The sequence below is a fragment of the Myotis daubentonii genome, chromosome 6 (genome assembly GCF_963259705.1).
Source record: "Myotis daubentonii chromosome 6, mMyoDau2.1, whole genome shotgun sequence".
Classification (NCBI taxonomy): domain Eukaryota; kingdom Metazoa; phylum Chordata; class Mammalia; order Chiroptera; family Vespertilionidae; genus Myotis; species Myotis daubentonii.
The window spans coordinates 82580084-82652172 of NC_081845.1; the positions used below are offsets into that span (position 1 = coordinate 82580084).

The window sequence follows — 72089 nt, forward strand, 5'->3', positions numbered from 1 at the left end:
GGCAAAACCCAGTGAAAAAGGCACATGAGGAGAATGGAGTTCACTTGATTAAATTGTGAGATCAACTCTATTCTGCCCAGGCTGGTTGATGGACAAAGGAGCAATGGTCGATGCCCTTAAACAACGAGGGGCTGTCAAGAAGGCTGTGTTCTCTTTAGAACTTTCCACTGGACCAGACGCAGACCTGACTGTGAAGGGTTATCATGTAGACCAAGGGGCTCAGCTGGTGTTGGGCACAAGAGGATAACATTGTGTTGAAGGCTGCTTGGCACTAAAGGTCTTCAACCTGAAATTATGGGCTTCTATCTTATTAGCAGTTCACACGAAAAAAAGGTGTTTCTATTAGAATTTTGTGCTCCAAGGACCATTTTCTCCTTCCTGAGAAGATGGATGCTTCCTCTGTTCTGATAAGAACAATGTACCCAATCAGCTTTCCCTTTTCTTTGACGGCTAGGAAGCTCCATTCCTAGAGTTGAGTGTCAAACTTACACAACACTACAGATAACTCATAGGTTTTTATTTGCATTCTTTTTCTTAATTGACTCGCTACTTTTATAGTTTTTCCCTTTTTATTATTTACTTATTTTATATAGAACTTTTGTGGTTTGTGTTCCTTTATTTCTATTCTAATATAATTTTATTTTTATGCATTAGCATGTAAGATACCTCAAGTAACTTGTAAATATGGAATGGCTTCAAGTGTAAGCCACCTCCACCATTTGCACACATGGAGTGTTTATTTTCAAAGCTGATGACTCCTTAGAAAGGAAGAAACTTTTATTAAAGAAGTTAATAAGGTTTAGCTCAAGGTTTTCTAAGGACAAAGAACATACTGAGAACATTCACCTGGGGGCAGACGTGCACACTGCTCTTCTCTTTTGCCAGCCTCCACCCCATATTAGCCCACCAGGAAGTCCGGGGTTCCTTTGTCTGGGGAAGTAGCAAGTTCATTCTTCAGCCTTGAATGAGAAAGTTGGAAAAAAAAGTCTGCCTCTACCCTCACCCCATTGGAATTACCCACCTCTCCTCTTTGGAATCATGGACTAAGGGCTGCATTCCTTTTGCTTTATGGGGTATGACCCTGGTATCCAGAGGATGGACATGAAAGTTCAACAGAGTGGCATTTTGTAGAAAACTGATTGAGGACAGAAGTGTTCCTCATTCCCCTAGAGCCATGATTCTCAACCTTCCTAATGCCATGACCCTTTAATACAGTTCCTCATGTTGTGGTGACCCCCCGATTTCATTGTTACAAATTGAACATAATTAAAGCATAGTGATTAATCACAAAAACAATATGTAATTATATATGTGTTTTCCGATGGTCTTAGGCAACCCCTGTGAAAGGGTCGTTCGACCCCCAAAGGGGTCACGACCCACAGGTTGAGAACCGCTGCCCTAGAGCATGTTCCTTCTGTGGTTTCAGAAATCCATCTGTACCTGCCGGGGGGAATCATCAAATCTTGGGCTCTGAGCTGCTTCCTCTTACCTGGCTGGTATGGACTCAAAGCGGGAGGGAGAGTCAGCAGAAAAGTATTTCTCTATTCCTTCTTGAAGGGGGTGTGTCCTGGGCTCCTTGGTGCACTAGGAGTTGTTCATGAATCAGTGACCTGTATGCATGCCAGAGGGCTGCTGTGATTCAGATATTAAGATCGTCTTTCCAACCAGCTTAAGAAGTGATTGAGCCACAAGTACACCAGAGGAAGGGCTCCCTCGGGCTGTGATGTGAGGAGAGAATCACCAGGTAAGCCCAATAGCGGTGATTTGATTCCTTAGAACATGTATTACTATCACAGGTACTACCTGTTAGTTTGAGATTATTTTTTCCTTCTGGGGAAGACTCTCAATATCTCATTTCCTGAAGGGAGGTGAAATAAAGGAACATAGTGTGGAAAGAGCAATGAGCAGTGATAACAGAGTTCCGTGTCTCGGTGACTACATAAATTGAGGTATTGGCTTGAGACTCAAACTCCAGGTTTTCAGGATCAAGGCACAGCCTTCTCAATTATAACACGGCACCCCTATTCTTTGGATGTGCTGGGAGGTAGAGCAACTGGAATAAAGAGAGCTCCACTAAAGATCATTGTTAAAAATATTAATCGTAAGGATTTCACTAGTTAGAAATATATTGATCTTAGCAATCTGTTTAAAAATACACTTGAGAGATTTAAGTTTATTTTCAGTTTAGGGTGGATTTATTTAAGCTTTGACTGAATCAGTATACATCTGGTATACATCAATTTAACTCCCTTCTTGGACTCTGAAAAATCCCAAAATTGATCCTTATAACCACTTACCCTGCTATTACCCCCAAATAAATACAAAGCAGCACACTGTATTTTTCAACTGACAGGCCTTGAAAATTCATAATTTTTCTTTTCTTTTTTTCCATGAAAAATCTATTTATGTCCTATGTAATCTACCCATGCCAGAAACTAAATGATGGGAAGTTACTTAAGGAGGTATAGAAAGAAGGTCAAGGTGGAAGAGGTATGGAGAATGATGACTTTGGCTTTTCCATCGTGATATCCATTAAACTAAACCTAATAACAACACACATAGGCTGGAGATCACAGACATAAGAGAACAAAAAAACAGATAAAAATATATCCGATGATTTGTCAGAATATTAGCATAGCCTTTTGTTATGCTCCTTTTTGCTGCTACTAATTATTTATAACCATAACTAAAATTAAAAACAGCTTCACAATAATAGCCTCAGAATACTTTATTCAACTATTAACAAATAATATAACTTTGGGCAAATTATTTCACTTTTCTTGCTTCGGTCGATTAATTTGCGACAAGCATGGAGATTTAAAATGGGCGTGTATTCATGTTGAGTCTTGGAAGCTTGACTTGCAAACACTCCCATTTTGTGTACAACCACAAGTTGATATAAGTTGTTACTGACGTGCTTCATAGGTTATATATGTCTTACTTCTTTTAAAAAATGGCAATTTTTTAAAAAATCAGGGGCAGGGTCTACATTACAGGGTGTCTCTTGCTGTGCTGAGTGAGGGTAAGGGAAACACCATGCTTTCACATCCATAAACCCTCTGATGTAATTCATTTCACAATTAAATAAATGCAAATATCCTCCTAGGAAAAAATAAGTGGACACATTCACGAAAAGTCGTGTATCAGTGACTGATTTTGGCACTTTGGTGTGAGCCTTTCAGTGTAAATGGGAAGAAATGAGAGGGTGCTGGGTATCCAAGGCCATTAGCAGTGGGTGGGTGGGTGTCACAGGGGTACATGGCCCCGGAAGTGGAGGGTGGCCTCCCATGGAAAACTGTCACTGCATTCCCAGGTTTGCCGAAGGCCACTTCTTGTAAAGCCATGTTCCACGCAATCTAAACACATGTGTTTGCAACTTTCAACACATCTTGCCTTGTTCCCTTTTAGTTCTTTGGCAGGAAATACCCATAGCTACCAAGAAGGGGAAACCCTATTCCCAAACATGTCATGGTGCTCTCTTAAATTGAGCTTGAGTAGCAATGTGCTCATGGGATGTCAAGGTCTTCACAGTTCTGGACTGGATAGCTACACAGTTGTAATAGCTGTGAAAATAATCGAGAGAACTGGAGGGATAGTGCAAAAGGTCTATAGCAAGGATGTCAAACTCAAAGGCTAACATGGGTCAGATAAATGAGGCCCGCGGCCCCCGGGCCACTAGTTCGACATGCTTGGACTCTATAACGTGGAACATGCACAGCTGGTTCTAACCTTGCTGAGTGCACAAAACCAGTGTGGAGCTGAGGCCCTCTTACCAAACCTGCTCCCAGCAAGCCACGGGTAATCTCATAAAGGCTCCTATCCAGTGGTAGATGGAAACCTGGGCGCTGACATGCTAAGAAGGAAAATCCTTAAGAATTAATACGTGTGAAAGTGTCCTGGAATTTCATAAAATTATAGTAACTTGCCTGTGCACAGTCAGATAAATAAATAAAGTACAAAGAGGTGAGCAGTGGCAATGAAATATGTAGCCCTCAAACTGCAAAATTGAGGTAAATCTTGCTGATGAGGGTTATTAGGTCCCCGTGGGCCTCTGGGTCCTCAGTACAAATGTCAGTTTTTAATCTCCAAAGGCCCACACGACTTAGATTTCTGGTTTTGGTTTAAATAAAGCCTTTTAAAATAAACAATTTAAATTAAATCTTTAAGATAGTCCATTTTTCTTATAAAATTTAAAAAAATCTGAGTTTCTTTATCATTTAAGGATAAGTAGGCATTAACTACAAATTTGTGGTGTTAGGACAGCTTGTCACAGTGGAACAGACTTACTCCTTCAAAATTTTGGATAAAGATGCTTTGTATTAAGCAGATTTTATTTTCTATGAAAACCTTTTGCACTAGTGTTTATACTTTAGCCAAATTTTGCTTGAAGACTTCCCTATGCTCAATCTCTTAGAGAATCAGACTAATTCTTTCTCTTTTTTAAATGTTGAATTTTCTTTATTTTTATTTTTTATTGTTGATAGTATTACAGATATCCCTCACTCTCCCCCTTGCCCCCCTACTCCTTCCTAATAAGAAATTTGGTGATAAACCTTTTTGACATGTTTTTGACCAAGATACCAATTAAGCTAGTAACTGGCAAGAGAAATGGTACAGAAAGCAATAGAATTTAAAAAAATTATTTGTCATAATTTTATTATATGACAAAGTGACCTTTAAAATTGATAAAAATTATCAAGATGATCTTGATAAAGAATATTTAGTCAAGAAACATAATTGGGAAAACTGGTTATTCATTTGGAGGAAAATGAAAGTAAACCCTTAGTTCATACTAAAACCTGAAATAACTCTAGAAGGAATGAAAATTTAAATGCATTAAAAATTTAAAGAAGAAAATATAGGATGATATTTTTACAATCTTTTTATAGAAAAAATTTAAATCCATATAGACAGATTTGATTTCATAAATATTTTAAACTTTTGTGCAGAACAAACATAAAAACTTAAAAAAACCAAAGACCAATGATGACTAAGTATTTATAACCCATGACAGAGAGTTAATATTCACGCTATATAAAAAGCTCCTAAGAAGCAGTTCTTAAGAAAAAATGAACATTCTAATAGAAAAACTTAGAATGACTTAAATAGACAAATGGCCAGTAAACATTTGAAAAATTATCTTACTAAAAGCAAAGACAGGAAATTTAAAACAATTAGAAAAATTTTGCCTATCAGTTTGGCAAATATTAAAAAGATGTTGGGGACAGTGTGATGAAGTAGGCATTTCTATACCTTACCTGGGAGCATATACAGGTACAAATTAGGTGGGCAATTTGGACAGGTCTATAAAAATCCAAAATGTAGCCCTGCTGGTATGCCCAGTGGTTAGACCATAGACTCTGAGCACCGAGGGTTTGAAAGTTCGATCCTCTCTCTCTCTTTCTCTCTTTCCCCTCCCCCGTCCCTTCCACTCTCTCTAAAAATCAATAGGGGGAAAAATCTCCAGGTGAGGATTACCAAAAAAATATTTTTAAAAAACAACTCAAAATGTATAAACCTTTTGAAGCTGCACTTTCATTCTAACCTAGAAAGATACCAGTTTGCCTGGAATTAAGGATGTACAAGAAGAAGCTGCATAGAAGGAACATTTGAGGGCAGATTCAAGGAGTCCAAAAGATGAATTTGCCTTGATAGCATGTTTGCTCTTCATCTGTACATAGTATGAGCCTGGAAGGTTTTGTTTTTTTTTAAAATATATTTTATTGATTTTTTTAACAGAGAGAAAGGGAGAGGGATAGAGAGTCAGGAACATCCATGAGAGAGAAACATCGATCAGCCACCTCCTGCACACCCCGCACTGGGGATGTACCCGCAACCAAGGTACATGCCCTTGACCGGAATCGAACCTGGGACTCTTCAGTCCACAGGCCGACGCTCTAGCCACTGAGCCAAACCAGTCAGGGCAAGCCTGGAAGGTTTTTGTGTATAGATTGACATGATGTTTGCAGGATAGGCGGGAATGCCGGACAACTCATTCTACTCATAGAATCATTCAGGAATGAAAAACTGGCTCTACACAGTAGGAAAGTATAATGAAAATACTGTTAATATGCATAGAAAAACTTAAAGAATGTTTTTTGGTGTTTTTTTGGTTTTTTTTTTGTAGACTTCAGATAATTAAAGTTTAATCAGTATAAGCACTGCATGAAAAGTCAGGTATTTGGCCTTGGCCGGGTGCTCAGTTGGTTGGAGCATCATCTCATACACCGAAAAGTCATGGGTTTGATTCCCGGTCAGTTTACATATCTAGGTTTTGGGTTTGATCCCTGGTTGGAATGCATACCAGAGGCAACCAATTGATGTTTCTCTCTCACATCCATGTTTCTCTCACTCCCTTCCTCTCTCTCTAAAACGAATAAACATATCCTCGGGAGCGGATTAAAAAAAGTCAGATATTTGGTTTACTCTTATTTAAAACAGACCACCCAAGAAGAGTTCGTAACATATTTACCTGAGTGCTCACACATGGAGACCCCACAAAGCCTGTTCTGTTGGTTCTTTCCAGTAGGCCTGATGAATTGTGTTTTTATATTAAAAGAGCTGAGTATCCTTAAACACACAATAACACTCAAATTTATTAGGAGATCAGCTTTGAAACATTTCTCCTCCTCCTCCTCCTTCTTTTAGCAGAGAGCTTATTTTTAAAGAACTAATGAAAATTCCATTAACAATTATGACTTTATTAAAATCACTAGGGGCCCGGTGCATGAAATTCGTGCACTGGGTGTGGGGCGGGGGGGGGGGGGAGTGTCCCTCAGCCAAGCCTGCCCCCTCTCACATACTGGGAGCCCTCAGGCATTGACCCCCATCACCCTCCAATCACAGGATCGGCCCCTTGCCCAGGCCTGATGCCTCTGGCCTAGGCGTTCGGCCCGGGCAGCGGGGACCCACAGCTGCAGCGACCCCGCGATTGTGGGCTTCGCTTTAGGCCCAGGCAAGGGGCCCCTAGCTCCTGGGACTGCCAGCTTCGACTGTGCCCAGCTCCCATCGCTGGCTCCACCCCTACTTCCTGCTATCACTGGCCAGGGTGGCAAAGGCGCCTGATTCTCTGATCATGGCTGGGGGGCCGGGCAAAGGCGGCCCCAGGGCCGCCTTTGCCCTGCCCCCCAGCTCTTAGCTCCCCTCTAGGTTTCCGATCACTGTCAGTGGCAGGGGGCTTCTTCCTGCTTTCCCTTTCGCCTCCCTGCATTGTGCCTAAATATGCTAATTAACCGCCATCTTGTTGGCAGTTAAGTGCCAATCTTAGTTGGCAGTTAACTGCCAATCTTAGTTGGCAGTTAAGTGCCAATCTTAGTTGGCAGTTAATTTGCATATAGCCCTGATTAGCCAATGAAAAGGGTATCGTCGTACGCCAATTACCATTTTTCTCTTTTATTAGTGTAGATTCCCTGAACACAAAATGAACTGACCCGTAGTCTAAGAGAAATATTAGATATTTTGGAGAAAGAAATTTAGGGAAATAGAATTTAAGTTGATCCTTCTCATTTTCTGCAAGTGTGAAAAGGAAATAACTCCCATGTAATTGGCAAGATTGCCAAACAATAGAACCAAGGCATATGAAAGCATTTTATAAATTAGAAAGAATTATTCTTATTTGTTCTTATTATAAAACTATTACCACCCTTGAGTTGCTGTTCAGATACTTTTTCAAGTAAACAATCCAAAAGGAAGCCCACATTCTCTGGGCTTCACCCATCCTATGTAAGCCAAGTGGAGTGGGGAAGGTGAGAAAGGAGCCTCACCTGGGAGTTCTCGGGAGGCTAGGGCCCCAGTGCTGAGCTGGAGGCTTGGCTGGAAGAAAGCCCTTGGCACCTTCTCTGGAGGCCATTTATTATCTTTGAGGGCTTGGTGGTAACTTGTGCCCTACTGAACTGTGAGTGACAGGAAAAATCTTCAGTTACAAGGGATTGGAATAGAGCCAGCCCTTGAAGCTGGCCGGCTGTTTAGAAAGGAATTGAGCTGGACTCGTCACGACTTGTCGTCTGTGAGACATGGACTAGCTACTCGGACACCAGAAGAAGTACGAGGTAATAAGCTAAGAACAAAGTAGCATCCTAGATCTCTTCTAAGCTACAAAACACAGACTAAATAGATTTTAAAAAACATACCACCCAAATCCTTGTTCGGAGGGAACAGACAGCTGGCTTAGGCTGCCGGCTAACCCAGAAATGCTCTCCAGCTGAAGTTCCAGTAAGTGGCAAAGGACACACAGACCTCTAAAATATGTACCTCAATTTTTGGGTCAAAAGAGGTCAGTTGAGGCGGGGGGGTAGGGTCACAAATTGGACTCTGAGGGAGAGCCATTCAATGAAACAGAGTTAAATAGGGACCCTGGAACAAAAAGGACTCCAGCAACCAGCGCTTGTTTTCAAAAGTGGGTCTGGATTGCTGCTTTGGGGTTTCTCTTAGTGGGTGGAGCTACAATGAAGGAACACCCGCAGGAGGATGTGCCTGGCACGGCGCCTGGGACATTGGAAACTCTCACTGTATAGTGGCTGACCAAATTAAAGTTGAGTCAAGTGTCACAGGGAAGGGACTGAACTAAGTAATTTCTTTGGTCTCTTCCAGCCTTATAATTCTAGAATTCTTAAAAATTTACCTCTATTCTCAACCCAATGACTTAATTCTTGGTAGATTCTCAGCCTATCCCGAAAGAGGTTCAAGAATTATAGAACCACAGACTCATAGATACAGAGAATGAACTGACAGTTGTCAGAGGCTGGGTGAAAAAGGTGAAGGCATTAAGCAAAAACAGAACAAAACAAAACAACTCATGGACACAGACAACTGGTGATTACCAGAGGGGAAGCGGGGTGGGGGAGGTGGGAGAGGGTAAAGGAGTGATGGAAGGAGACTTGACTTTGGGCGGTGAACACATAATACAATATACAGATGATGCATTTTTGAATCGTACACCTAAAATCTATATAATTTTATTAACCAATGTTACCCCAATGTATTCAATTAAAAATTTTAAAAAATACCCCAGAAAAGAAAAGAATTATACTAACCAGTTTGAGAAGAAAACAGGAGTAAAGCCCAGTAAAAAGTTTTTAATCTTTCCAGGCTTGAATTTGATGACTGATGGACACTAATTAAAAGAACAATGAAATAAATAATGTGTAAAGAGCAGCTGAGAAACGGGCATGTAAGAATAGAATCTGAATGTGAATGGATCTGAGGCCCCCTTATATTATAGGGGAGGAGGCTGACTTTCACAAGTTCTAACAGATGAGGGGCAGGCTTGGGGTTAGGGTTGAATTCATTTTGGTCTCTTTCTACTGTTTATGCTATATAAGCATGCTAACACACGCTAAAATATAAAATATGTATTTAAAGTTTACTGTGCACAAGTGTTTGTGCAGACACTCAATAAGGTTGTAAATAGCTTTACATTATAGTCCTTCCAGAAGAAGTTTGTCTAGCTCATAAAATTGACCAAACTTCCAAATTTATTTTTTCAGATATAAAATTGGTTATCTTTTCTGTTCCCCATCTATATTTCCACCTGTCTTCTCTACTGTATCTGCCTACTTAAGAAGACATAAAGTCACTCTTAAAGGCAAATGGCCCAAGGATTTCTATGCAAAGACAGATGTCAATGCAAAGACAGATGTCAATGCAAAGGTTACCAAGCACATAAAATAAGAGGTAAAATAAAACCAAGGTTTTACAGGTCCTTTGCTTCGAAAACAATCAGCTTTATTTGAGTCATGATTTCGTTCAGATCCCAGCTGGAGACCAGCTCTTTCCATTAGCCTGTGACTGTGAGGAGAGAGACAACTCTACTGGAAATTCTATTTATAGGAAAAGAAACATAATCCCATCAATATTGATGCCAGGGAAGCAACCCAAGAGTTCAACTGGGCCTAAGATTAGATTGTTGCTAAAAGTGCTGGAAAGTATAGGTGTGGGCAGTTCCAACCAAGCAGCACTGTTGATAAGGAGACCACCGTTGACGAAAATAAATGATGTTTGGAGACCATAAATATATAACTGGAAGAATGGGGAGACAATGGTCAGCCGTCTCCAGGGGCTTAATAGTGAATTCTGATTGTTTTCTGTAAATTGAAAGACAGGGATTATCAGCAGTGAATTTACTTGAATGAATTCAAGGAAGTGGGCGGTGTGTGTGTGTGTGTGTGTGTGGGGGGGGGGGGGGTCCTACCATGACCAAGCCTTCCCAGGAAGCCAGTGTCAACACAGGCTCCACTGGCCCTGGGGGAGGAGCTGCCTCAGAGCGAGGTGTGACATAAACATGCTTACTCTGATGACAACAGCTGCTCACCTGTGTCAAGGACACACAGATTCTGAGAGTTATCTATATATATATAAGCCTAAGTGACCATTACAATCGGTCAACTGAATGACTGGTTGCTATGACAATGCACTGACCACCAGAGGGCAGATGTTCAATGCAGGAGCTGCTCACTGGTGATCAGTGTGCTCCCACAGACAACCTCCTCTAGTCCCCCCCCCCCCCCCCTCCCCGGCCGGTGGGCCACAATCAGCCTGATTGGTCCTGATCACAGGCCAGGCTGAGGGACCCCACCCATGCATGAATTCGTGCACCAGGCCTCTAGTTTTTAATAATTAAGACTCTGCCAGCTTGAAAGGGAAGTGCTGAAAATGCCATGGGGTTCGCATCATCCCAGAAGCAGCTTTTATTTGATAAGTTCACTTGACTCTGAATTGAAGCCAAATTCTGACCCAATCCAACAAGAAACTATAAAAATACTAGTGGTAAGATTGAAATGCTAGTAATGCTAATATTGATAGCTAATAGTTGGGGCTTAGCACCTGTTAGGTGCTGTTCTGAATACTTTATATGAATTTCAGAAAAAACAACAAATAATTCTGGACCATAAATAGTGTAACATTAAAAACTTACTTGTTATTTATGTGAAAATCAATCTTCCAACCTATCCCAGAGGGAGTTGTATGCACCAAGGAAGTGAAGAAAAAGTTTGATTAGTTTAAGCTTGGGTCCCAACTCCCCAAAGAGAATTCAAATCACAGGGTTAACTTAGGTGTAGGACCCTTTTTTTCCTATCTAAGAACCAGTTTAGAATCAACTCTCAAAGCTACCGGAGGTCAGCACTACTTGGGTAGCTTTAATAATGCATAGGGCTGGGACTGGGCTGTCTAGGATTTAGTATGTTTAGGGTGGGATGGAGGCACCTGTATTTTCTAATGGGCTCCTAAATGCCTTCTTTTCTTCTCTTCATGTTCCTTCCCTCCCTCCTCTTCCTCCCCATCCTCTACACGCCCCCCCCCCCCCCATTCCTCCTCATGGCCTATGCTTTCGGCTTTCTAAAAGTGATGAAAATTTGTTTCTAGAGCAGTACTTTAAAAATAGTTTTGACCAGGCTCCATAGAAATAAATATATATTTACATGCACACACATAATAAAACATGTGCATATCAATAAATAGCTTAGTTCTTCATGGTAGGCCTACAGAGCAGTGCCTGGGAGTCGCTGGTCTGGAACCCTGATTGTAAATTAAAGTTTACCATTTCTACCCAGGCTGAAGAGACAGCCCAGAATACACCCTCCAGCATGGGGGGGACAAAGGCGGAGAGTATGAGAGTTTCCTCGCAGTGCCCAGCACTGTCACCAGGCCTTCTGGAGTTGGGTTTGCAGCCTCAGGCCTAGACTGCATGTGGGAGAAAGAAGATTGTTCAGAGAGTAAGAGATGGAGAGAAAGAGTCAGCAGAGGGCCAGGCCTCCCACTTGGAAGCAGGCCCTGGCACAGAAAGGGGACAGATCACACCTACACGCACCAAGACAGTTACCTTCTTTGAAAGCTCCAGTACTAAGACCATGGCCCCAACAGTACCCAGGAATTCACAGTGAACATTTTCCCTGGGAGAGGAGGAAACCTGGGAAAGGGGCTGGAAAGAGCATCGCTCCCTCTCCAATGTCACTCCAAAAAGGTATTTGGAAATCAATTTAGTAAAAAAAAAAAAGAAAAGAAAAAAAGAAATAAAAAAAATATAGAAAATATACAAGGGCATGTTTCAGAGGAAGAATTAAGCTATATTTCATAAAACTGTTCAGTTATTTTATGTAAATACTAGAGGCCTGATGCATGAAATTCTTGCAAGAGTAGGCCTTCCTTCTCCCAGCTGCCGGCACCGGCTTCCCTCTGGCACCTGGGACCCGGGCTTCCCTCACAGCCCTTGCTTCGTCCAGAAGGTCATCCAGAAGGACGTCCAGAAGGATGTCTGGTCTAATTAGCATATTATGCTTATTATTATAGTTTATTATAGATACACACACATTTTATTATATGTATATATACATACATACACACACACACACACGTTTTATTAGGTGTGTGTGTATAGATATATATTTCTTTCTATGGGGCCTGGTAAAAAATATTGGAAAAACACTGCTCTAGAGACCAATAGCCACCACTTTTGGAGAGCAGAGAGCACAACGAGAGGCCACAGGGCACAGAGCAGGTAGGTTTGGGGATGCAGATCTAGAAGAATGAGGTCTGGAGCACAGGCTGCTGCCCAGAGGAAGTTAAAGCTATAGATCTAGGAGGAGTCTTGGCAAGGAGGAGTGGGGGCATGAGAGGCCTGCTCACCTTAGGGGGGAGGCACATACGAAAGTGGCATGTGCTCCACCACTTCTTTTCCTGCTTCCCTCGAAAGCCCCAGGAGAGGTCTGTGCTGACATGGGGCCATGTCTCTGGAAGTCAGTACTCTGCCCCTCATGTTTTTCTCTTGTCTTGTAGGTGTGGGGTAGCGCTGTCAGGGATAGCAGGGTTTGTATGATGTTTAAAGTGCACCAAGGGCCTGGCCGGCATGGCTCAGTGATTGAGCGTTGACCTATGAACCAGGAGGTCATGGCTCGATTACCGGTCAGGGTACATGCCCGGGTTGTGGGCTTGACCCCTGGTGTGGGGCCTGCGGGAGGCAGCCGATCAATGATTCTCTCTCATCTTTGATGTTTCTACCTCTCTCTCCTTCTCCCTTTCTCTTTGAGATTAATAAAAATATATTAAAAAAAAATAAAGTGCATCCAGGAAGCAAGATGAGGGCTGGAAGGGAGGGTCCAACTCTATATTTAGTGCTGCCAATAAAAGGCACTTATTCTAAGATGGGTTATTGAGTTTGGTAATCACAGTTTTTTGTCTTTTCCTGTGGAGATGTGAAAGAATCACTGAGAGGCCACATGGATTCTTCATGTCCAGTAAAACTTAAAAAAAATCATGCTAAAAAACTCACATAATGTAATATACACCAACTTAACCATTTTTAAGTGTATAAGTTCAGTGGCATTCAGTACATTCACATTTTGTGCAGCAGGTTTCTAGAACTGTTTCATCTGTCAAAACTGAAACTCATACCCATTGAATCACAACTCCCTGTTACCCCTTCTCCAAGGCCCTGGCTACCAACATTCTACTTTTTGTTTCTATGAGTTTGACTTCTTTTTAGACACTTTGTACAAGTGGAATTATAACAGTATTTGTCTTTTTTGTGACTGGATTGTTTTACTTAACAGAATGTCCTCAATGTTTATCCATGTTGCAGCATGTAATAGCACTTTCTAATTTTTAAAAACTGAACAATAATTCATGCCTAATAAAAAATTTGGCAATGATGGAAGAGTTTTGGGTCTATGCTACCTGACATGGAAGCCACTAGTCACATGTGGCTACTGAACACTTGAAATGTGGCTAGTGTGACTAAGAAATTGAATTTTTAATTTCACTTTATTATAATTAAAATTTAGAGTGCCATGCATGCCTAGTGGTTAGCATACTGGACACAACAGTTCCAACTTACTGTGACTTTTTTCATTCACAAGAAATAAGTTGGGTATAAGTGATTAATTTTGTGACCATGACTATATGCCAAGTTCTGTCTAAATTATTGTGTGATAACCATAAACTTGAGGACAGTTTGTTGCACATTACATTAATTATAAAGAAGGAAATTGGCTGGATTGGTTCATGCTTATTTTTTATGCTTAAACACTTAGATTCTATCCTTGTATTAATGGTTCTAAGAGTCCTTGATATTTTAATGATTTTATTTATTTATTTATTTATTTATTTATTTATTTATTTATTTATTTATTTACTGAGATGAAAAGGAAACCTCAGGGAAATATAAAAGGCTGGATGTTAAATATACCTAATTGTAAAGTTAAGTAAGTTATGATTTTAAAATAGTGTCACCTATATGAATGTCTACCTGCTGTGCTGCACCCCTAAAACTAATACAGAAAAGTGTTGAATACAAACTATAATAAAAAAATGAAAATTATTATAAATAATATTTATAGAAATCTCAGATTTGTAAAGATGTAGCACATATAAATTGTAATTTTTATGGGTTTTAGAATTATGAATTTGAGTTTTATTCTTATTTTTGTTTATCCCTATTTTCTTTTTTTTTATATTATTACTTTGCAATAAACAACAAAATTATTTTTTTGATGTAAAAGGAAAAAATACAAGTTGACCCAGAAAAACAAAACAAAACCGTGTTTAGTCAAATTTGATCACCTAGAGGAAAGCTCTCAAGGAATTGTCTAGTGAGTTTGTAAAGACAGAAATTTGCTACTATTCAATGGAAATCACAGTATCTCAGGTTGGGTCCGTGAAAGTGGAAAAATTATTAAACACTTAGGGCTTTTGATCAGTTAGGCCCTACTATTGTGTGCATTAAATTTTTTAGTCGGAATTACTTGTTTTTGTGCCTCAGCCTTGCCTGGTACACCTTGTCTAGTCACAGACTGTGACCCAGCTGTTTACGTCCAGACCAGGGACCCGCTGAAGATGAGAGTCCTGGTCTTGTGGCTCATCTCCCTCTTCACAATCACTGAGGGCAGTGATGGCTTCTTTGGGGTGAGTTGGCTTATGTCCTGTTTTTCCTCCCTCCTACCTCCCCTCTTTCCTCTGGCACTTCTAGAATCCATCCCTCTCTAGGTAACTGAACCCACATAATGTAATAGACTTGGAATCAGAAGTTCTGGGTTCTTGTTTCAACATTAGCAACATTAGCTGGGTGGCCTTGGAGCTTAGATGACTTAACTGCAAAATGAGGATCTTGGACTAAACCACTGGAAATGTTTTCCAGCTCAATTCATCCACTCCTATGGCCTCTTTGATAGAGAACAAGCATAGAGATTGGCATTAGCAATCCTTGGACTATCTCATTCCTGTCTATACATACTTTCTTGATGCTTTTATCTAGGGCAGTGGTTCTCAACCTTGGCTGCACATTAGAATCACCTGGGAATCTTTTTAAAATCCTGATTTCTGGGCCTCATCCTCCAGAAATTCTATTTCTTTGTTATGGGGTGGGGCCACAACATTAGTAACAAAGAAACAGAATTTCTGGAGGATGAGGCCCAGAAATCAGGATTTTAAAAAGATTCCCAGGTGATTCTATTGTGCAGCCAAGGTTGAGAACCACTGATCTAGGGTCACAGTTTTAATATTCTCTATACTCTGATGACTCCCAAATTTATATTTCCATCTCAGGCCTCTCCCTTGAACTCCACATTCATATACATACTACCTACTTGATATCTCCAGTTGGGTGCCCAATAGGCCCCTCAACTTAATATGCTCATATTAAACTCTTGACTTTTTTTCTCACCAAACTTACTCCTCATTTTCTATCTCAGCAAGTGGTATCACCATCTCTCCAGCTGCTTAGGCACAAAATTTCTTTTTATGCTTGATTCTTCTCATAATCCATATCTAAACCATTGGCTCTTTTTTGTTTGTTTTGGTTCTGCCCTTAAAATATATCCAGAATTTAAACAGTTCTCACCACCTCCCTGGCTACTATGTTGATCCACACTTTCTTTATCTCTCACTGGTATTATTTCAGTAACTCCTGGAATGCTCTCATTGCTTCTGTGCTTGACTATTCCCAATATGGCTGCAGGACAGAGCCTTCTGGAAAATAAAGTAGAGCATGTCTTTCCTCTGTTCAGAACTCTCCAGTGGGTTCCAATCTCACTGAAGTAAAACCTAAGCCCTTGCCGTTGCCTATAAAGATCCACACAACCTGCCTCCCCAGAGGTGCTCTCTGACCTCACTTTCTGCCCTCTTCCCTTCACCCACTCCCTTTAGCTACTCTGGCCTCCTAGCTCTGTCTTCACATGCTGGGCATGGTCTTATCGCAGGGCCTTTGCATGTGCTGTTCCCTCTGCCTGGAAAATTCTTTCTCCAGGGATCCTCACTTCCCTATCCCCTTCAAAGTTGTGCTGAAAACTTGCCTCAGTGAAATCTTTTCTTGCCACCTCCCCACTGTCCCTGACTTGGATTTTGGGTGCAGGATTTCAGTTTATTGGGGAAATCCAACAAGGCCTTATGAAGTGCAATGTTACAAAGCCTTGCCATAATTCTTCTTGTTTTCTTTTTAACAGAGAAATGATGGCATCAAAACAAAAAGAGAAATCACAGTGAATAAGAAAAAGCACCCAGGTGAGACACTGCTGCCAAGAGGATGGGGTTCCAACCCCAACAGTGTTTCTGACTGGTTGTATAATCATTGGCACACTATTAAACACCCCAAATCTATAAAATGAAAATGACAGTAATCCCTTCTAGCAAAGCATTTGTGAGGATTAAACAATATAATAGAAGCAAAGTATCCTGCACCATATCCTGCACCTGGCAAGTTGCTGCTCCATATTCTTCCTTTCCTTCCTTGTCTTGATCCCAACAGTGCAATTAATGGGCAGAGCCTTCGGTCTGTGGTCTTAAATTTAACTTGTGAGTCTGATGTTTTAAGGAATGTGTTTCTTCATGAAAACAGTGATGCATGCAGATGGTTGTTAAGTTCCTGGGTCAGTTCACAAGCCTTTCTTTGGTAAATTTGCCAAACAATGACATGCTACAGAGCCATAGAGCTTGCCACCATGTGAAGATGAGATTCTTTAGAAAAATGAAATAGAAATTTAAGTTGGACTGCTATGGATACATTTTCCCTGATAGTAATAATACAGCTAGTATTTATTGACCTATTACTATGTGCCAGGCATCATTTAAAATGCATTAGATGAAGTCAGTCCTCACACTGACCTTCTGAGTTAGGTGCAATGGTCATCTTTATTTGGTGAAATTAAGGTATAGTGATAAGGAGCAGGGGGCATGATTCAGGCCCATTCAATTAGCTCCAGATTGACATTTAACATTCCCTTAGTTTCAGGTGTACAGCACAGTAGTTGTATGACTTACATAGTGATCCCCTATGTCAGTCAATTTGGCTCCAGGACCACCTCAATGAGCCCCTGACAATGTGACCAAGGTCAACCGCTCTCTCATTCCATACTTCTTACCTGCTTGGGCTGTGGGGATAGAATCCTATTAGCTCCCCCTATGTGGGGTGACTCCCAAGGCCTGGGCTGAGGTTCTGGTCTGCAAGGAGATGGGGCAGTAAGTGATGGAGCTGAGGCTCTATGGTGTGAGAGGTGGGAGTTACAGCAGACAAGGGTCTTTTATAAATGTCCTGGGACATGCCTCAGCATCAGCTAGCTTCCTGCTGCCTTCTTGATTGCCTTATGAGAAGCTTGAATTGAGTTGGCTGCTTTTCTTCACTATAAATCTCCTTTGTGCCTCTCCCCTAAGAAACAGGGCAGTCTCATAAAAGCTCCTCATGTCATCTGTCCCTGCAAAAGCACAGTGGTGTCCTGAGAAATCTATTAGATTTCTAAGAAATTTTATTGCCAATGGCAATAAAATGAGACCAGGATAAGAGGATGCTCACCTTTTGCCTCTTTTTCTCTAAGGTCCTTCACATCCTTAATCTTGGGTCCATAGAGGATCTTGAAATCCCATGGGACCTCGTGCTAATTTCATGTGACTGTACCTAAATCAGTCCTGGTGGGAGAAGACTCATAGGACTCTTCTCCCAGCCAAAAACACTTAGCCTCTCCCTATGGAAATAAAAGGTGCTGCTCAGAAATGATAAGGTGGACCTAGAGCAGTGGTTCTCAACCTTCTGGCCCTTTAAATATAGTCCCTCATGTTGTGACCCAACCACAAAATTATTTTCGTTGCTACTTCATAACTGTAATGTTCCTACTGTTATGAATCGTAATGTAAATATCTGATATGCAGGATGTATTTAGGCGACCCCTGTGAAAGGGTCGTTCGACCCCCAAAGGGGTCGCGACCCACAGGTTGAGAACCGCTGACCTAGAGGGTATTATAATGAGTGAAATAAGTGAGACAGAGAAAGACAAATACCATGTGATTTCACTTTTTGTAGAACCTGAAAAACAAAATGAACGAACAAACAAAATAGAAACAGACTCAAAGATACAGAGAATAAACTGACGGTTGCCTGATGGGAAGGGGGTTGAATGGCTGGGTGAAAAAGGTGGAGGGATTCAGAAGTACAAATTGTAGTTATAAATAGTCTGGGGATGTAAAGTACAGAACAGAAAATATAGTCAACGTAATAACTACATATGGTGTCACCTGAGTGCAAGACTTACTGGGGAGGTCATTATGTAAGTCATACAAAAATCTAATTACTATGCTGCACAACTGCAACTAATATAATATTAAATGCCAACTGTAATTGAAAACTTTTTTTAAATTAAAAAAACACCTAATAAATGATAAGGTATAGATGAGGATATGTAAGGGCTCAAGTAAGGTTCGTTTTGTTTTTGAATTTGCTATACATACATTTTTACAGAAGGAAGGGTTCTTTGGAGGGGAAAGTGTGAGACTGATATTTTATACAGATGATACTTCAAGGAGCCCAGAGCTGGGGGAGGTGAAGAGAAGAGTGGCTAGGATTTTCTCACCTCTTCTCCCTTCAGTCTTGATGCCTTGATGCCTTGACTCTGGATGTGTCCTGAGGAAGTGCATCAAGTCAGGAGGGCAGTGCAGGTGCGGGTCAGAGAGCGTGGGAGCAGCTGGCTTGGCAGAAGTGAGAGGGTGGACATTGTCAGGCACCTGTGTGCTTGTCCTGGATGCTCATTTTTAGTCAGTGTCTGGGTGGGCAGAAGTCAATGGCAAGCAGTGTGGCATCATCCAGGACCTGCAGGCTGAATCTGCTGATAATCCCTTGGTCACTGCTTCTGCAGTATTTCCCTCCCAGACTGAGAAAGGAGGCGTCTGACGGTCTTCCTGTCTTTATATCCAGTGCAGGAATATGAGCTGTTGCTTCAGGTGCCCTATAGAGATTCCAAGGAGAAACGAGACTTGAAGAAATTGCTGAAGCTTTTGAAGCATCCATCATTATGGTTCTATGGGCCAATGAAGATCATCAGAGCGAAGGCAACCACATGTAAGCCAGCTCTCTGGGGACAGAGATTGGAAGTGGGGAAGGTGGGCGTATCAGTGGGGATAGGTTAGGTTATGCTATGGAAACGATCATCCCAGCAGCATCTGTGGTTTACAAGAATAAGTGCCATTGCTTCTCCATACTATGTGTCCATTGCAGGTTGCAAAGGGGCTGAGACTGCGATGGCCACTTGGGGACCTAGGCTGATGAATCAGACACTATCTCAAATACACCCATTCTGAGAAAAGAAAAAAAGAAAAAAAAAGAAAAAAGGAGCATTAGAGGGTTTAACATTGGCCGTTGAATTTTCTAACTCAGGAATGACACACATTTAATTCTGTTCACGACTTATTGGTCAAAGCTGGTGCCATGCCTCCACCCAACCTCAGGGGCCAGGTTATGCAATCATGGAAGACAGCAAGCAATATCTGGCAAACAGCACGAATGACCACAACTGTGGGTCTCAGCGAAGTTAAATGCTTTGTCGAAAGCAAGAGTTCTCAAAGCGTGCTGCCCCGGCCAGCAGTAGCAGCAGCAACAGGGCTCCATCTTTCTGCCCTTTGATGAGAAATACTTGCTTCAGATTCTAAGTCAGAGCCGAGCATCAGAATTCAGCAGTCAGTAGTTGATTCATTAACCAGGCCCTGTGAAACCAAGCTCTGTTTTTGTGTGTGCAGACTGTGGCCACCAGAATGGGGTCCTCCGGTGTGCCTGTGAAGATGGCTATACCTGGTTTCCTCCTGCATGCCTTGATCCCCAGAAATGCTACCTTCACACGGCTGGATCACTCCAGACTTGTGACTGTCATCTCAAGAACCTCACCAGGAGTGTCAATTTCTGTGAGAGAACAAGTAAGCACGTAAGGATACCAGGAGGGAGCTCTGGGCCGGGGTCTCTCCCACCCCAGCATATGACAGGGAGGGAACTCTATCTAGCTCTTTGCCCATGTGTTTCTCTGTCTCCCCGAGCAGAGCTAGTGTTTGCAGGGAGATTGAAGGACACTGATGACATCCCCGCTAGGTTTGGCTGGACACAGGGAGAGCTGCATTGGTGCAGAAAATTCAGGAATGCAAGTTGATGTTTGGGCACCGCTTCAACCTTGCTCCTGCTCAGCTCAGCAAACATATGCTTCTTTGGAGATTTAACAAGATTCACTTAAATCCCAAGTCGGGGAACTGCTTGAGTAAATACAATTTTTCTCCCTGCCTTCTTTTCAGCTCTTTTGCCAACATCAATTTTCAGAACAGAGAAGTCTAGAGGTATGAGAGCAAGGAGGAATGCATAGTGATTATACTGAAAGTAATGCTCGAAATTGCCAATGAATATGTGTACTGAATGCAATGCCAAAACAAAACAAAATTTAAAAGTCTAGCTTTGGAAACCATGGGAAGCTGAGGGAGCTCCTGTTGGCTTAGGTGTATGTTCAGTGGATGACGAGGTGAGCTAAATGATGTGGGCTCCGGGGCTTGAAAGACTTTCAGAAGTTTTCCCAAAGTCTAGTTCAGTTCTCCCGAAGCTCTGGCTTTTGGTAGAGCTAAGCAAAGAGTGAGAGAGGACATGAAATAGCCCAGTTTCCTGGGTATCCCTGCTCGCTTTCCCAGGACTGCAGCAATTCAGGTTAAGGCGACATGCATTTATTAAGCACCATTTTTATGCCCAAATTGGGGGCAAATTCTGGCAGGTCACTGAAGCATTTATCTTGCGATCGATGAACTCGCAGGCTACATGGGGAGGTCAGGATGTCATGTGTTACGGCCAATGGTAAACTGAGTAAGGGGGGGGGGGCGGTGAAAGGATTAAGGAAAGACAGATAATGAATGAAAGCTGGGTCTCGGTGGGACGCTGCTCCCTGATGAGGAGACAACGCCAGCGCCCACAAGCCGTGTCTTTATTTTATAGCAGATGCCACGAGGCAAAGCAGGGGCGTGATCACGTTGTTTACAGCATTCTTGTGAGTTTCAACCTCACTCAACTACATGCACCTGAACTTTACCACAAGGCACGTGGGGTTACGTGTTCGGACCATAGGTCCAAGCTTACAACCACAGCCGTTGGCTATAGTTGTGCTGGGGGGGCCCTGCCCTCCAGCTGGGACTTGCACGTGGCAATGAGAGGACCCTGTCCTTTCATTAGTCTGAGGCTTGAACCTGGCCCAAACACCGTAACCACGCCCCACATCGATGCAAGAAAGACAATGTCATTTCTTCAGCAATGTTGAGGAAAGCCTACGTTTTGGTCCATATCTGATCCATCATCAGACAGGAATCACATTCATAAAGAGCTTCCCAGAGTAGAGAAAGGGCACACATACATGAGACATGTTCACAAATATATGTGCAGGTGCAAGAGGTGTAGGGAGCTATGGATAAAGTCCTGTAGGAGGGAAAGACTCTGTATCTGGGGAGCAGGGAAGGCCTTGGAGAGGAGATTCTTTGACTAGGCCCTGAATGAAGGATAAACAGACAGAGATGGGAAACAAACTGTCCCAGGGCAAAAAAGCAAGGTAAGAAAAAGATAGGTAAGCAAAAGGTATGTTGGAGTTAGCAAGTAGTGATTTTTTAAAAAAAAATTTTTTTTTAATAGGGCAATTTTTAAGTTAGATGGGGATATATTTCAGTGTGAAGTGACTGCCTATTTATTTATCATTATTATTTTCTTAAAATATATTTTTATTGATTTTAGAGAGGAAGGGAGAGGGAGAGAGAGAGAGATAGAAACATCAATGATGAGAGAGAATCATTGATCAGCTGCCTCCTGTATACCTCCCGCCCCCCACTGGGGATAGAGCCCACAACCCAGGAATGTGCCCTGACTGGGAATCAAACCATGATTTCCTAGTTCATAGTTTGACACTCAACCACTGAGCCACGCTAGCCGGGCTATTATTATTATTTTAATCATCACCCAAGGACATGGTAGGAGAGGGGGGGGAAGAGGAGGAGGAGGAGGAGGAGGAGGAGGAGGAGGAGGAGGAGGAGAGAGAGAGAGAGAGAGAGAGAGAGAGAGAGAGAGAGAGAGAGAGAGAATGTGAGAGGGAAACATTGGTTAGTTGCCTCCCGTGCACTCTCTGACTGGAGATCAAAACCGCAACTCAGATATGTGCCCTGACCAAGAATTGAACCGGCAACCTTTTGGTGCACGGGAGGACATTCAACCAACTGACCTACTACGGCTGGGCTGACTGCCTTTTTAAATCACATATGAGTGGTCTCATGTTTTCTTACTTATAAGGTTGCCTGGATGATCAGTACTTTCCCCATAATGTTCCAAATCCACGACTGAAAATTCTGGTTGTATGCTTTCTATATCACTTTAGGTGAACATTCATTATAAAAATACATTGAAAGATTAATGTTGAAAAAATGGGCTCCAAGTTGTACTTCTGTAATTCTATGCTATAATAAAATCAAGTGAATAATTCTTATATCTCTATATTTTTCTGTTTCTCATAGAAGTTTGGGGCACTTTCAAAATTAATGAAAGATTTACAAAAGACCTTCTGAATTCATCTTCTGCTATCTACTCCAAATATACCACTGAAATCGAAATTCAAGTAAGTACCTTCTACTTATGGCCTAAGAAATTGTTGGCTAAACATAAGTTCAGATGTTTTCAATTCAACATGTTTATTTAATACCTATTCTTAATCATTCATTTTCAATAAATTATTACATAGTAGTTAATCACTCTGCCCACAGCTGACATACTTTGAACATTTTCTTTCTAGGAGAGCTTAGCAATTGAATACTTTTTACGTCTTTTGTGTTCAGTTTTGTTCTTTTACTTGGGTAATATTATGCCAAAGCTTCTTGGTTATTTTCTGTTTTTTCATCTGTCAAAAGAAATTTTTCATGATCTAAGCTCAATTGTCAGCATCTGGGATTTATTCCATAAAGAAGCCTTTCTTGTTAGAAGCTAGACAGAGTTACTGAGCAAAAATTCTGGACTTTATAACGAAGTAGCATAAAACTAGATCAGTGTGCCTCTGCTAGGATGAGGTACGGTGTGGGTTTCACTGAAGACATGCACAAATCCTTGGTTCAGTTTAAGCATCTATAAAAATGGCTCATTTGAGGGAAGGATAAAATAAATTTTGGCTGAATTTATAATATTATCTGGCATCCAATTCATCCTTGAGTCTAAGCAGTTGATTCTTCATTATTTATTAGCAATCTCAAAAATAAATTATGTGCATACATTCTCAATTTTCATTTTAAACGTATTTTTGTAACATGCAACTACCTCCTGCTGTATGTTTTTCCTTTGCTCAGTGTTTGTTAGTTTATTTAATGTCTGCATCCATGTTTTGCTCAAATGTTTTCCTTGAGTGAGGACAAAAATCAACATATCTACCTTTGTTTGTTTGTGTGTTTTTTTGTAAGCTTAAAGAAGCATACAAAAGAATTCAAGGTTTTGAGTCAGTTCGTGTCACTCAATTTCGGTAAGTACCACAACGCCCAAATCAAGGCCATCCCTAGATTTGTGCATCAGTCCCGAAGAATGCCCAGTGCTGTTTGCCAACTGTCTTTGACAGGATATAGGTCAGACCTGCTCTTTATAGTGTGATTCTTACCCAAACTGGATAAAAGTCTGAAGGGAAAAGTCTATATTCTTATGTAAGTGAGCTTAGGAACGTAAATATTAAATGGCATTTTCAAAGCTATGGAGCAGAGAATAGAATTGGAAACCCCAATTTAGAATTTAGGAGGAAGCAGGAGTTCTTGTTGTGTGTGTGTATGGGAAGAAAATGGGGTAGAGATGAGGGTTGTAGAGGGATGGATTTTCTTCTATAACCACAGCGGGGTATGGTGTATCATTGGGAACCAGTAGGGAGGCCTTGGGTAAAATCGTATGTTTTTGTGTAGATAACATGTATTCGCCATAGCTCAAAACCCCATAGTCATTGTCTACAGCAAATAAAGAGATATTTAGTAAATCATTCTTTTGTTTATATTTTAATTCCAAAGTTATTTGGTTAGTTAGCCATGTGTGCATTGATTACCTGCTATTTGTAGTCTACTTACTAGAGGAAGTGGCTTAGAGGTCAGAAAACTTGACTTCTTATATGACTTTTCACAGTTAACTTGAACAACAGCTAGCGGAAATTTTCATTTGCTATAAATATATTGCCCTGGGTACTATCCTTTAGTTACTCATAACTTTACAATGTCTTTATAATCCAATGCTAGGGAAAAACACTACTTTTTTTCTTAAATCTATGTTTATGTAATTAATCATTTCCCTGTTGGACTTTGCTGTCAAACTCATTAAATGAAGCTGAAACATGATCATAACAATTTTTATATTCAATATTCATATTTTTCTTTTCTGTTGTCCTGGTTTTCCATTTATATTTCTAACACATATTCCATCATATATATTTTATAAGCTGTCTCCAATAATTTGTAGACAAAATCACAGTTTAGATAGGCATAAGTCTATAAAATACAATGATGTATGTTTTTCTCTTTACTATATGAGTTAGTTTCTCAATGTCTCCATTTAATTATTTGCTGAACAGGATAGTTAATATTTGTGGAAACTGATTTAACCTAATTAAATCAAATGAAATAGTAGGCAGAAAAATACTTTGTAAAGAATTAAAAGGGCCATACCGATGCAAGGATATTATGCCCAATCACTACATAAAAAGGTATTTGGATTTATTTATACATTGTGAGTGGTAATTCAATGTATTTGAGCTTTGGCATGTCAGAGATTTTAATACATCAATTAATAAATTAACAACTACCTGACTCAAATTCTCCTTGGGACTCAGCTCCCTTATTTACAAAATGAGGATAATATAGTGTTTACCTCATGAAATTATTACAGAATTAACTTAATTAGTACATGTAATCTCACTTGTTTTCATAATTTTATTATTATTATTATTTTTAAAAATATATTTTATTGATTTTTTTACAGAGAGGAAGGGAGAGGGATAGAGAGTTAGAAACATCGATGAGAGAGAAACATCGATCAGCTGCTTTCTGCACACCTCCTGCTGGGGATGTGCCTGCAACCAAGGTACATGCCCTTAACTGGAATCGAACCTGGGACCTTTCAGTCCGCAGGCCGACGCTCTATCCACTGAGCCAAACCGGTTAGGGCTGTTTTCATAATTTTAAACACAATATGTAAGCTGATGGTTTCTAAAGGTCTTACTTGAGCTTTGGCCTCTCTCCTAAACATCTGACCTAAACATCCAATTGCCTATTACCATCTCCACTGATTTTCTAGTAGGCATGTCCAACAGACTTATGTTGAAAACAGGGGTCCTCCCACTCTGCTCCTCATAACCTTAAACCTACTTCTCCCATCTCAATTACAGCGATGCCATTTTCCCAGTTGGACAGACCCAAACCCTGGAGTCATCCTTTAACTTTTTATTGAGGTATAACTTACATCCAGTGATATGCTCTGACCTTAAATATACAGCTTAATAAACTCTGACAAATGGTGGCGTGGAGGAGGTTATGGGGGTGGGTGGGGGATAAATGGTAATAGAATAAAATAAAATGATTTGTCACTGTAAAAAAGAAAAGAAAAGAAACTGACAAATGCTTGTACAAGCCACCACCTATCAACACAAAACATTTCCATCACCCTCAAAGTTCCCTTGTGCCTCCTTCCAGCTAATCTCCATGCCCACCTCACCCCCCAACAGAAACAACCACTGATCTTATTTCAGCATAGGCTAGTTTTGCCTATTCTAGAACTACACATAAATGGAATCACTCAGTGTGTAATATGTGTGTGTCTGGCTTCTTTTGCTCAGCATAATGTCTTTGAGATTCATCCTTGTTTTTTTGAGTATCAGTGCTGCCTTTCTTTTTATTGCCCAGCAATCCTCCATTGTATGCATATACTATGCATATATGCATTGTATGCATATAATTGGTCCATTCCTTGCAATTGTGATTGACTTGTTTCTTTCTCCCGTACTTGAAATCTGCTCCATTAGCAATTCCTGTGGCTCAGTCTTCGAATACAACATGAATCTGACCATTTCTCCCACATGCTGTTACTCAACTAGTTCTTGCTATCATCTCCTCTTTCCTAATCAGCCTTTCTGCTTCCCTCCCTTCTGTCTATTTTCTACAGCAGCCAGAGTGATTATCTTAAACAACATATCGGATCATATCACTGACTTTTAATAAAGAATAAAAACTTCTAATAAAAAATAACATTCAAACTCGAAGGACCTCGGCGATCTGGTTCCTGGCTACTTCTCCAACATCATCTCCTACTCACCTCTCTCTCACACATTGAACATTAGCTATGTTAGTGTTTCTTCCTTCCTTTCTTTTTTTTATTTTGTCTTCTAACTTAAATTGACTTTATTCAGCTCTTAACTTACTCTCACCTGGGGTTCTTAAAACCCATATTGAAACCTTTTAGGCATTGAGAAGCACTCCCAATTGTTGAATTGAAACCTAGTCTTTAAATTCGTCACACTCATAGACAGGTTCCTGCCTCAGGCCCTTTGCATGTGCTGGCATGTCACACCAGCAGTCTTCTCATTATTCAGGCCTTAGCTGCAAAGACCCTCCACACCGAGAAAGCTTTCCTGACAGTCTTATTGAAATGGGCCCCATATCTATCTGCTATTCTTATCACTGTGCCTATCTCACATAACACTTAACAAAAAACAACATATATTACATAAATTAAATAAATGCTTATATAGAGAGGTTATTTGTCTTGCCTTCTTTGCCAGAATGTAAGCTCCATGAAAACCGGGACCAAATCTGTTTGATTTATTCCCATGGACCCAATGCTATGCCCTGAATGACTGAATAAATTAACCTCACTTTTCTTTCCACATAATCATTAAAGAGGTGGCAGCATCATTGCTGGGTATGAAGTTGTTGGCTCCAGCAGTCCATCTGAGCTGCTGTCAGCCATTGAACAGGTGGCTGAGAAGGCCAAGGAAGGCCTTCAGAAGCTGTTTCCACTGGAAGATGACTCCTTCAGAGTATTTGGAAAAGGTAACACTAAATTCCCACCCTCTGCCTAGGTGAGTCCTTTAATTAGTTGCTCATTCGTGTCTTTAGGAGGCAGATTGGAGAGGTTTCTGATACAGAATTATTTTAAGACTGACTTGCAGTAGAAACAGGCAACTGTTTATGATGAAACTCAACTTCAGCCTGACTAGTTCAGATCCTTGCTAATCGGAGATCTGATCTCCACTGTAGTAAATGTTGTGGAAGACTGATTTCACTGCAGGCTCTGATGGAATGATTCAGCAATAGTTTACTGGTAGTCATGTTGAAATATCTCTGGGGTTGGCAATATTCCTGAGTAATAATTCAAGGAGCCAAGGAAAGAATACATATATCTAGGTCTTTAACACTCACACAGACATACACACACACAGACACAGAGACACACACACACTACTTTCCTTCAGATATTTTTTCCCCAGTTACTTCTTTACACCCAATCTTAGACCTCTGCTATAAAAATGTGTTTCACTTTCAACAACACTCTTTCAATAAATATCTACTAAGTGTTTAAAGTGCCTAGGCATTTAGGACACAGCAACGGGGAAAACAAACCAAAAACACAGCTCTTTTTGGTTGTCCATTCAAGTTCTCCTTTTCCTTGGTCCCAATCATGGGAAGACTGTATTATTAAGGGTCAGCTGCAAGAATAACTAGTGTCTGGTCACAATGTGAGAAGCTTTTGCAGGGTACAAAGTAGGATATGTCACCCCCAAATGGCAACTGCCCTGCTTTGTTCCATAGCATTTTGAAGATTTTTCTGGTTTTCTAGCACTCCCTTAAAGAGTAAAAATATTTCCTGGGAGTGGTCATACCCTGTCTTATTTTCACCTAACACGTATTAGTTGATAGCCCACTAAAAGTAAGATCGTTGGCAAAGATCAGACACCTGGAGGGAGAAGGGCCAGAATCAGGGAGGGTAGGGCATGGCGAAGGAGAAAAAGGTGCTGATAGGTTGAAACTGGGCACCAAAGACAAGCTTCTCCTGAATATTTGTGGGTATTGTCTCTAAGAATATGGTTTCTAATGCACAGCTCTATGTTGCATAGAGAGTGCCAGGATATTCAGAGACATTTTCCCTCTCTGTTTCCATTCTCTTCCAGTTCAGTGTAATAGCATTGCCTTTGGATTTGGGTTTAAGAATGATGAGTATACTCTTCCTTGTAGCAGTGGCTACACCGGGAACATCACAGCCAAGTGCCAGCCCTCTGGGTGGCAGGTCATCAGGGAGACATGTGTGCTTTCTCAGCTGGAAGAACTGAAGAAGGTAAAACATTTCCACTTTGCAGACTTGCCCTGGTTTTGAGTTTCACACTGGGCACCTACCACTGAGCATGGCCAGGTGGAGGGTAAAATATATCAAATTGTCTCATTTGTCAATATGCAGAACATGAGGGTGACATCAGACCCTGGTAAACCCAAGGCATTTGGGCATGAGTAGCAGAGTCTAGGTGGCAGCTGAGAAGGTCAGAAAGTGTCAGAATTGATGGTTTTCATGTGGAGGGGTGCTGCAATAGAGTGAATAAATGCTGAAGGAGTCTGCAATAGATGGCAGAACAGCAACTAAACTGGAATCAGAAATCCAGAAAGCCTGGGAATCAAAGACCCAAGTGAAGGTGTGAGTCCAAAGTTATAGACTTAGTACAAGTGAGAATGTCAGAAACCAGGGCAGGGGTTGGGATCAGCCAAAGGTGAACCATATAGAGCAATAGAACTGCAATAGATTCTAAGGGTCATCTGGTTTATCAAACTCCTTTTATAGATTAAGAAATGAAAGACTAAGGGACTAACAGTTGGTCCCTCTGGTAGCAATAGTGTTGAATTAGAAACATGGTCCTTTGACTTCCAGTCCAGGACTGTGACCTTCACATGATGCTGTCTTTGGAAAGTACAAGTACTTAAGACAAGGCAGATATATAGAAGCAAATGGTGAGGAATTAGAAGTCAAGTCACAGGAAAGAGGGACTCCAAGACTAGTTCACAGACACTGTTCTGCAGATAGATCTCCATATTGAGCAGAACTTCTGTCCTGGCCCGAGATTCTGCTACTATAGTAGGGAAACTCAGAAAGGTATATCTTAAAGGACTGTGGAATGTTCACGTCTCCCTCCTTGGACCTCAGTTTCCTCATCTGTAAACTGGGAAGGGAGATTGGACCAGATGGCCTCTGGGGTCTATCCTTGCTCTTGCCTTCTTTGCCTCAGATATGGACATGGGCCATGGTGAGGATGAGGGCAGGCAGATCCCAGGTACTTTGGGCAGAGAACAGCACTGTCAGCCAAAAAGAGCTAAAAGGAAACCATATAGGATCTGAATTCCTTGATTGACTTGTTTTGACTGAAAGGGAATATCCCTTCTTGGCTGCCTTCCAGGCTAGCCCAGAGTAGTGGAAGCATCTGGAAGTTTTAAGGAAGAAGTAAAATTCCGAATGCAGTGGCAAAGTGTGGTCAAATCTCCCTGTATGTCCCTCTGTCTTCCCATCCAACAAGGATGTCTCAGTATAGTACAGTGATTCTACTAGAAGTTAGTGCTGCTTCCTAGCTGGGTACAGTTTGGAAAGTCACTGAATATCACTGAACATCAGTGTCTGTATAATTAGGATAATAATTCATCTGAAAATGCGTTTTAATAAATCTCTTCAAGTTTCTATGTTCTTAATGGTACCTAGCTCAAAGGGTGGTATAAGAATTAAATCAGTGAATCCCTGGTAATGCATTTAGCACAGAGTAACAACTCTGAAATACAGAAAGCACTGAGTGAAAGCCATCGTGTTATCATTGTTATATAATATCCTACATTATAATGCACCATACACATTAGTGATGTAGCCCAGAATTCTGATTTAAATTTGAAGAAACACAAGCATAAGTGTTCTGTTTTTTCTAGAACTTAACCATTTTTATTTCTAGAATTTCAGTGTGATTGCAAGCAATGCCACTGAGGCAGCCATGTCATCCTTGGTGCGAAATCTTTCAGTCCTCATTCAGCAAAACCCATCAACCACAGCTGGGAATCTGGCTTCAGTGGTGTCAATTCTGGGCAACATCTCATCTCTGTCACTGGCGAGCCATTTCAGGGTGTCCAATTCAACAATGGAGGTATGTTCTGCCTGTGCCTGAAGGGCCACTTAATTTATTATTATTATTTAAAATTTTGTTTTAATTATTCCATTACAGTTGATATTCAATGTTATATTATTCTCAGGTGTACAGCATAGTGGTTTGACATTTATATAACTTACAAAGTAACCCCCAACACCATACATAGTTATTATAATACTAGAGGCCCAGTGCACGTTGTACAAGAGTAGACCTTCCTTCCCCTGGCTGCTGACACCGGCTTCCCTCTAGCATCTGGACCCAGGCTGGCTTCCCTCCAGCCCTGACTTCATCAGGAAGGATGTCTGGAATGATGTCTGGAAGATGTCCAGTCTAATTAGCATATTACCCATTTATTATTATAGATTACTAACTATATTCCCTATAATGTACTTTACATTCCTGTGGCTATTTTGTAACTGCCAACTGCACTTTTAAATCCTTTCACCTTTTTCACCCAGCCCTATCCCCCTCTCATCTGGCAGTCATCAGTTTCTTCTCTGTATCTATGAGTTTGTTTCTATTTTGTTTGTTCATTTGTTTTGTTTTTCAGATTCCACATATAAGTGAAATCATATGGTATTTGTCTTTCTCTGTCTGACTTATTTCACTTAGCATAGTAACCTCTAGGCTAGTGATGGTGAACCTATGACACGCGAACTCATTTTTTTGGTTGATTTTTCTTTGTTAAATGGCATTTAAATATATAAAATAAATATCAAAAATATAAGTCTTTGTTTTACTATGGTTGCAAATATCAAAAAATTTCTATATGTGACACGGCACCAGAGTTAAGTTAGGGTTTTTCAAAATGCTGATACGACGAGCTCAAAAGGTTCGCCATCACTGCTCTAGGCCCTTCCATGTTGTTGCAGATGGTAAGATTTCATTCTTTTTATGGTCAATTAATATTCAATTTTATATATGTACCACATCTTCTGTGTCCAACCATCTATCAATGAACACTTAGGTTGCTCCCATATCTTTTTATTTATTAATTATTTATTTTTAAAAATCCTCACTCAAGTATATTTTTCCATTGAGTTTTAGAGAGAATGGAGAGGAAGGAAGAGGAGGAGAGAGAGGGAGAGGGAGAGAGAAACATCATTGTGAGAGAGATACATTGATTGATTGCCTCCTGCAGGTGCCTAGACCCAGGCCAGGGATAGAACCTGTGACCCTTCAGTCCATGTGCCAATACTCGAACCACTAAACAACACTGGACAGGCTGCTTCCATATCTTGACCATTGTAAATAATGCTGCAGTGATCATAGGGATGCATATATCTTTTAAATGAGTGTTTTGGATTTCTTCAGATATATATCCATAAGTGGGGTTGCTGGATCAAATGGTAGTTCTATTGTTAACTTTTTGAGGAAACTCCATACTGTTTTCCATAATGGTTGCACCCATTTGCAACCCCACCAGCAATGCACGAGGGTTTTGAAGGGCCCACTTTAAAACTACTTCATAAGGAGGAATGACAAAAGCCTGAGTTGGAGGGGTGCTGTTGAAAAGACTGAAGAGGCACATAACAGTCTTTGTGTGATTTTTACTGCTTCCTCCGCCATGTGCAAGGAACTCATGGGATTAACCGTGTGAGTTCAAAGTAGCAAGGAGCAACCTCTAGGCAGGTCGTCTGGGCAGCACTTGGCTTAGAGGAAGGGAAGAGCCTCTGCACCCGATGCGACTGTGTTGGCACAGGTGCCAACTCTCAATACCTGTGTGCAGTCTGCAGTTGTTCTCTCCTGTGGGCAGGAACTCTGGCTTCAGTCATTTCTACTTTAAGAACTTCCTCTTTTTTTGACTGGGAAATCCATGCTTTGATTTGGATTTTTAAAAATTAACTTAAGCCCTAGCCGGTTTTGCTCAGTGGATAGAGCGTCGGCCTGCAGACTGAAGAGTCCCAGGTTCGATTTGGTCACGGGCACATGCCTGGGTTGTGGGATCGATCCCCATTGTGGGGCATGCAGGAGGCAGCTGATAAATGATTCTCTTTCATCATTGATATTTCTATCTCTCTCTCTCTCTCTCCCTCCCTCTCTACAATCAATAAAAGTATATATATATAAAAAAATTAACTTAAAATTACAGAAATAAGACTTGATCACTAAATAAAAAATTCAAATAAGCAAAAGGAAAAAAAAATATCTGTAATCTGGTCACAGTGGAATAGACACAGCTTACATTTTAGGTATCCTGTCAGTGCCCATGGTCGGCAAATCGCGGCTCTCGAGCCACATGCAGCTCTTTGGCCCCTTCAGTGTGGCTCTTCCACAAAATACCATGTGGGGGCGCGCACTTACAGTGCGATTGAAACTTCGTGGCCCATGCGCAGAAGTTGGTATTTTGTGGAAGAGCCGGTATTTTGTGGAAGAGCCACACTCAAGGGGCCAAAGAGCCGCATGTGGCTCGAGAGCCGCGATTTGCTGAGCCACAGTTTGCGACCACTGGGACACCTAGAGGAATGGCAAGTGACATGTAGCAGGTACTCAATAAATATTTATTAAATAAATATCCTTGGATGTATGCAGTTTATGTTAGAGTACGTAGTATTTTTCAGAATTGGATTATATGATGTATAATGTTACATACTCACACAATTATACTTAACCTCATATAAGGTGACCATTGTGTCAAAATGACAATAAATATGAATAAATTAAACCCCCTGAATCAAAGGAAAGGCATTTAAAAGATTTTTTAAAGTTTGACCACGTGTTGTTTGCAAGAGACCAAGTAAAACCAAATGACATAAAAAGGATAAAAATTAATTAAAGAGAAAAATAGAGCAGGCAAACAAAGGCAGAGAGATCCTAGAGGCAGCAGAAGAAACGAGTTATGGGATCCTGAGCCAGAAGCCACAGAGGGCTCAGTTAGGGTAAATAGTGGCCCAGAGTGATAGACACTGGGAACTAGAGTCCTAAGAAAGACAGAGGATAACGAGGGACAAAGTGGCCATTTTTAAGCACTGGTTTGGAAAAGGTATCTCTCAAACTAAGTCTGACCGTTAAAATCAACAGCAATTCAATACTTCCTTGTGCTTGCCTCCAGTTTTTAAGGATTTTTACTTTATATTTCTCTCTTCTATTAAACAAAAATAATAAATACACATGAATTAAAACTTGAACATCTGTGACATGAATTTAGAATTTCTGATGTTAGCTAAACAAGCATAGCATGGGAAAGCAGTTAACAGTCATGTCACTCTCTGAGTTGAGGAGTAATGCAGTCATGTTTGCCACCTCAGGAGAAGGAAGTGCACACCACTGCAGCCCAATTGCAGGGTTCGTTCTCATCCATGCCATAACCTTGGCATGCCCACGAATGCTCTGGGGCAATCACCCTGCAACTGACATGATCCTGTTGACCCAAGTTTTTTTTAACCCAAACCTTCCACTTGCAGAACAAATGAGCCGAATTTCACTGATGAGTTTTAATGTGATCATCACCTGAGCCAATTCTCAGGGCCATTTTCCTCCCTTTAGTTCTAATGACTATCCACTGTTAGTCCCCTTGCCCGTTTATTCAAAATACAAACTGACTCGCTTCCTTGCATTTCAGGATGTCATCAGTATAGCTGACCACATCCTTAATTCAACATCAGTAACCAACTGGACAGTGTTACTGCAGGAAGAAAAGCATGCCAGCTCCCAGTTACTAGAGACACTGGAAAACATCAGCGTTCTGGTACCTCCAACAGCTCTGCCTCTGAATTTTTCTCGGGAATTCATTAACTGGAAAGGGATTCCTGTGTCCAAAAGCCAACATAAGACAGGTTACAACTATCAGACTGAAATGTTCCCTCTAAACACCTCCATTCCCATCAGAGGCCGTGTGTTAATTGGGTCAGACCAATTCCAGGGGACCCTTCCAGGAACTATTGTCAGCATGGCCTCATTGACCTTGGGGGACATTCTACCCATTACCCAAATTGGAAATGCTCAGGTCAATGGGCCCGTGATATCCACGGTTATCCAAAACTATTCCATAAATGAAGTCTTCCTGGTTTTCTCCAAGATAGAATCAAACCTGAGTCAGCCTCATTGTGTGTTCTGGGATTTTAGTCATTTGCAATGGAATGAGGCAGGCTGCCACCTAGTGAATGAAACTCCAGACACAGTGATGTGCCGGTGTACTCACCTGACCTCGTTCTCCATGCTGATGTCACCCTTTGTCCCCCCTGCCATCATTCCGGTTGTGAAATGGATCACCTTTGTGGGGCTGGGCATCTCCATTGGAAGTCTCATCTTATGTCTGATCATCGAGGCTCTGTATTGGAAGCAGGTCAAGAAAAACCAAACCTCGCACACACGTCATATTTGCATGGTCAACATATCCCTCTGCCTCCTGATTGCTGATGTTTGGTTTATTGTTGCTGCCACGGTGGATGCCACAGTCAACCCTTCTGGGGTCTGCGTAGCTGCTGTGTTCTTTACACACTTTTTCTACCTCTCCTTGTTCTTTTGGATGCTCCTGCTCGGCTTCCTGCTGGCTTATCGGATCGTCCTCGTGTTCCATCACCTGGCCATGCCTTTGATGATGGCTGTCGGGTTCTGCCTGGGCTATGGGTGTCCTCTCATTATATCTGTCATCACCATTGCGGTCACACAACCTAGCAATGACTACAAAAGGAAAGATGTGTGTTGGCTGAACTGGTCCGGTGGAAGCAAACCCCTGTTGGCCCTCGCTGTTCCCGTGCTGACGATTGTGGCTGTGAACCTGGTGGTGGTGCTCTTAGTTCTCACGAAGCTCTGGAGGCCTGCAGTTGGAGAGAAGCTGAGTCAGGACAACAAAGCCGCTATCGTCCGCATGGGGAAGAGCATCCTCATTCTGACCCCTCTGCTGGGGCTCACCTGGGGCTCTGGCATAGGAGTAATGGTGGACAGCCAGAATCCGGCGTGGCACGTTATTTTTGCATTGCTCAATGCATTCCAGGTGAGACTAACCTACCATGCCATCAGGAAACTGGAATAGTTGTAGAGAACTGAGGTTGGCAAGACACCTCTTGAAGCTATCTTATCTCCCTGCCTCCAGCAGAACTGTAACCAAAGCTGCCTGGCAACAGTGAATAATAAAAAAAAGTTCCTTTTCCCCAACAGTTACTCTTATACTGAAGCAGAATATTAAGCTTCTTCAGTAATCCATTCCAGCGCTTTAAATCTGCTAGGCTTCGCGAGCGAATGTTAATCTCTCTTGCTGCTGACTCAGTCCTCTTTCCCCAGGGCGACCTGTGTGAAAGCACACAGGGAGAGGGAGATAAATCAAGAGCCCCGTTGACTCTGAACGGTGCAAAGGTAGTCCCCCGAGTGAGATAGAGCAGAAGCTGGCAAACTGCAGCTAGTGCTGTTTTTGTAAATAAAGTTTTATTGGAACAGAGCCACACCTCTTTGTTTACATATGATCTGTGGCTGCTTTCTTTATGCCAGCAGGCTTCAGCAGTTGTAACAGAGACCGTGTGACCTTTAAAACCTGAATATTTACTATCTGGTTCTTTACAGAAAAACTTTGCCTACCCCTGCTGCAAAGAATGGATTTTCCATGCCCCAGTCAGAGAGTGTTTGGGGAGTAGGTGGACAGAGTAATTCCTAGGTTTTGATGAATCTGGAAGAGAGCCTTCAATCCTGGTTCAGTGATGGTTTGCTGGGTCACCTCTGCACAATAACTCAGGGATCTGGGGGTCGAACCTTAGTGTTGCACGGTCTGCACTGAGTGTGCTCTGACTGGGAGGAGGATCTCAAGGTCCAAGAAAGTCTCTGCCAAGGGTACCCCACCCCAAGGACTTGATGGAAAGGGGGCTGATAGAGGTGAACTCCCTCCACCTGGCCTTAGGGTTGGACCACAGTGCCTCTGCCATCAGAGAGGCTTAGCAAATGTTCACTTACTGCCTGTCTTAAAGAAAGGCTAAGATATAGAAGCAAACAGAATTTATTTGTTTTAGGTTGAGGAAAATGAAGGGGAAAATGAAGCTCTGCATGCATTTAAAACATTATTCCCTCAATTTATTTATTTATACATTTGACAAAAAAAATTTTGAGTACTTTGTGGCATGCTAGGCATTGTGGAGGTCACAGGGTATCCTTGCCTTCAAGGAGCCCTCAGTCTAGCGGGCAGACAACTCTAATGTTGGGCGATAGAATAGAAGATAGTATTACACATGCTTTCTTTTCCGGAAAAAATAAAATGTGATTTATTATTTTTTTTAGGGTTTTTTCATCTTATGCTTTGGAATGCTCTTGGATAGTAAGGTATGTGTATTCATTTCTCTCTTTATCCCCTAACTGAGGCAGCTAACCTTTCCTCTTTAGTTCTGGCCCTTATTCATATAACAGAGCCAGATTATGGGTACTTTTGTAATAAAATTCTGTAATTTTACAAAAGGCAGGCTCAGTCAGGCGACCAAGGAACTAAACACTCACTGCTGATTATAAGCTATATAGAACTAATCACAATCTGTAATGTGACATTATAGAAAGAAGCAGAAAAGTGTTTTTACTCTAAATTTTTGTAAATTACTAGTACATTATGGTTTGGCAATCGTGAAAGAACAAAAGTACTTTCCTTATGGGGAAATTCCCTTTTGTTCCTTTAATTTTTCCATTTACTTAGAATATACTGAAAGACAAAGCTACTTCTATATATCCAGAGTTTTAAATAGTAAATAGCTTCTAAAATTAAATAACCTAAAAAGGATGACCAATGTAAGTAAAATATAATAGAAAAAAACTTAATAATCTCGTTTTATTATTTTTCCCAAGCATTGAGCAATTCTTTTGAGAGCGGTAAAGGTAATAAGCTAATAGATGTAGGCTTTTAAAAAAAATAAGAACTAAAGAATATTTTATAATTAACACATGCACAAAACTGCTAATTACAGAAAAGCAATTTGCTGTTCTTGATTGGCCTAAATAATTCTCTCATTTGTACAAAGCACATGGTTAGCAAACTCTTCAACTTCAAAGGTAAACTTCAGTTTAGCAATTATTTTTAATTACAAATGTCTAGAATTTGAATTATTATGGCTTTTGCTTCTGTTGTTCTTTGTTTAACTCTAGATTTGTTTACAGATAAATAAAATAAATAAAGGAAGTAAAAGAAGATAAATCATTTCATCAGATACCCATGCTTATAGTCTGTTAGCTTCCAGGAAATACTACTCTAAACTACAGTTTCAATCTGCAGTTTTGTTCTTGCTTTGCCTATGTATGTTTGTATATGTGCGTCTTAGTACTTCTCTGTTGCCCTTACAGCTGCGACAACTGCTGTTCAACACGTTGTCTCCTTTAAGCTCTTTGAAGCAACCATCAAAGGTAATTATCTCATACTGCCATGCATTCAAGGCATGAAGGTCCACTTTTCCATTTTCCTTTTTCTACAGCCTCACAGAAAGGCCACTTTTGTGTAAACCCCTTGAATTTCTGTCACCATTATATTCTGGTTATCTGTCACAGTGCCCAGCACATGGTCAATACTCATTATAGAGTTGAGTGAGAGAGGAAATGAATGAATGAATGAATGAGAAGACATGGAAAGTTTCAGGACATTCAAGGATCCAGGTCTGTGGGTGCAATTGTGAACAAATACCTTTGAACAATCTCATTTGCTTTAGTCTGACTTTTCTCCCAACTGCAAGAGTCGGTAAGGCCCTTTTCTCTGCCTGTTTGGCTTTCCTATAAACCATTTTCCTTCTCTAGGAAACTAAAGGTTGAAGTCTTGACTAACTTCTAATATATAAAACTATATATTAGAATTTCCTCTCTTAAGCTGGTATAACTGACTTTGTCCCATGCAGTTCTGGCTTTTACGTCTACAAGCTGACATTTGTATGGAAACAGAGGACTCCTGTCTCATGCTTCGCCACAAAGGTGTCACTCACATGAGGAGAGTGTACTTACAAACAAAAGTACTTGCACGCATGTTTTGTATTTTTTTTTTTAAATATATTTTATTGATTTTTCACAGAGAGGAAGGGAGAGAGATAGAGAGAGTTAGAAACATCGATGAGAGAGAAACATCGATCAGCTGCCTCTTGCACATCCCCCACCGGGGATGTGCCCGCAACCCAGGTACATGCCCTTGACCGGAATCGAACCCGGAACCTCTCAGTCCGCAGGCTGACGCTCTATCCACTGAGCCAAACCGGTTTCGGCTGTTTTGTATTTTTGAAGTTAATTTTGACGTTCATCTTTCAGCAAAATACTGAGGGCTTTCAGAAAAGTATCTAAAGAGATTTCTGTGTTTGATAAAAGTCTACTGACTTAAGTGCAAGAAAACCTATGTGGATGTTTAGAGATTTTTACAAGGGACAAAATAACCTTTGAAATAACAAACAGTGAATTAGCTTCTGACACTAAACATTTTTTTCTAAGTGTGCATTTCATAGTAGATGGAGAGCATTGCTATAAATTAGGGATCAGGGGCCCACGGGCCAGCAGACCTCCCTGTATTTCTTCCCCCCCCACACTTTCATTTCCTTTTATTATTATTTTTAAATTTAAAATAACTGGTTACTAACATTATATAGGTTTCAAGTGTACAATTCTATAATACATCATCTTTGTATTGCATTGTGTGTCCACCACCCAAGGAGATCAAATACATGGTGACAGAAGAAGACTAGACTTGGGGTGGTGTGCCTTGTATTTCTGTAACTGGTGGTACAATCTTAGGAAAGTCACTTAGTACCTTTTGGTTTCTACTTTCTCAACTGTTAAAACTAAGTGTTTGACTAGTTCCTCAAAGCAGAAGGGCTAACGTTCTGTGATTTTGAGTTTACGTCTTGAAGAACTGAAATCCCCTGAGCCACACATGTGAAACTAATAAATAAGTCACTGCTCTTACGAAAAGGAGGGAGCTACAGCATATGCGACTGCATTGAAGGACAACCTTACCTTGACAAAGTGAGGCAGGACACTCTTCACCCTGCATCAGTGACAAAGGCATTATTCACAAAGAGATTTGTATACTAAGAGGAGGCAGAATAAAACAAAGCTTTACTGGAGACCATTTTTTACTAGAAGTATTGTTTTCCCATGATAGGTTTTTCTAGTGACAAATATGTGAACCAAGAAATGTAAGCCTGGGCATAAAAAAGGATACTATATCTTTAGAGCTGTTTTTGTAGTTTGTTGTTAGAAGTTCCAAGAATATACAGGAACAAAAATTCACTTAGAAATAAGTTTTAAGCATTTCAAATTGATTAAAGCAGAATAAAGAATAAAGAAGCGAGTATTCAAATTTCTTAAAAGGATAATACTGTGCTATGTAGATAGAAAAAAGGATTGTTAATGACATCAAGAAGTTAGGAAATGTTCACAGTCACTGAAAGGATACTATTAATGCCCAAATGACTCATTTTTCTTTTGTGCAGCAAAACTCATCAGAATTATCTGCCAAACCCAAATTTGCAAAGTCTTTCAACCCAGTGCAACACAAAGGTAAGTCACAATAAACCAAAGGATATAAAAGGTAGGAAGAGACTCTGAATACATCAAATAAGGAAAACTCAATGGCAACTTTTAAAATATATATATATATATTTTTATTGATTTTAGAGAGGAAGGAAGAGAGAGATAGAAACATTAATAATGAGAATCATTGATTGGCTGCCTCCTCCACACCCCCCACTGGGGATCCAGCCCACAACCCAGGCATGCGCTCTGATCAGGAATTGAACCATGACCCTCTGGTTCATGGGTTGATGCTCACCTACTGAGCCACGCTAACTGGGCTCAATGGCAACTTTTTAAAAATTCACTTGAGAAGTGTGAGAGTATCAGCCAGCTGTGTGTCCAGAGTTTGTCTGAATGGTGCTCAGGGTTGACACAATAATACAGTATTGGGGATTTGACCCTCCTGGAGATCAGCGACTGTCATGTTTAATTTCATCACAAAATACTAGTATCTTCTCAATTAGACACTGTATAAATCTGTGACATTGGTCACTGAGGCCATGGGGTGCAGAAGTGTGGTTAAACTAACATCATTTGTGTCCTTACCAGAGAGTCTCTCCTTCTGTGCCAGCTGCTGGGCAGTGGGCATGGGCCAGGTGCTTATGCCCTAGTGTTGGACATATCCTCCTCCCTAGAGTGTTCCTGGAAAAGGAGGAACCACTATCTGCTCTGGGGAAGAGAGCACTGTCCCCTCTGCCTATGACATGCCTTGTTTCTGTGCTCAGATACTGGCTGTTGTGGATGACATTGAGCTCCCAGAAGACTGGGATTTAAGCATTGCAGGTAGTTGCAGCATTGCTGGAGGAGAAGGGAGCGTGTAGCATCGAGGCTGAGGGCGGGACAGCACGTTACAAGTTAAGCTGAAGCCATACTTAAGAGTCTCATTTCATGTTAAAATTACATTGGTACCTTATTAAGGTAGGGAAACAGGCAACTCAGTGAGATTCCAATCAACATTATTTGAATTCAGTCACCAGGTGAAGTTCAAGTGTCTGCATTTGAGGAGATACTTCTCTCCCAAAATGTTTAATGTGCTCATTCAGGAGCCTTGGGTCCCAATATTACTGCCAACAACCAGCCTGAGGGCTTTTGACAAACTTCTTTACTTTTTGGATTTTGTTCCTCATTAGTAAAGGAAAAACAAAACAAAACAAAACAAATTGAAGAGATGGCTAAGGCTCCTCCCAGAAATGACATTCTGTGATCTCAAATCTGCCTTTTCTCATTTCCCAGCAATATCTGAAAAGCATGGTGCTTCTCTTATCAAACGAGAGATGTCTGACAAACCCCAGTTTCTGTGGCATTAACGAAATGCTGTTCCTGTTGGCCAGCTATATTCTAGAACTTTCCCTACTATCTTCCTAAAACTGTCCAGAGTTGTAAGAAATTGCATCGGCTTCTTTTCATTTTGGTCTCATGCTTCATTCCAACTTAGTAGCCACAGTTCTAACCATCTTTTCCCTCTTTTAGGCACTTATGCATTTTCTCAGACTGGAGAGTCCTCAAATGACATCATGCCAACTCAGTTTTTATCAACTGAATAAGGCTGGAAACCATAAAATCAAGAAAAAAAGTTTTGGAGCAACTTGACATTTCTGACAAAATGTCAGGGAAGAAATTAGCTCAATATTAGATGGAATTTTCTGATTGAAAAGTCTGGGACTAAAAGTAGGAGGTTTTAGCTTTGTCACTACCCTCTTTATCTTCAACAAAATGGAAAGATTGATTTTCATGTGGTTTGAGTCAAAGGGATTGCTACATAAATGTAGAAGAGTAGGTTTTGTCGGAAATTATGTCAGTTGTACCAGTTCCTCACTGCCACAAGCTGCCTGTCTTTTTTCATAAAATAGCACTTTTCTTTTTTTTTTTTTTTATCATTAGTTAAGGTATTACAAATGTGTCCTCATCCCCCCCATTAACCCCCAACCCCCCCCCCCCCCCCCAACACACACACACAAACTCATGCTCCCACCCCCCCGTTGTCCATGTCCATTGGTTTGGCTTATATACATGTATACAAGTCCTTCTGTTGATCTCTTCCCCTTACCCCCGCCCTCCCCTACTTTCCTTCTGGGGATTGATAGCCTGATTGCTGTTTCTCAGTCTTTGGGTCTGTCCCTTTTCATCAGTCTATGTTGTTCTCTATAATCCACAAATGAGTGAGATCATGTGGTATTTATCTTTCTCTGACTGGCTTATTTCACTTAGCATAATGCTCTCCAGTTCCATCCATGCTGTTGCAAAAGGCAAGAGTTCCTTTTTTTTTTTTTTACCGCAGCATAGTATTCCATTGTGTGTATGTACCACAGTTTTCTAATCCACTCATCTGCTGATGGGCACTTAGGCTGTTTCCAAATCTTAGCTATGGTGAATTGTGCTGCTATGAACATAGGGGTGCATATATCCTTTCTGATTGGCGTTTCTGGTTTCTTGGGATATATTCCTAGTAGTGGGATCACTGGGTCAAATGGGAGTTCCATTTTTAGTCTTCTGAGGTAGCTCCATACTGTTCTCCACAGTGGCTGCACCAGTCTGCATTCCCACCAGCAGTGCAGAAGGGTTCCTTTTTCTCCACATCCTCTCCAACACTTGTTGTTTGTAAAATAGCACTTTTCATATGGCACTTCCAATCCTTTGAATCAGAGTGAGAAAATGTCATGAAATTGCCTTAGATACATTGACGGGCCATGTTCACATTCTTATCAAAAAGTCATTGGTATAAATTTCCCTTCCACATTTTCCAGTTGGATCTTATGCTTACTTTTGCATTTTAGGTTCAGTTATTCAACTTTGAACGTTAATCAGAAATAAAATGAGAACTTCCATTTCATACTTAATGCAGTATTTTTCAATTTGCAAGGCACTTTCATCTGGTTCCCAATCCAGTGATGTGAGGTGTGCAGGCAGACCTAGTACAGAGGTGAGGGCATGGAAGCTTGGCCAGGTGACATGGCTGGCCAATGACTATAAAGCCAATGACAGGTCATTGGGGACTTTTAGGACTTTTGCTTCCTAGTTCTTTTCTATGGTCCCATAAGAGCTTTGAAAATTACCTGCGATCCTAGAAAGCTTTATGAGGTTATACATGTGGTTCATTACTTCCAGAATTTTCTCTATGTAAGCAGCAAAATGTGGGAGAGTTTGGTTGTTCGCTTCAGGGAGATACCTTAAAACAGCCTGGATTTCTTTCATATACATTGGAGGTACTTTCTGGAAGTTATTTACACATATGGCCAGTGCCACTTGTATGTGAAATACAGAACAGCAGGTGAATAGACACTGTGTGAAGTGACATTTTCTTCCATATTTCCATCCCTATTGGCTCACCTGAGTCCCAGCCCCAGAAGAACCAAGAACCTTTGATTCCTCCCTGTTTCTAGAGTTTCCTAGAGATTTGCATTGTAGTTTTTAAGGCAAGAGTTGATTTCTTTTAACAATAATTGTGATGATGATGGTGGTGGTGGTGGTGTGATGGTGATGACAATGATGGTAAGAAGTCAAAGAAGAACCAACATTTATAGAGTACTCACCATGTGCCAGGCACTATTCTGAATGCTTTGCATAGATTAACTCACTGTGTTAAAAGCAGGCTGGAGTAAGAGACTCTTCTTGCAGGCGTACGGACATAAGTGGCCATGTTGAAGAATCCCATGTGATAGGGAAGTAACAGTGACCATGAGGGTCTCAGGTAGCCTCTAACCAAAGGTCAGCAAAAATCCAAGGTTCTTAATCTCACAATTGCAATAAAATTAATTCTATCAACAACCCGAATGAGCTGTAAGTGAGTTCTTCCCCAGTTGAGCTTCCAGAAAAGAGATGGCGCTTAGAGCCGTGGGACTAGGTATCACACAGCGGATACAGGGAGAGAAGTAAGAGGGTCCAAGCACTGGGCCAGGCACCCCATCATCATGAGGGAGGGAGAGGAGGAGGACCCAGTACAGGGGAATGAGAAGGAGCAGCCTGTGAAGTAGGTAGGAAGCCAGGGGAACCTGCTGTCCCAGAAGCTAAGAAGAGCATTTTGAGAAGGATTTCAATTGGGTTAAATACTGCCGAGTCAGGGAAGATAAAGCACCTGACTTGCCTATCTCAATTTGAAACGTGAAGATCTCTGATATCTGAGTATAATAGGCACTTAGAGGAAGAAATCCCACTGTTGGGATGTTTTACAAAAGAATGGAATCATGTTTAGACTTTGCCTGGCCTTTTATCAGATAAGCTCTTCCAGATCTGTAACTTGTTATTTTAGAAAGATTAATTTCAAGTTTTTCTCATGCTTCCAGCACAAATAAAGGGGCCGACAAATAGTCATTCGATGGCACCTAGAAAGTTTTTCAGACTGATGCAGATTTCTCTAAAAGCCCCAAACCTATTGCCTTCTGAACGATTCTTAATGGGAAAGACTGCCTTTTGTTAAGATGGCAGAAGGGCTGTACTGTACTTACCTTTATCAAACTTTAGGGGGCGAACTCGGACCGAGAAATAAATCCTGGACAACTTGCTGGGAGAGTAGACACACCTGCGGTCCACTCTGGAATTTGGGGGTTTGAAACATTTTAATCCATCTTCTCTAATTAGGAACAATTTACAGTGTTCCTGCTGTGATTTGTCTAGTAAAATAAATTAGGGAGTTAGAGCATAATAGCTCTGTTTCAGAACAGCAAACAATACCTCTGTTTCCTGGGTTTATGCCCAAGGATACTGGTAAACAGTGAAGGCTGATTCTAAGCAAAGCAGGAATTAGCCATGGCTGGTGTGGAATTTTCACCTGCTAGGAAACCAGTTAATTCAAGTACGTGGTGCAAAACAGATTGGGAGCACTCTGGGGATTTTTTATTTTTTTATTTTTATTCATCTCTTCCTTTGGGAGAAAATAGTTTGGCAAATTGTATAGTTTTGTCAGACACGAGCCACACTTCAATGACTGAGTTACCCAAACTCTAGAGATTCCATTTTGTACCCAGCGTCTCTAGGAGGGAGAGAGCAAGACAACCAACCAACATAGACCAGTGACTGCATTTAGAGCAGGGATTCAGTAGGTCCTCCAAAGGCGGTCAGGAAGGACCAGAGCTGATTGCAATTTGCTGCTCAGCCCTCGTCTTCCAAAGAAGAGTCCCATAGGTCCCTGCTACCACAAATTCTCCGGGAATTCGTCTGCATTTCACCTGGCTTGATCCTAACCCAGTGTGTCCAAATGGCTTCCTGTGGGGCTAGAGTGGAGAGTTCTCTCCAGGGTGGAGTCCTTGGGAGGCCCGGCCTCCACCTTGCCTCCATCATTCCTCAGATGCTTTCCCGTTTCCCATCAGTAAAACCTGCATTTGTTAGATAAGCTCCGAGATCCTTCCAGTCCTGACTTTCTCCGGTTCTGTGTCTCTTCATAGGTAACACCCTGGGAGAAGAGAAATTTATCACCAAAGAGTACCAGCCCAAGTAGGTTTGGCAAGACCTTATCTTGCTGGGTAGGAATCACAGATAAAGCATTGCCAACAGCGACATTTATGCCAACCAGATGGGAGGCAACACCCCTTTGGAATTCTGACCTGATGCTTGAAACCAGAGCCAAGGAGCGCCCCAGTGTGATGTGTTGCCAAGGGACACACTGCTTTTGTGGATAAGGTTTCCTGGTTGTTAGATCTCAGCCGTGTCCCCCAACAGGGCACAGGCAAGGCAGCCGTGGATTCCATGACAACACGAGTCGGGCACTGCCAAGGACAACGCTCTGTGCTGCAAGCTTCGCCTGGCGCTGGCGATAATGTGGTTTTGTTTCCCTGAAGTCAGCTGGGTGGGGAAGCCAGCCCCACCTGTCCTCTATTTCACCTGATCATGGAGAATATTATACAGCCCTCTCCTTTCTGTGAATTAAGCAATAAATAAATAAGTTGCATTTATGGAATCACTCCTGGAATTTATGTTGACAATTTTTTTATACAGTAAACTTTGCACCACACGAAGTGCTCATGTCCTGCTTTTTCTTAAATTAATGACTCTCTAATGCAGCCGTGGGCAAACTATGGCCCGCGGGCCGGATCCGGCCCATTTGAAATGAATAAAACTAAAAAAAAAAAAAGACCGTACCCTTTTATGTAATGATGTTTACTTTGAATTTATATTAGTTCACACAAATACTCCATCCATGCTTTTGTTCCGGCCCTCCGGTCCAGTTTAAGAATCCATTGTGGCCCTCCAGTCAAAAAGTTTGCCCACCCTGCCCCAACCCCCACCCCTCAGCAGTATCAGCCTGACATGGAAATTGTTAGAAATTCCAATTCTTGGGCCTACCCCAGACCTCCTAAATCAGAAACACAGGAATGAGGTTCAGGGTCACCTGTTTTTTTTTGTTTTGTTTGTTTGTTTGTTTGTTTGTTTTTGTTTTTTTATTCCTCACCTGAGGATATGTTTTTATTGATTTTAGATAGAGGAAGGGACTGAGAGAGAGAAACATAGATGTGAGAAAGAAACAAAACCTATATGCCATGAGTGGGGATGGAACCCTCAACCGAGGTGTGTGCCTTGACCGGGAATCGAACAAACCCTCCAGATGACTCTAATGCAGCAATGTTCAACTGGTGTGCCACAAGAATTTTTGAAATATGCAATACCTAACCTTTTAGTCTAGGACATGGACCTCTTTTTCCTTAGATTGTCAAATTTAAAAAATGACAACAGCCAACACAATAGCCATCTGGTGTGAATGAATCAAAATTATACCCTTTTTTTGGTGATATTGGCAAAAATCATTATACTATATTTAAATATATTTTTATTGATTTCGGGGAGGAAGGGAGAGGGAGAGGGAGAGGGAGAGGGAGAGGGAGAGAGAGAGAGAGAGAGAGAGAGAGAGAGAGAGAGAAACATCAATAATGAGAGAGAATCATCGATTGGCTGCCTCCTGCATGCCCCCTACTGGGGATCGAGCCCGAAACCCGGGCCTATGCCCTGACCCGGAATTGAACCGGGACCTCCTGGTTCATAGGTCAACGCTCAACCACTGAGCCACGCCAGCTGGGTGCATAATATATTTTTTGGTGTCCAGCAGAATTTTAGTAATTAGGTTAGGTGTACCACGAGACAAAAAAGTTTGAAAATCGCTGCTCTAATGGCTGCTCAAATTTGGAAACCCCTGACTTAGGGAACCCAGAGAGGGAACTTTGAGACAGGCTCCTAGCCTCCCCTGATGCAGGAGGGTGGGGAGGGGTGGGAGTGAGGACCTCCTGCAGTTTCATTTCCTGTTGCCAACACTTCTGAGAGCCTCAGGAATGAAGCTAGTCTGTGGAATGGTGGGAGCAGAGACGTGTTTGGAGCTGGATGGCAGCACTCTGGGCGCTGTACTATCACTGTTAGGAAGGAAAGGGTTGGAGGCCTGGCTCTAACACTTACTAAGTTAACTTGGTTACATGACCAAACCTTAGTCACTCCATCTGTCAGCGAAGTCATTGTTGGGAGAACATGAGAGAAGCCTGAACATTCCCAGCATACTGCCTGGTATTTGGTAAGCATCTAACAAGTGGTGGCCAATAATAATATTCAGAATGCCAATAACAAAGTACGAAGTCTCTAGGTAGGACACTGTTAACTGTTTCAAAGCAGTGAGCTTAGAGGAAAGATCTAGTCTTCAGGGACCATCGACAAAGGTTCAATCTCAGTTCTGTTACTGACATTTCGGGGGGCTACCTGATCTCCCTCACGTGGTAAAATGGGACAGTTGACAGTCACCTTGCAGGTTTCCCTGGGAGGCTTCGGTGGAGAAGGAAGTAAAGCAGCCTGAATGCTAGAGGCGTTCAATACTTTTTCTTTTCTCTTCCTCTTTTTCTGTGGGAAAATACACCCAAATGTTTAGGAGTATGAAGGTCAGCGTGCCAGGGATGTCCTCAAGCAAAACACATTGGGGCATTCTGTCCAGATGGCTTAGAAAATACCCGGTACAAGGTGAGGGGAAAGACTGTAGGGGGCCGTGAAAGAGGCAGGAACCCCTTTGTATATTTCTCCTTCATGCTCATTATCCTATAGAAAATGTAATGACCCCTGACAAGCAGAAAGAAAATTAGCCCAGGCAAAAAAGTTTGTACGAGGAAGAACACTGAAGCCCGACTGACTAACCAAAAGACATTTCTAATTATTTTTTCCTTATTAGCCTACAATAGAACTTAAAGTATATCCAAGAGCATTGCTGTAGCTTCGAAAGAGGGCATTTCCAACTGTGCGGCGCTCCCAGGTTCCTAAACGCCAACCCCTCTGGCCCCTCTCTTCCTCCGCCCTTTGTTTTTCACTTTAAGGAAGACCTGCCACCAGCCTGAGATGTCCTTTTCCGGCCTCTCTTCCTTCCGCCCCGCCCACCACCAGTGTGTGCACGTTGCCTCATCCGGGCCCTGCAGCTGTGGGGAGGGGCTGTGTAGTACAGCAATATTCATTTGATTGAACGTTTAAACGAACCAAAGTTTACATGCAAGTATAAGCACAAGATGTATAGGAGGGTGTGACTATGAGGTGATGAGACTGACTCTTTGTTTCCGCAAAAGGAATCTTAAGTTGTATTTTTTATTTATTGAGGAGGTGTGGTACAGTGGCCAGGAGTATAGGACCTGGACTCCACATTTGCGTTATAGCCCTTACACTTAGCCTAAAGTCTTGAGGCAGGTGATGGTGGCCCTCCAAGGTCTCGATTTCCGCAATGGTAAAATTGAGACAGTGGTGGAACCTACCCTTGGGGTTGTTATGAAAATTAAATGCAATAGTGCATGGAGCAAAATTCCTAGAACATAGTATGTGCTCAATAAATCTTAGCTATTATTATTTTTCACATTTATTTTATTATAAATATAGAAGTATTTAAGAAAAAAAACAAACAAATTATTTTCCTGTCCTAGCTGGTTTGGCTCAGTTGGACTTTGGACTGAAGGGTCCTGGGTTCGATTCTGGTCAAGGGCACATGCCTGGGTTGTGGGCTCGATCCCAGTAGGGGGTGTGCAGGACACAGCTGGTCACTGATTCTCTCTCATGATTGATGTTTCTATCTCCCTCTCTCTTCCTCTCAGAAATCAATAAAAAATATTAACAAATAAAAATAAAAATGTTTTCCTTATTAGATTTTCGCCTCCCTAGTTTTCCCCCACCATCAAATAATCATTATTAAACATTAGAAATAGATTTTTCAAGAGTTTATCCTGCCACATAAATGGGACCCACTTTATACAAGTACGTATTCTGCCTTGTAAACTTATATTTGCTGTTTATTTCAAAAATTCACAAAAGAAATTGGAAATTTTCTCTGAGACTGAACCGTGTATGAAATACAAAGGGAACAGATCTCAGAACTTTAGAGTATTTATAACTAATTTTCAAAATAAAAACTGCCGTATTCCACATGGTTATTTCTACTTATATACACACAAAAAGTGGGTCTGGATGAATTTTATTTTGTCAAAAAATTCACAACCCTCCCAAAGCTGCTGAGAGTGATCATAGCCGATATGCAGAAGACTGTGATGCTAACCCTGAAGGTAACTGGAAGGGAAGTGTTAAGTCTGCACACACCACCCTCCTCCCCATGTCCCTCCAAGCTCGGAGGTGCTATAATGCCCCATATATCAGTGTTAACTCTGGGGTTCTCCCCACAGTGTAGCCAATCACCCACCCTCATGTGCAAAGATACACAGCAGACACAATATGGGCAGTGAGCAACTCTGTTCAGAATCTGGCATTATCTGCCCCTTGGTAGGGACCAGCAACTTCTACTGCCAAGAGGTGAAACTTCACCATTGAATTCCAGTTTTGCCTTTGCAAATGCCTCTTCCTGCTAAACAAAAGTATATTATAACACATGGTTCCTACACAGGCTGTTATCTTAAACCTTTCCCAGGAGGAGGAATGGTAGTGAGGAGTCTGGGAGTTAGCGTCCGTCCACATATATCACTTTAAGACACAGCCTTGGCTCCTGGTTGAATGTTGGCGTAGGTACAGGTATCTTTTCCTTGTGCCACACTAACTACCAGTAAATGCTCACGCAGGTCATCTCCACCTTGTTCGGAGTCCACTCACAGCACGTCTTACTGAAGATCAGTGCCTTTTAGGCTGAACAAGCCCGTGACAGATCTCTGTGTCCCAGCTACTGTCTCAACACTAGATTCTTTACACAGAGAATGTCACTCAATCTTCTTTAGCATTCCCCTCTCAGTTCTACTGAGATCAAAACAGAAGCCAAGTTCATCTAGAAAGTGACAAAAAGTGAGTAAACCCAGGGATCTCTTACTCCAAAGCACATAGTATTTCTGCTCCAAAAACTACTCAAGACTCCAGAATGACTGAAGTGATGGTGAAGGGGTGGAGGTTACCAAAATGCCCCTTGATATCTATCACATTATTTTACTTTAATTTCTTCCTATCCCCCTGTTAATTTAGTCCTACCCGGAAATGTCATCTCTTAGCCTCTAAAATACAGGGTATGGAGTTCACGGTTGACAAGTTTTTTTTTGTTTTTTTTTTAATATGTTCTATTGACTTTTATATATAGAGAGAGGGATAGATAGAAACATCAATATAATTCATTGATTGGCTGCCTCCTGTACATCCCCCACTGGGGATCATGCCCACAACCCAGGCATGTGCCCTGACCAGGAATCGAACTGGTGACCTCTTGGTTTCTGGGAAGAGGCCTACTGCTGGGTCTACCTATGTCCTTTGCAGGTGGTGTAGCTATTTCAGGAGTCAGAGGCTGTAATCTTTGCTTCCCCAGCCATAACTTCCACAATCTATGGACAATGAGAATGTCAGGAATGTCAAACAGCCTCCCAGGAGACTTCCTAGGCGTGTCAGTGAGAACACTCTCAGGAAGCCCAGCTTCCAGGCTGAATTTCTTGAATGGGGAGATAGCTGTTCTTTCTCCCACAGTGAAGTCAAAAGTCACATCACATGAGAAGCCCCTCAGAAATCCTCCACGTCCATTCTCAGCCCATCTTCAGGGGAATAGGCGGCAGGGAAGACCTGTCCAATAAACAAGCAAGAGAATGAACAAATAAGTAAAAAACAAACAAACAAACAAACAAACAAATAACTTTATTGGATGTTCGAAAGCATGAAGGCATGAGGGCCAGAAAAAAAGTAAAAAGGAGGAGAAAAAGAAATATATTTCTACCGCTACTGAAAGCATGTTGTGGAGAAATTACAAAGGGTTTGATATTCCTAGAAGGCAAACTAAGTGCAGACAGTAAAGGTTACTGTCTGAGGGACATTGACCTTCCTATTTTCCCGAAGGGCTTATGAGACCATGCAAGGAAAAAAGAGATGCCTACTGAGTTGGATCTCTTTAATTTCCTCTATTTGTCTGACGTAAAGGTCAGGGTGGAAGAGGTGGAAAGCGTGAGAGGAAAAGGGCCATTTTCAGACAAAAGTGACATATCACAGTTATCCCCAATTTATAGGATAAAGAATAAAACGTATTCTGCTTTCTATTTTCATCAGATGAAATGACATCTCAACTCATTCCACTTTTCTTAGTTGGAGCATGTTCTTTCTTTGTATGTAGTTGAAACTACGTCAGGGGATTTGAGTAGATTTGAAGCCATTACGCACAAGAAACTCTACCACACCTAGTCACTCTTCAGCCTGCACAGATGAGACAAGCAAAATAAATATCTGGCTTGTTTGTAAAGGGCTGAACACGGTGACCTTTAACATTGGTAGTCAGGCAAACTTTGGAATGAGCAAGCACACTTCAGGCTTCTAGGCAGGGAACAGCTGGGCTTAGCAAAGAACCTGACCCTCACACACTTCTGAGGGGAAGAGAGCATTCCTGGAGTTCTTTCACCTTTACTCGAATGGGGAAACGGGCTTGTATTTTTAGCAAACACCATTAAACTCATTCAGGAAAACAAACAGAGCGTTAGCCCTGCACTTCTCTGCAATGGTTCTGCTGGGAAGTGTGTGAGCCTGGGTCTCACTTGGAGCCTTTCCAAGATTCATTCATCCACTCAACAAAAGTCCAGGCACATTCTAGGTATTAGGGACACAGTGGTGAACAAGAGGAACAAGCCAGATGAGGTTCCTGCCCATATGGAACCTATGTGTCTCTCACCCATCATGCGGGTGGTTACAAACCTGTCACAAGTCTACAGCTTTTCAGCTTCCCTGGTCGGTTTCTTCTTCCTCTCTCCTACCCTCTGCTACCTTGCAAGGTGAAATTTTTACTTCTTTGGAGGACTTAGGTCCTGTCAATAAATAACTTGGCATTCATTGACTTTTATGCTCCAGTTCCAAAAAAGAAAAGAAAAGAAACCACTAGCCATGTTGTTTCACTCACCTTGAAAGCCCACCACACCCTTTTCCCTTTGCAAATCTCCCTGGTTTTTCAAGGTGCCATGGGCATCTTATGTCCTGCATTGAAGACATTCTTGCCTGCTCCTTCCTCCATCAACTCCCCTCTCCTGAACCTTGTGGTGCTTAAGTAGCCACCAGGATGTTACAGGAGGGTATTTACTGCCTACTTTTTCTATCATTTGCTGTTTTTCATCTCCATCAATCTTGTTTCACCTGCTAGAATATGCATTCCTCGCTAGTGAGGACTGTACTTTAATATTGGATGGTAGAGCTAGCTTATTGGCATTCAACTTGAATATGAATTGTGTACATTTGAAATACACCTTTTCATATATTACTTTAAATGCTTTTAATCATTGAGATGTTCTGAGTCATATATTTATAAATACAAGGAGAGCACCTTGTATTTAAAATATATATGAATATATATAAGTAAATATATATATATATATATATATATATATATATATATATATATATATTCACTCAACACATTCTGAGTTCCTATTATGTTCAAAACAATGTGGTGCTGTGGTGGATAGGAAGGAAGTTGAAAACACAATATATGCCCTTGAGGTGTGCATGTTCTCCTAAATGAACCAAGAAAGGCCAAGAAACAATTCAACAATTTTGAAATTAAAAATAACACCATGCTGTAACTCTTGGCTTCAGTAACTATAAATTGCTTGAGTGTATGTATGTGTGTAAGTGCATCCATGAGTGTGTGTGGTGTCTATCACATTTGGTTTGTAAGAGGAAAGGTCTGCTTTGCAATATTTCAGAGAACTTTTATGTTATGCTGAAATTGTCCACAGGGGAGCTAGATGATTGAGTAAAAGCTAGAAAAGATTCAGTTGGCCATCCAGATGTTGAAATGCAGAGGAGAAAGCACCAGAAGATTAACCTGCCTTTTCTTAACAATTACCAATTAATTTATGAACTAGTTCGAATTCATCAGTTGTGTTTGTTGTTTTTTTTTTAAATATATTTCATTGATTCTTTACAGAGAGGAAGGGAGAAGGAGAGTGATAGTCAGAAACATTGATGACAGAGAAACATCGATTCAGCTGCCTCCTGCACACCCCCCACCGGGAATGTGCCCGCAACCAAGGCACATGCCCCCAACCGGAATCGAACCTGGGACCCCCCAGTCCACAGGCCGACGCTCTATCCACTGAGTTAAACCGGTCAGGGCTAATCCATCAGTTGTTAACAGACATTTCCTCTTCGTGCAATTTGAAACATGGGCATGGCTTTGCTCCAAACAATTTTGCCTTCTCTATTATTCATTTGTAAATCTGGTGTAAGAAAAAAGTAGCTGTGGATGTGATAAAGAAAATGTGGTTGGAGGAGATGAAGATGGGAGGGCCCATTCATTTGATATGACTCTATATCGACCTCAACACACCATGATCCAGAGCTACTCTCATCTCCCTGTTCTTCTTTTAAGCAGACGAATAAGCACATCAATTAGCTTTTCGGTATTTCCCCATCTCAGTTCTTCCCTTGTTTGCCAAGCCCTTCAGGACAAGCCAAAACGACATGGATTTCCTTCTTGGTGGTTGTTTGGTCTGTGGACCTGTGTGCGTGCGTGTGCTTGCGTGTGCACTGCCCGGCTGGCAGGTGGACAGATTCCCCACGCCCTGGCTTTGAAAGGAGCAGAAAGTGAGCATGTTTGTTGACTTGGTAATAACAATGCTGACTAATGGAGTGCTTTGAGAAAATACCAAAAGCTGCATCGAAACCAGCTGACGTAGATGTTCTACATAGCGGCTGTGAGTGTCATTAAAATGGGGCCAAAGTCATTTTTTATGGGTCCTGGGACCAAATAACATTGGGGGGTAGAGGCAGATGCAGTGTGCGAGGGGAGGGGAAGTGACATTTTTTTCCCTAAGCGAGATGTGCTGATTTTGTTCCTGTATTTCTATAGTCTTTTTTTTTCTGATGTAGTCTTTTCTACTTTGTGTGTACACCTGTATATAGAGGGTGTCCCAAAAAATGTATGCACAGACTTTGAATAATTATAAAGACAGTGTTTATTAAAATAAATTTCATTTTCAAAATCGAGTTATCAGCTGTTAAAGTGTGTATACATTTTGGGGGGGGGCACCTTGTATTTAAAAATATTTATAATTTATTCTTTCACTCAATCAATCCTTTATTTTGATGGAAAATAACTCATGTTTTATTTCATACTTATTCATTTTGTTTATTTTGCTCTACAATAAATGACAAAGCCAGAAATGGTTCTAGGTAAATTACGGTGAAATAACTAAAGATTAAGTGTGGAAACTTTGGAATCATTTGAGGCATTTCCCGTAGGTGTCTGTCCTGCTATTCTAATGTCTTGAATAGCAATGTAATGTGCCTTTTGAGTAGGAAAGTTGAAAGGGGAGCAAGTGGTCAAATTCCAAAGTAAATAGAAGGAAAAAAAGATAATTGGATTCTGAGTCCATGAGGTGGCAGATGCCTGAGTCCCCGACTTAATACCATGCCCTAGGATCTGTCTGTGACCTGGAAGGAGAGTTCTGTGGTAAGTGCCCCGCCTCTATGGCTCCAGCTAGAATAGAACTCTCCATTGATTGTCCAAGTTTCAAGATAGCAACATACTGAAGCACTTTGGGTTTTCATGGGGTTAGAGGACACCTTTATCATATATGGTAGCTTACCTTTTATATGTCTCTTTCTGTCACCAGATTCCCAGCACTTTGAGTATAAGACCACATGGCGTATTCATCTATATCTCCCCATTTCTAGCATTTCTAGCACAAATCTATCAGGTTTTTTCAATGAATGAAAGAATAAATTTAATAGGCAGAGAAACGAGAGAATTCTTAGGGAGAAACTCTATTCTCTCTACAACTGACTTTCCAAGGTAAATTTTCTTCTTTGATGTTAAACTTTATTACCACAGGCCTGCTTGGGAATAAAGGTAATAGGATGGTAGGAGGAGCCTCTATTATTCTGTAAGAAAATACAGAACCTGAATGGGGAATAAAAATTCATTTCATGGAAACTACATGTGCACAACTGAAAAAAATCATTAAAGCAGAATAATGCAATTGTATTATTGGTTAGCTAAAAGACGTCTCTCACACACAGGTACACACACACAATGTAAGAGATATGCATAAGACTATGCTCTGCAAAATTCCCCAGGGCAGAAGTAAGTTTCAAAACAATTGCTTTCAGGATTCATTCTTGCCTTTACTATAGTGAAAAAAAAAACAGTTATATTTAAAACCAAATTTGAATTTATTTAAAGAAAGTATTAAAATTTCTCATTTTATTTTTTAAATAAGTAAGTTAGTATTCTATGTTTTTACAATTCCACAAAAACCTTAATTATAATATTTTATTGTATGGCACTCAGCTATATTTTTTACTCCTTAAATTTGGGATTTGAACTAAAGCAAAACTAGAACAACAACAACAACAAAAAAGCAAACAGAAACAACAATAAACATTCTAAACAGAGCTAAATGATCTCATAATTCTTAAAAAAGATGGTTCATTTTAGACACCTAAATATAGACTTTTCTAGAGGAATATATTAGTTAGGGAAAATACATACATATTGTCTCTTTGTACATCGGTTCATATCTTACCTCTTTCTGAAAAACACATAAAGAATACATTACTAGAGATACGTATCGGTGTTCTGTCACTTCATAACACATTACCACAAATTTAGCAGCTTAAATCAATACCCATTTATTAACTCATAGTTCTCAATGTCAGAAGTCTGGCTTGGCAAGGCAGGGTTCTCTGCTCAGGCTGATGTCAAGATCAAGGTGTCAGCAACAAAATGGAAAAATATCCTGTGCTCATGAATAGGAAGAATCAACATAGTTTAAATGGCCATATTACTCAAAGCAATATACAGATTTAATGCAATTCCCATCAAAATCCCAATGTCATTTTTTAAAGAAATAGAGTGAGAAATCATCAGGTTTGTATGGAACCACAAAAGACCCGGAATAGCCAAAGCAATCCTGAGAAAATAGAAAGAAGCTGGAGGTATCACCTGACTTCACATTATACTACAGAGCTATGATAATCAAAACAGCATGGTATTGGCAGAGAAATGGACACACAAGTCAGTGAAACAGAATAGACAGCCAGCTATAAAACCACATGTATATAGACAAATAATATTTTTACAAAGGAGCCAGAAACACATAATGGAGTAAAGATAGACTCTTCAATAAATGGTGCTGGAAAACTGGAAAGTCACATGCAAACGAATGACACTGGGTTACAGTTTGTCCCCATGTACAACAGTTATTTCAAAATAGATCAAAGATCTAAATATAAGACCCGAAACAATAAGTTACATAGTAGAAAATACAGGTACCAAACTTATGGCTTTGGCCGTAGAGAACATTTTATGAACTTGACCCCAAAGGCAAGGGGAGTAAAGGCAAAAATAAAGGAATGGGACTATATCAAACTGAAAAACGTCTGCACCACAAAAGAAACTGACAACAAAACAAAGAGGCAGCCAACCAGCTGGGAGACGATATTTGCAAACACCAGTTCCGACAAAAGTTTGATTTCCAAAACATATAAAGAATTTATAAAACTCAACACAAAACAACCCAATCAAAAAGTGGGCAGAGGACCTGAAAATATACCTCTCCCAAGAAGATAAACAAACAGCCAATAGATATATGAAAAGATGTTCAACCTCACTGGCAATTAGAGAAATGCAAATCAAAACTATGATGAGATACCACCTCACACCTGTTAGGGTGGCCATTATCAATAAAACAACTGTTGGAGAGGTTGTGGAAAAAAGGGAACCCTCATTCGCTGCTGGTGTGAATGTAGACTGGCACAACCACTATGGAAAGCAGTCTGGCAATTCCTCAAAAAATTAAGAATAGAGCGACCATACAACCCAGCAGTCCCTCTCCTGGGTATATACCCGAAAAACTCAAAGTTGTGTATTTGCAATGATAAATTCACTCTTATGTTCATTGCAGCATTATTCATAGTGGCCGAAACATGGAAACAACTAAAGTGTCCTGTGATAGAGGACTGGATAAAGAAGATGTGGTACATATACTCAGTGGAATATTAGCCATAAGAAAGGATAAAATACACCATTTGCAACGACATGGATGGACCTTGAGAATATTATGCTAACTGAAATAAGTCAATCAGAAAAAGCTAAGAAGCATATGATTTCACTCAGGTGGGATAGAAAACTGAAACTCATGAACACAAACAGCAGTTTGGTGGATTTGACTTTGGATGGTGGGCACACAGTGCAATATATAGATCTTGTAACATAGAAACCCATACCTAAAACTTATATAATTCATGTTGACCAATGTCTCCCCAATAAACTTAATAAATTAATTTAAAAAAAGATCAAGGTGTCAGCTAGATGCAGTCTCATGTTCTTCTAAGGAAAAGCTGCTCTTTTCTTGCTGGCTACTGTCTGGGGTCTACTCATAGTAACTCAAAGCTATTTCAGTTCCGTGCAGGAGGGCTCCCTCCATCTCGCCTTTCAAATCTCTCTGACTTTCTCCTCTGTTCCCAGCTAAAGAAAACTCCCTGTTTTTAAGGGACTCATGTCATTAGGTTAGGTGCACTAGAAAATCTTTCTTTCTTAAAGCTTTTCCATGTATAATAATCTGATCCCTGAGTTAGAGCACAAAGTGACACGCATGGCGGCTGTCTTGGAATTCAGTCTAGGGCAGGAGAGACTAGAACTGGTTCAGAGAAGGACCCCAGAAAGGAGCATATAAAGACCCGCAGTGAGCCAGAGACCCTCAAAGCATGGTCGAGCTATCAGAGTCCCGGAGAAGCCCAGGAGGGCAAAACCATTTTCAAAACAACAGTAAAATATAATTTGCCCTTTTTACTCTTATGTGCAAGGAGGCAGTCCAAAGGCTGCATGGCGTGTGCTAGAAGCACAGACGGATACAGAAGCAACTATGAGGATGCTGCTGGCTTCTGTTGTAGATGATAAAGGGGTTTGCACCCTGAACCAGTGGCTTAGTTTATTGAAAGTCGTCCTGTACATGGAAAGTTTCTGGGTTTGGTCCCGGGTCAGGGCACGTGTCCAGGTTGTGGGCTGCATCCCCCAATTGGGGTGAGTGTGTGAGGCAACTGATCTCTCTCTCTCTCTCTCTCTCTCTCTCTCTCTCTCTCTCTCTCTCTTTCTCTCTCTCTCTCTTCCTCTCTTTAAAATCAACAGAAACAATAAATCCTCTGATGAGGATTAAAAAAATAAAACAGGTTATATTGCAAAAATATAAAACAATGCCACCCTCGTAACTCAATTTATTTTTATTTTGGAAAGCATGATTATTTTTTCCCCCAAATGTTATTTTTATTAGCACATAATAGGTTTATTGTTGCCATTTAAAATAAATTACTAAATGTAGTTTTAAATTTTCTAACTTAATTCCCAATATGGCTAATATTTATAATGTTCACAGTATATTAACATAACATAAACACAAAGAGTAAAGAGATCCTGAGGCTGACAAGTGTGAGAAACACTAGTTTCAATAAGAGAAATGTTTTGAGCAAAACTTACTAGGAGAAAATGTATTTTATCCCATTGGGTTATTTAGATAGATTCCCCCCCCCCCATTAGCATTATGGGAAAAAAGCTCATTCAACTGAGTTTCCCAGAATAGTGACTTAGTAAATACTTCCCCACCTGATGAGACAGAAAATAAAAATGTCATTAGCAGCCTGCACTCTTCCTGGACATTGCAACCTTGAGAACCAGGAAGCACATTTGGAACCTTGGTCAAGTTTAAAGTGCTTCTACTCTGTGCTCCTTCGTAGCCAGGGAGAAACACATCACCTTCTCAAGCATGTGTGTCACTTAACCAAGATCTCAGTCTCAAAGGAAGACCGTGTCTCCTCTCCGTTTTCATGATCATCTCTCTGTCACTTGAATGTATTTAAAGGATTTGAGAAGTGAGAGCTACATGAAGGCTGTGTGCGGAACACAACTGCTTGTATAGGAAGGTCACATAACCTAATGGTTCCCAGTTCCCATAAGAGCAACAACGTGGTTCAAATACCAGTTTCGTCATTAACCATGGGACTGACTTTGGGCAAGTATTTAATTTCTCTAAGTCTCAATTAAAAAATGCACATATTCACTTCCATCTTGAAAAGTCATTATTAACTCGAAATAAGAACATGTATGTGAAGTACTTATCACAGTGCTTGGTACACAGTATATTATAACCATTATAATTGTAATAATATTAAAAAAATACATGGAGCATGATTTTTCAATTTTTGTCCAAAAATATGCTATTCTATCCTGCAGGAAACCCATCCTTAGTATGTTTCACAAAAACTAAGTATTATGTCCCTAAGTCTATTTAAAAAGTAAATAAGTATAATAACAATATTAAAAATATATAGAGCACTTACTATGTGCTAAAAACTGGTTTAAGTACTTTACATATAGTAACTCATTTAACCCTCACAGTAGGTCCATAGAGAGGTATACAATGTCTATCCCCATTTTGTAGATGAGGAAACTGAGGCACAGAGAGGTTGAGAAACTTGCCCAATATATCACATGCAGAGGTGGGGTTCCCCTGATAGGCTCCTTCTTTATTTCTGTCTACACAACTCAGTCCACAGCCTGGGTTTACATTCTTTCCAGGTGGAAAATCTTTCTGAAGTCAAGGCCTGTGCCTTACATGTATCTTACCTCTTACACAGTCCCAGGTGCAGTGGAGGGTTCTTAAATAATTGACCTTTTCTTGATGCTGTTTACATTTTAGTTTAGGAGAAAGTTTTGATATTTAAAGAAATACAGTAGTATTCCAAATAAATGATTACCTAGCCTAAGTTTGAAAATCTTTAAGTCCTCCCCCTCATACTTTGTCCATGTATTTCCCATGACCTCACTCTATTATAATTCTAGTTCATTCCACCTTCTTTGAATGTTGCTCACCAGTATGATATGCATTCCTCTCTTTTTTATTGATTTTTTTTTCATGGTCTCATTCTGGTTAACTTTGGCTTTTCTGTGTCAGTTGAGCCAGATCCTCAGTAGCACCCAAACAACAGCTGACGTTTCTTCTGAAATAAAAGCATCTGAATGCATCCTTCCGACAGAAAAGACAGCCCGTATGTTTTCGATTGGATGGGACTAGTCTTAGAATGAAGACCTAGTTCTCTTTGAGTGTTTGCTGCCCTATTTTTCAAATCTTCCCCAGAAAAATCTCAATTACTGGCAGTGTCCTCATTCTTAAAGCAACTTCGCTTTTCCTAGTCCTTGAAAATTAGCTCTTGTAGATCCTGCAACACTATCTTCCTCCCTAACAGTTAGGTGCCAGGAGACTGGCTATGGGGCATCAGAATAATCCAGTTTTATCGGAAGTGGCATGGCCTCCTATTGAAGCTTTGATTCAGGGCACAGAGGCTATATTGCTGGGATTAAGGCTGAGTATGAAGGCTCCTTTGTGACTTTTTAACCAAACAGCAGAGGACCCAGTTTTTATAATGGGATTTTAAGACTTGACTTTTTGTTGTATATTCTTACTCTTCTCTATAAATATGATTATTTATCTTATGCTCAAAGCACTTGCTTGTCTGCTCTAATCAATCAATTGGAAATTAGGCAAATAAGAGGGTTGGTAATGGATGCCCTTGTCATTCTCAAATACCTGGCAAATAAATAAAATGTCTACTTTATCCCATGCCTCTGATTTGTCTTCAGACAAATTTGAGATCAGACCCAAATAATCTCACTTATACTTTTCCCAAATATGTAGACTATATGAGCCTTTATTTGTGTTTTTGTTTTTACACTCTGTAAAAGTGTAAGTGAGATTATTTGGGTCTGTAGCGTAAGGGCTACAGTCACCAGAAGGCCTGGCAGTCTTTTTTTATCAGCATGTGCATGTGAATAGAGGGAAAATAAAATATAGTCAAAATTAACCTTGAAAAATCCCTTCATAAGGTATAGATAGCTATGTAAATGCCCATACTGACAGGTCAGACTGGAGACTGACATGACATATGTCATTTAATAAGTCCAGTGATTTCTCAGGGTTGGAAGTGACCTACTTGGTATCAGATGACAAAGCTGACTTGCATTTAGGGAAAATGCTATACGAGTAATGGGCATCCCAATCCTAAAAACATACCCAGTGTGGCAAGAGTCACTCTCAGTGTGAGTGCAACATGGGCACTAAGCCCAATGAGGAAATAACTGACTCAAATCTCCCTTCTCCAGACTCTACCCTGAGTATTTGTGGAACTTGGAACAAAACCACGAATAAAGGCTCATACAGTCTACATATTTTGAAGTTATAAACCAAGAAAAGAAACTGTTAAATAAAATGTATTTCATCTTTTTCTCCTTGACCAATAGACTTTCATAGTGGCCTGGAAGAGCAGTTTCAAATTTTGAATTTGTCAGACTCCTGTAATTTTATACCGGATTATGGCAGTGCTTAGAGAGTTCACCCTCCAGCTATACTTCTCCCAGGGCCAAAGGGACCAGCCCATTCAGAGCCCATGCTCCCTCCCGTCTTTACTTAGCAACTAACTCCTTGCTGAAGATCCCAATCTAGTTTTCTGAGACTGTGTAGACTTCTTCCTTGGAATGGACTGTACCATTGGTGTGCACACCTCTAACCACAAAGGATGGTTATTTGTAAGCCTTATGGGTAGAGTTTAGATGTGCTGACCCTACCCAGAGGGATGTCCATACCCCTATGCATGAGACCCCTTGTGGTACAGGAGAGGCCAGGAGTGGATACATCTCATGTGTGAGGTTGGGCAAGTCTCTTCTTGCTCATATCTATATATGGTCATCTCTGACTTAGTAGGAGGCCTATGTTGATTAAGATGGCAGGCAGAATCCCCTCAACTGTTTAAATTATTTCTCCCTCTTTATTCTTCTGATGAATGGTGTAGAACTGAATCAGTTTAACTTCAGCAGTTAAAAGACCCATCTGGCTAGGGCCGGCTGAGGGCACAGGAAGTGATGCAGGTGGAATATAAGGTATTGGGAGGGGTGGAGAGCTCACCTTATTTTCAGATTCTGTGCTAATGTCTTTCACCCTCACCCCCTATGGAGGAAGCCTTTGGTAGTGAGTGGAAGCATCTGTGATTCTTTTCTGATCTTAAACACCAAACAGGATCCTCCTTTTATTTTTCCTGTGTCAGGAAATGTCCCCATCATTGATCTTCTCAGCCCCTCTAAACAACTAAATCACGGTCTTTAACTCCTTCCTCTCCTACATTATGCTTTCTCCCAGTCTACCAGCAAATCCTCTTTACCTCCTAAATATTTCTCACATCTTTCCCCTCCTCCCCAGTTCAGAGAAGGACACTGGAGATTAGTGGTATCAAGCCTGACATAGTTTAAGCTCAAGGTTCTCTAACTGAGGGCTAGTGATTCCAAAGGTGGTCAAGAACTGAACAACAGTTCAAGGTTATACTGTTCTTGTTTTGTTCCATTGCTTTTTACAGGTGTGTTATACTGTTGTTTCTGCAAATATTTTGTATTATGTCAGACTGTGTATGATGGAGTCAAGTATAAATCATGCAAGATAATAAATGACTGTGGATATTTAAATTTTTTACTTTTTATTTTAAATTTTATACCATGCTGTTTGAAAACTCCCTTCCTTCAAACTAAGAATGCTGTGTCAGAAAAAATATCTTTTCTTTCCAAATTTTTACAGAGTCCCCAACATACCCATGAATTTGCTCTTTTATAACTTTCCTTTCTAAGACTGATATGCACCTGAAAAATCAATTTTGTGTTGGTCACAATTGTATTTCCTGATGGCTTGGGTAAATATTTGTCTTAATGTTTCAGAAGGATAGGAGCAAAGTGTTGAAATAAATGTATCATTTACCTTCAATGTGAATTGCCCTAGTAAATCTCAAAATGTTTGCTTTCTTGAGGCAGGGACTTCTCAGTATGTCAGGTGATCCCCACCTTATCAGGAGGTGTCTATACTTTTGGGGCAAATGAGAGGATTGGAGAAAATACCCACATTGGTGAAATGAGAATTGTATTATGAGGAATGAATTAATTTATGTCACATTTATGGCTTGACAAGAAGATTAGCTTTAGGGAAAAAGATACTTCCATTTTTCCCAGGCTCAAGCATTGTTCTTTCCTTTCTCCTTCCAGAGGACAGAATGTCCCTCCGCATGGAAACAAGCAGACCAGGTAGCCAAAATATCTTAGAACATTCTCATTTAAACAAACAGGAACAAACATGTTTAGAGAGAGTTTCTCCTGTTTGGTGCTGTGGTTCCTGTTAAGATTTTTCAAACAAAAGTTTTGAAAACAGACGTATTTCGCAATCTCTCACCCCTGAAAAGCAAGGCCATTCCTTTTCTACAGGTGTTCTTCACTCATGAAAACTGAAGGATCATTTCCTGAATCAGCAGATTGTTAGCCCTGTGTGTGTGTGTTCTTTAGGAGTCATTGTCTCCCCAAACTGGACAGTCTAATTGTCAGTGGCATCAGGCATGACTGTATATATCAATACGAGCTCCCTGAAGTAGACATGGAACTTCTCTGTACATCCAAAATGCTGGATTCTTGTCCAGTTTACATCCTTAGCGAGCTACGTCTTAAAAACAGTCGTTCCCATCTTCCGAGGTCCCCTGTCCACATCTATGAGACAAGAAGGGTTGAGCTGGATTTTGTTCATCAAGTGTACTGTGCACATGCTGCCCCTTCTTCTTCTATGTCCTTGGCAGATACAGCTAAATCCATCACCGATCTCACTTTCTCTTATTATTAAAATTTTACCTCAATATTTCTTTATTAAATGGTTTAGGCAGCTTTTACCAACTGAGTAATTGAGTAGTCTTGGTATACTTAAGATGTAACCCATTTATCACTTCAAGGCTAGATATTAATTATTAAAGGGACTTATCAGTCTGAGATTCTTTTTTATTATTTATTTTTATATTTTTTTGAAAGAGTGAGACATTTGTTGTTTTACTTATTTATGCATTCAGTGGTTGATTATTGTATGTGCCCTGACTGGAGATTGAACCTACAGCCTTGGTGTATTAGGACAATACTTTAACCAACTGAACCCCCATTAGGGACTCCAGTCCAGGATTCTTTTTTTCATCATTGTTGTTGTTAATAGAATTAATCTTTGGAAAAAGTTTAGTGTATTCTATGGAGTTTTTAGTGTATTCCTTAAATTTAAGAAATTGTACACAACGGGGAGGCAATTAAAACCCTTACAACTACTTTATTATACTAGGCTAAAAAAATTTTGTCAACAGATGTAGAATTTGAATCATTGCATACAATGGGGATCTGTAAAGAAATATTACCTTTAATTCTACAGAGGAAGTTCTATTAGAGTCATACATTCCTGGGTATTTAAGACAAAGAAATACTTTTAATGAAAAATTCAATCTGATTAGATATTAAAGTTGGCTCATTTAGAGAGGAGGTGTCTATATATCCTTGTTAGTATAGTTCAGCAAAAATGTTGGTATTATGTTAGGGATACAGGGGAGATAAAGAATAGTGAGACCAAAACTTGTCCTACAAGAAGCACACCATTTAGTAAGGAGAATAAGAGAAGTAATCCGACAAGAACAAAGTGAGAAGAATATTCTTCCCAGAGAGGATTGGAGATCCAAAAAGGAAGGTATCTTCTGATTGGGAGGTTTGGGTGAAGCACCATGGAAGAGGAAGCAACTGAGTTTGACTTTAAAGAATGTGTAGGATCAGACTGAGGCTTTGGAGAATGAATGTGGTACCAGTGGCTGGGTTGACTAGAGCAGGAGAGAGCCTAAGAAGATGGTGCTTACTTTGGAAGCCTATTTAAACATCTAGGCATTGGCAGTGTTTATAGAGACTAAAAAGCAGAGGACAAACATGATAGACATTGATGAGCTAAGACTACCAGGACTTCCGGCAGCTGACACCTATCTTGAAGTGAAGGAGAATGAGTCAAAGACCTAAGTATGCAGCCCAAGAACTGGAGGAATGGCCCATGTTATTAGCAAAAGGGCTAAACCCCAAGAAGGTGGCTTCATGATCACATTTGAAATAGGCTGGAATTCCAGCATCGCAGGCAAAATAATTTCTAAAAAGGACTGCTCCTCTTAGTAAATAAACAAAACTACCACTGCAAAAACATAACTTTTACCTTAGTCCTTGATAATTTGAATGGTATAATAAAATGGCTTTTGTCTTCCGAATATAGTTCTTTGCATATCTAAATCGTGGGCTGGATTTTAATGCGTCCAATTAGAAATGTCCTTTAAACTTTTATTTACAGCAAACTTTGCAGGACAGTTTCTGAATATTTAAAAAACAAACAAAACCTTCGCCTTCTAACCGTCCAATTGGTTTTTATATCATAAGTTAAAAGAACAAGTGTTTTAAAACTGGTGGTGCATGTTTTACAATCTATTTTCAAGATCAGTTTTGGTCAATGAAGGTATTTGTGACTGGAAACGCTTAGGCTTTCAATAAAAAGATCATAAATGATGCACCAAAAAGAGTAAATCATAAAGAGCAGTTATTAGAACTGAAAAAAAAAAGACTGAGTAAACGGAAAACAATTGATAGTATTTACTGAAATAGAACACTGGGCATTGGGTGATATTAAAAGAATAATATTATGTCCAATAGTTATCTAAGCATAATGATGTTGTTAGTGGCAATAACAGAACAATATTTACAGAAAACAATGGAAAATTTCTAGGTTAATAAGAAAGGATTTTGAAATTGGATGCTAAACTGGCCAAACACAGATAAAAAACACAGATAAAAAATAATGAAACAAATGATTGCTTGCTACCTAGACTGGAAAAGTTTAAAGGGGATTTTTAATCATGAGTAACAAAATAAGAATATTTAATACATAAAAATTTTAAGTATGCATATCTCAGGTCAGCTGGATTATACTAGTGACAAAAGTGTTGTAAACCTGCATTTATCATACAAATTATTGAAAACTACTAAATGAAGAAACAAGTCAAAATGTATAAATGTTTTGTTATTTTTAACATCTTTTGCAAAGAGTAAGAGGTTTGACATTTATGAAAAGCTGAAGAACAACTTTCAGTTTTAGGCACTGATTTAAAATTCTGTTGAGAATTGTGCTCATGTAAAGGAAAAACAAGTAAACAAAAATAGTCAACATAGTTGAATTTGTTCCCAGGAGACAAGGTGTCAACTTGTGGATAACAATGGCATTCTCTGGAACAATTTAAAGATTATATATGTTATTGTCTGTATCTATCAAAAGATATAAAATTGAAGAAACCAATATCAAATTTGGCCATGTGACCATTCTGAGACATGTCATAGCAATGTTGATTGAATGTTGCTTAGAGCAATAATATTTAATTTAGGCAAGATATCAGCTGTATAGGAGAGTTAAGTGAAACCCAAAAAGAGCTTCAAATAAACAGCAAATTGTGATGTTCAGCAGAGAAATTAATTTTGACCATGAGCTGCCCACTTATTTTGTTATTTAAAATGCACATTGTTTATTTGGTATAAACAGGCAAAATATAAAAATAAAAGATCAGAGTTTGACCATTTCACTTATAAATGAGTACAAATGTGTTTTCTTTTTAAACATATTTTATTGATTTTTTACAGAGAGAAAGGGAGAGGGATAGAGAGTTAGAAACATCGATGAGAAAGAAGCATCCATCAGCTGCCTCTTGCACGTCTCCCACTGGGGATGTGGCCTCAACCAAGGTACATGCCTTTGACCGGAATCGAACCTGGGGCCTTTTAGTTCCCAGGCCAATGCTCTATCCACTGAGCCAAACCGGTCAGGGTGAGTACAAATGTTTTTAAAATTTTTAAAGAAAAAGTGTTTTTATAAATCAAAAGTAACTGCACGTGCCTGTGCAGCAAAATTACATTCTAATAAAGTACAAATTAATTAGAACAAGGAAACAAAAATGTGTGCATGAATATAAAGAAGATTCATGTACAAATAATTCCAAAAGAAATTTCTGTAAGGATGATTTTCTGGTCATTATGAGTCACTGTATGTTCTCTATTAAAGAGAGATTTGAACAAATACAGGAACACAGTGCTATTTTCAGTTTCTTTTAAATACTATCTTTAGTTTGGAAAATTTAAAATGACAGAAGATTTAGAAATATCATACAGCCTGACCGGAATGTTCAGTGGTTGAGTGTTGACCAGGAGGTCACGGTTGGGTTCCCAGTCAGGGCATATGTCCAGGTTGTGGGCTCAATCCCTATTGTGGGGTATGCAGGAGGCAGCCGATCAATGATTCTCTCTCATCATTTATGTTTCTATCTCTCTCTTCTTCTCACTTCCTCTCCGAAATCAATAAAAATATATCTTAAAAAATACCATATGGACCTAAATTTGCTTTAAGTGATAGTTAAGGTCATAATATAACTTATAGATAGGATTAAAATATCTTATAGTATTTTCTATGATAAATCTAATTTATCAATTGTGATTGTATTACAATATTTGAACAAGATATGTGAAATTCATGCTAATTTCTTACCTAAATATTTCTTTAAGACATTTATTGATAAATCTAGTGGATACTTCCACTACAGAACAAAACGTCTCCTAATTTAAATCACTTTATAAAACTACCTAGAAAATCTAATGACTCAAGAAAGGGTGTCTAAGTTGACATTACATCAACAGAATAAATCTTGATTATAACAACATAATTAGTAAGTTTGTTGAAATTAAGGCAAGAAAAAGGAATTTTATGAACTAAACATAAAATTTACAAATTACGTATTTATTTATTTTTTTTAATCATTCCAACTTCACTGACTGGTCAAGAGAACACCCAGAAATGGGCAATAAAAATTACTTTAAGCCATTTTGTTTCATATGACAGATGAAATTTGTCATGATGGTAAAAGTAAAAGTAATGAAGAGAAATACTGGTATCAAGGAACAGTGAAGCCAAAGTTTTTGAGTAAAATTCCAAAGTGATTAGAATTATTTCCCCAAAATGTTCATATTTTCCCTCTATTTAAACCAGTTCCCTTCAAACATCAGACTTCAAAGTAAAAAATCTTTTTTATCCAAAATTACTGATTTTCTGCATAATATTATCACTAAGGTAACAATTTTTGTGTGCTTATTTTTCTTTGCATATGGAGAATTACATTGTTTCCAGAAGTGACTGGTTCATATAGTTAGTCACTGTTTCTCTCATTCATTTATTTAGTACTTACTATGAAAGCCAAAAAGTCACTCTATATTTTTATAGCCCAGCTAAGTGACCATGGTAAAGGTACATAATCACTCTGCGCTTCCATTTCCTATGAAAAATGGGAGTCCTAATACCCATCTTTCAGAGTTGTTATCAGAATGATAGGAGACTTGACTAGGGGTGGTGAACACACAATGCAATATACAGATGATGTATTATAGAATTGTACACCTGAAACCTATGCAACTTTATTAATCAATGTTGCCTCAATAAATTCAATAAAAATTGTAAAAAAAATAATTGAATGAGATATCATTCAACCTATTGTATTGTATCTAGTACATGAGTGCTCAATAAATGACAACCATTGTTATTATTTTAGAAATTTTGTTTTTCTTAAAAATACTGCATTCCCAAATAAATGACTATGTTTTGGAATTAGAGCCTTTCTGTGGTTTCTAAATTACCAGATCCACATTTCTATCCTATTTCTATCAGAGATGGGGTTATGGGGGAGACAGTTGAGATAATGGGTCAACATTCTGAGTGTTTCTAAATTTAAGTAGTTATGAAGCTCAACATTCTGAGTGTTTCTAAATTTAAATAGTTATGAAATTATAAAGTGCTTGAACTGTGAGCTGCTTGGGTTTCTAGTGCTGGGAACAAAGCCTGGGACACAGACTGGAACAGGACAGTCAATCCTTGGTGGTGTTGGCAGGTTTTCCCCCTAAAGTAGCTGGGGAAGATTGGGAACAAAGCACTTTAAATGAAGAGTCTTTGTGAGGAATAAAAACATGATTTTGTAAATTCCAGTTGACCTGGAGAATTAATAGCTGGGAAAATGACTGTTTCTGAGAGAAGAAATGACAGCTTATTGAGACAGAGAGAATGGTAGTCATCCCTTGGGAATGAGCAATGATAAACCAGAGGAAGTGGTTCAGCTGAGCACTGCCCACGCCCCGGCCCAAGGGTTCAGTCCAGGGAGACGTCGGGGCAGCTTATTTTTCCTACATTTCTCATTGTAGAAAAAAGGAGTTGGGGGGAGCATGCTTCACGTCATTTCCTAAGATGTCAATATTTACAGAATGCATTTTGTAATCTAGGTCCAAGTAAAGAGGCAGTGCACTCTGGACATACAAGTACAGAGCTTTCAAGACCTTGCTGCATTTCCCTTCTGTGCACTTTTCTGTCTCCCAGCTTTGGGTCATGGGCAACTTTGGAAACTAGGCCTTCTAAGTTTTCCCAATCATTGATAAAAATCAGTCTTCCCTTCTCTTTATCCATCCTGAAAGTCCTTATCTTCATGCTTTCTATCATTTTCTTATTAATGTATTTATTCAACAAGTATGCGGCACGAAGAGAGACACAAAGCTGAAATATAAAAGATACAGTCAAGATGCTTAGAATATAATATACAAATAAAACATGCATATATCATGAAGATAAAATATACACAGATGAGGAAGAAAAAGAAAATATTGCTATTTAAATGGACAAAAATACCATAGCCTTCAAAGGGGGTGGCATAAAGATGGATACTTATTTCAAAGATAACTCACTTGGGTCATTTTGGTGTGAAAGCTGAATACTCCTGGCTATTTGGATGAGCAGGTACAAAACCAGAAGAGAGATGAATTTCTCTGCAGCATGCAGCGAGTGTTAAGAATTTGCACCACAACGAGAAGGGGGGACCCAGGAGAGAGGGAGGAGGGAGACATCAGGCTCTGGGAAGGAAGCAGAGCCCAAGGATCTGATGTAGGCGGAGGCTTCCAGAGAACACTGGCTGGAAAAAGTCCCTGTGGGTGGTGGCAGAGGGACTTTAGGGCAATGATTTCAGTGATCAACATAAATTGTGCTTTGAACTTTGATGCATTACCCTCTCCCTTTTCTCAGACCTCATACAAACATCTATTCCACCCAACAAAATGATGCTAATAGGGTTTGGGAGATTGAAGGATGTGGGGTTCAAAGGCAGAAACCAAGAGTAAGAACTTGGCAGAAGCCATTTGATGCTGGTTCAAGTGCAGCACCCAGTAAGGATGGCTCCGAAAATGACAACTCTTCCCCACCTCACCTTCTCTGGGATCCCAGAGGAATGAAGGGTGGGAGGGCTGGGCTTTGATGAATTTCCCATAATACATGGGATGGAAAGCCCAGCCATTCCTTTTTCTATCATATAGAAAAGGCTAAAACCATTCCATAGAAGTGTTTGTTGGGAGAATGCAACAGGTTAATATGTCAAGGGCTTGGCATGCAGTCAACACTCAATGAGTTTTTGGTATTATTTGTATTAGTGTCTGCTGAACTATGAAATTATAAAAATAGATAACACATAAGACATGAAAGAGCTGCTGAAGTGATACAGACAATATGTGTGCTAGGATTTTAGAACTCAGAGAGATTCGTTCTGGCATCATTTACCAGAGAAAGGTTTGGGTGGAGATAGACTCCATGCTGGGCATGGGAACCCATTTGAGACTCTGGTGGGTGACTCCAGCCCAAAGCCCAGCTCTTTGCAAAAGGGAAAAAGACAAGGCCTGTTGGAAGGAGAGAAGGAGACTCATTTGGATGTGGAGCCAGAGCTGAGTACAGAAGAGCAGAAGTTAAACCGGGAAGGTGGATGGAGTATAGACTGGGAGGGCTTTGAGCAACAAGCTAAAGAGAGAGTAAGGCCTCCTGATAGGCAGTGTGTGCCTGCAGCGCAGGTGTCATGGGAGGACTTTTGAGAAGGGAGTATCACAATCATAGCAGTGCTTTAAGGGAATGAACCTGACAGCGAATTAACCTGGGTGATGGACAAGTACGGGAGGAACGGAGGGGTAACGACAGGGATGAATTAAGAAATGTTCACCTTAAGTAAGACCACTATCATGTGCTTTCTTGGAAAATGAAGGTGTTAGAAACATTAAAAAAAAGCAGGAGAGAGAGAGAGAGAGAGAGAGAGAGAGAGAGAGAGAGAGAGAGAGAGAAAGAAGAAGAAGAAGAAGAAGAAGAAGAAGAAGGAGGAGGAGGAGGAGGAGGAGGAGGAGGAGGAGGAGGAGGAGGAGGAGGAGGAGGAGGAAGGGAGGCAGGGTGGGAGGGAGGGAGACAGAGAGGCATACGCCCACCTCTAATGTGGTGGAGCCAAGCTGGCGTGCCTGACTCTCCACTCCTGAGGCACTGGGCTTTCTCAGAGGGGCCCCCGTTTGTGGTAAGGACTGCATGTGTGTGGGAGGTGATCTCTGAGCATCTAAATGGTCCTTGTCCTGTCTCTTGTCACGATCCTTTATACGTCTCACGATTCCTCCAAAAGCAGAAATCGTTCTCAGGAAAACATCCAAATCCCACATTGAACTGTTAGGTGTGTTACTTTGCTGCTTCCAAATGGAATTCGTTACAAATTTCATTTCAAAAGCAAAAACAACACCACCACCAACAAAAGACTTTTTGTTTTCCTGCTTGTCTTGTCCTAAGAGCTTTAGGGAACAGATTGGACTGTGGACCAGACCATTTCTTAAAGATAAATCATTTTATGTACTTGATATTACAAATATATACTGCAAGCCACATCAGGTAACAATAGAAAAATATTGACATTAAAGAGAAACCAAACCACCCAAGTATGTTGATATAATCTGGGTTCTTCCTGACAAAGTGCCACTGTTCCAGTTGTTGAAGGGTTTGCTATTGCTGGTTGATAGTAAGGTCTTCCCAGTTGGCTGTCTGTGCAGCTAGGATCCCTAAAATGCTG

The 72089-nt window shown here is 40.4% G+C and overlaps 1 protein-coding gene across 1 annotated transcript; it reads left to right on the plus strand.

Moving 5' to 3' along the window:
- The first annotated feature begins 1607 nt into the window (after window positions 1-1607).
- ADGRF1 (adhesion G protein-coupled receptor F1) lies at window positions 1608-45754 on the plus strand. The gene is made up of 16 exons (XM_059699662.1): window positions 1608-1744; window positions 14814-14895; window positions 16431-16489; window positions 19161-19309; window positions 19984-20157; window positions 22759-22859; window positions 23689-23747; window positions 25641-25703; window positions 27149-27300; window positions 28419-28582; window positions 30225-30413; window positions 33979-35352; window positions 36621-36662; window positions 37665-37724; window positions 39785-39851; window positions 45245-45754. The coding sequence occupies exons 2-16, from the start codon at window positions 14827-14829 to the stop codon at window positions 45295-45297; spliced, it is 2775 nt and encodes a 924-aa protein (XP_059555645.1). The 5' UTR covers window positions 1608-1744; window positions 14814-14826; the 3' UTR covers window positions 45298-45754.
- The last annotated feature ends 26335 nt before the right edge of the window (window positions 45755-72089 follow it).

Bases quoted from the DNA above. Each gene is read 5' to 3' on its own strand.
- ADGRF1 (XM_059699662.1), top strand. From the start codon at position 14,827: ATGAGAGTCCTGGTCTTGTGGCTCATCTCCCTCTTCACAATCACTGAG. The intron at 19,310-19,983 runs GTAAGCCAGCTC...TTGTGTGTGCAG, and splicing joins CAGAGCGAAGGCAACCACAT to ACTGTGGCCACCAGAATGGG. The intron at 28,583-30,224 runs GTAAAACATTTC...TTTTATTTCTAG, and splicing joins AGCTGGAAGAACTGAAGAAG to AATTTCAGTGTGATTGCAAG.